The 72089-nt window shown below is 32.1% G+C and overlaps 1 protein-coding gene across 2 annotated transcripts; it reads left to right on the top strand.

Moving 5' to 3' along the window:
* Positions 1-467: 467 nt before the first annotated feature.
* Positions 468-40563, top strand: LOC127700060 (lysine-specific demethylase 5A-like). Of its 2 annotated transcripts, none has more exons than XM_052203526.1 (31): positions 468-739; positions 2029-2106; positions 2306-2365; positions 2661-2723; positions 5418-5591; positions 6297-6503; positions 11243-11330; positions 12116-12189; positions 13412-13570; positions 14401-14520; positions 15180-15335; positions 17196-17288; positions 17735-17823; positions 18272-18434; positions 18745-18864; positions 19990-20184; positions 20454-20610; positions 21050-21241; positions 22174-22324; positions 22650-22767; positions 23557-23703; positions 24314-24522; positions 24699-24837; positions 27148-27327; positions 28857-29009; positions 29356-29527; positions 30681-31301; positions 32403-32623; positions 33751-33997; positions 35583-35828; positions 36534-40563. In XM_052203526.1, exons 1-31 carry the CDS (start codon positions 587-589, stop codon positions 37277-37279), a joined length of 5691 nt encoding a protein of 1896 aa, XP_052059486.1. In that variant the 5' UTR covers positions 468-586; the 3' UTR covers positions 37280-40563. The 2 variants fall into 2 exon arrangements, with proteins under 2 accessions (XP_052059486.1, XP_052059487.1); XM_052203527.1 differs by having other exon boundaries at positions 20454-20568.
* Positions 40564-72089: the final 31526 nt, after the last annotated feature.

The raw sequence follows: 72089 nt of genomic DNA on the forward strand, positions 1-72089 counted from the left end.
CTTTATGTTGCCCTATAAAAATGGAATATACACTTTATATTATCTGAAAAAATGCTTGCTAGTTCGCAGAAAAATAATTTAAAGTTTTTAATCATAAACTTAAACATAATACCAGATGCATCTATTGGTTAGTTGTTGTAGTCTGTGTCAATATGAATAAACTATATTTTTATTTTTTTTATTTTTATATGTAAATTTCATCTCTTCGAACCTGTCGGAAACTACTATGACCAATCAGAAATTTGTTTGATTAAATTCATACGCACTGACAAGTGTGAAAACATTGGAAATACACATTTCTAGCAAAAAACCTTGCACATGTTCAATTTGTGCCAGTCGCTCAAAAATTCTAATTTCATATGCAAATTTTGGTTGTCGAAAAACATTAATTTATTTTTATACATTTAAAGATACTTTAATTAGAACTACTTTTTACTTCCCAAATTTAGAATAAGGGTGTTCTTCGGCACCTCTCCACACATACTGGATTTTGTGTTTTAGGGATTCTACTACTATATTTTGGTCGCGTTATATTAGACCCTCTGGGTCGTTTATGAATTGAAAGTGTCTGCCGTTGGCTTGCAGCATGGTTGACAATTCTTGTCAAAGCTTCAGGCGTCCTCCAGAGGCACCGGTGTTTACGCCAACTGAGGAGGAGTTTGCCGATCCGTTGGGATACATCGCCAAAATAAGACCGATTGCAGAAAAAATTGGATTATGCAAAATTAAACCACCACCGGTCTGTTATTACTTTATAATATCTTTTCCTTTCCACAATTATTCAATAATTTTAAATTGCCATAGTGTATATTTTCCCTGAAAGTGTTGGATGAAATTTGCATGGTAATACGTGATCATACGTGCAAGTTATTTTCCCAAACATGGCGACGCCTTTTGTTCAGATCTGTCATACATTAGCACCAGCTATATAATAACTTAACTATATAGTTATATATTAAATAAAATGAATAGTTTATCTTTTAAAAATACAATTTATGTAGTGTGTGTTAACAAAATGTTTTCTAAGCATGTTAAAAGTTTCTCAAAATAAAGTTATGAAACAAAGAGAAAAGCTGGGCCTCTTGTTTCTGTTTCCTACTGTAGGCCTTAAATGATGCAAAGTATGTAATGATATCTTGTAATTTGATGAAGCAATGTCTTGTTATCATGTTAATTGAATTAAACATTTCAATCCTCATTTCAAAGAAAGTTTGTATGAAAAATTAGGAACATTTGATTAAATAATACATAATTAGCAAAAATTGTCTGCTTTTTAAATTATAATTCATTTTAGATTTTTTTTCCCATATCTATGACTAAATGAAGCAAAGATTAATGAAGCAGTACTTTGTTTTTAACAATACAATTTTATTCAAAGTTTAATCATTTAAATTATTGTATTAAGTAATACAGATTTTTAGCGAATTGAAGTCGAATTTTACAAGTAAAATGATTATAAAATATTATTAATTAAGTTTTGGCATCATTTTTTCCCTGCATATAAAAATTAACAAACAAGGGAAAATGAAAAAGTAAAGCCTGGATGCATTTTAAAGATTGTTCATATCCTTAGACTGCTGACTTGTTTATTTTAATCTAATCTATTACTACAAATTTTACCGTAAAGATCATTTCAAGAGCATAAATTCATAAAAAAAATATGATTACAGTCAGTTCTTAGCTCTTCACTTTTACTGACCAAATATTTTTCTGTACAAACATGACAAAGTTGCAGGTCAACCAAGATCTTACAGTTTTTCTTGATCATTTTTTTTTAATATAAAAAACGTGTTCGATTGATTGCTTTTTTATATAAAATCATCACTTAAATATTAAAATGATCAAAACTGCAACATATGATATACTTTATAAATCCCTATGAAGAAGGAACTACATAAAATATTTCAACCAATATGGCTGCCAAGCAAGAGACTAAAGGTAGCCATTATCAACTTGTATGCAAAAAAATGAAATATTTCACATATATCAAATAGATGTATTCTTATTTGCATCTTTTTCTTCATTTAGGACTGGCAACCACCTTTTGCTGTTGATGTCGAGAAATTCACATTCACTCCTAGAATACAAAGATTGAATGAACTTGATGTAAGTATATTGGGGCTCAAAATGGGCTACATTTTATATACTTATACTTCTTGTTGCTTAGTTTTTGTTTATGTCCTTTGTTAAGGAAAATATAATTGAATAAATTCAAAGTCATTTGATATTTTTAATTTACATTGTGTACATGCATTTTACCCATGTATATATGCTGTTATTGATTCTTCTATAATATACTTTTCAGGCCACTTCAAGAATGAAGCTGAACTTTTTGGACCAGCTTGCAAAGTTCTGGGAGCTTCAGGTAAGAATGATTCTTAAAATTATCTAATTCTATGAATTTGAATGTTGATTTTGTTTGATTTTTTCATCAATATTTTGAAATGTGAAAGAAGTTTCTCCCCCTTTTTTTTAACAGAAAAGCTTCCAACATGTTTTAAATTGATGTATTAACATATTTATTTGTTTTTTTTCAGTCTAAGAATTTTCTTGATTCCTTTTTTGACAGACATTGCATTGTTTTATAAATATATGTTAAACATGGGACTGATTTTAATATATGCTAATATTGATCATAGAAGATTTTTTTTTTATTGCAGGGTTGTTCTTTAAAAATACCTCATGTGGATAGGAAACTTGTGGATTTATATACATTATATAAGGTAAGACATACTTTTTATCTGTTTTCTTCTTGTTCCTTCATAATAAACATTAATGTTTTCATTGATGTAGATGTTTTCATGAATGGAGGGATCAAATGTACAAAATAACTTATATTAATAAGGCTTTTGACTGCACTATTTCCCTCGTGTCATGAAACATGTTTAACATTGGAAAGGTCACAAGATTTAGGTTTTTGTAAAACTGAAATTATATTATTTTGCAAAAAAATAGTGCTTGTACCAATGTCAGACTTCCCTTTGGACCAATCCTATTAACAACAAATTTGGATAATAGATATATCTTAAGGCTTTTTCCATGCTCTCTCTTTAACTTATAAACATAAAAAAATTAAGATTTATTGAAATTGAGTCTTTGATTACTTCCATATACATTTTCTTAATATGCAGGGTTGTTTGACATAACTGCTGTTTATAACCAGTGTATATTTTTACACCCACCCCTTTTCAAACACCCTTATTTGTACTGTCTTGCACAGTAAATAATGAAAAATACTGTATAATTGCCATTTCCCTGTGGGATCACTTCAGTTCTCTTCCGCAAAAGAGAAAGTCAAACATTTTGGGGGTTATTTTGGTCTGTAGATTTACTGAAAAGTAAACATTACATGTATGATATTTTTACTAATCACATTTTATAACAGGAGAAAATATAATTTTTTATGCCCCACCTAGGGGCATTATGTTTTTTGGTCTGTGCATCTGTTCGTCCATTCGTCTGTCCCGCTTCAGGTTAAAGTTTTTGGTCAAGGAAGTTTTTGATGAAGTTGAAGTCCAACCAACTTGAAACTTAGTACACATGTTCCCTTTGATATGATCTTTCTAATTTGAAGGCCAATTTAGAGTTTTGACCCCAATTTCACGGTCCACTGAACATAGAAAATGATAGTGCGAGTGGGTCATCCTTGTACTATGGACACATTCTTGTTATTTCATGAGATCGTCAAATTCTTCTTTTTTTTACAATGATGGATAAAAATGCCCTTGACCGCCCCTGTATATGGCCAAAAATGATAACAAAAGACCTCGTTTATGGCTGTATAGTTAAGGGAAAAGACTTTCATGTTGATGAATATATGTATTTTAAAGGCCAAAATTAGGGGGTGTGGTCAAATAACAGGAATCTGTAATATTGTCTGACATTTTTATCAATTTTCCATGAACACACCAGGCATGTCAGGTGGGTCAAAATGGCTGACGGTAATTTTTACATTTCTATCAATAAAGTGTCAATTCCTCCCAACAATATAAATGTGGAAATATGTTGGAAGGGCTGTTAGACCTTGGTAAAGAAATAACAATTCAGTTGTTTCGGAATTTATACAGGTTAGAGTTCATCTTGTTGCGCTAAATAGTAAGAAATGAAGGGGTGGGGGTCTGACTTAGTTAATGCTGACGAGGAATATGATTTTAATTTATAATGACATACATGTATATACATTGTAGGGGTATTATCTTTGCAAGTCAATGATAAAGGTTTTATTTCATGCAAACAATGCAAAATAAAATGAAATATGCACATGATGCAATATAAATTTATTTGTGCCCTAACTTTTAACTTCATTGTTCATTATTTAAAACATTTCCTGTTTAAAAATTTATGACCATGATAAATAAATTATAAGCCAGAATTAATTTTACAAAAATAGTTTTGAATTTATACAAGACAATTTTGCCAACTGGCCTGATGTCTTTTCTATTTTTGTTGTGTTGTAGGAACAGTAGGATGGTTGTCTCTTTAACCTATATCCTACATTGCCTTTTATTCCTATTTCTGAATTTTATTTCTATCAACTTATTTTGCAACTAATATTATATAATAATATCCATGAATTACTTATAAAAATATATCTTCAAGGGGTGGCTCCCTGATGCACATCTGACAGCCAGTGTACAATGTATGATCAATACCATGTAGATTTCACATGTTACGTTGGATTATTTTCTGTGGATTAATATTCTTATTGGTTTTCTATAGTAATTATAGTAAATATATAAGATATCTACTAATATTTTAATGTGTGTCACACAGTGTGTCTGACTGTCATAGTTTTATATTGTGACTTTTCAATGAATATGTACAAAAAGGAGTTACAGAGTATATGTCAATGAGACAGCAATCCAACAACACAGACACTAAAGACTGTCACAGAAACAGATCAATATACATGTATTATCTTAAATGATAGATTATATATACTGAACCATGTGTTAAGCTGTAGATTGAAGCAGCTTGACCTGCGTCTGATTAAGTTTTTGGTAAATTTAAGAGAGATAACTGAAGATTTGGCATCAACAACAAATTCCTTTCAGTGCAAAAACCACCTAAGATATTAGCAAAGAAAACAAAGGTCCTGAATTCAACACGATTTACCCAGATGAATTTCAATGCATGGTCCATGCCACCATGCAATAATTTTTTACACACCTTTTATAAATAATAATCTTTCTTATCATTCAATATAATATTAATTGTACCATCATTGAAATAAAACAGCTCTTGTAGTCATTTCCACCAAACTTTAAATGAAAAAGTTGTCTGGAAACATGGCATTACATTAACATGTTTTCTCCACAATGGACCACATCTCAATTTATGTTGACACAATTGCATGTTTCCATATATTAATTAATGTACTGAAAGATGTGTATATTGATATTTTCCCACTTTTTCAGCTGGTTGAAGAGGAAGGAGGAATGGATCACATCAACAGAGAAAGAAGATGGTCCAGAATAGCCACAAGGATGCACTACCCATCCAAACAAGTTGGAACAACCCTAAGAGCACATTATGAGAAAATTTTATATCCATTTTATGTATTTAAGAAAGGAGATATCTTCGACTCAGAGGTTAGTGCAAAATATTCTCTATGCAATTGAAAAAAAGAATCAATATTTTTGTATTAAAAGTGTCAAATATGAAGACCTGAAAGCATTAGAATAGTTGATGTATTTTGTACATGTCCCTTAAATTATGTATAGAATATTTTCATTGAACAAACATTTTTGTGAGAATTATTCACAATTACAAAAATTATTGTAATCAGGCCATTCATTAGGAGGTGGTACCCGGTACTTTTACTCTCCTATGCTACTGATAAGTACCGCCTGAATTCAGGAATTTTTATATAAGATGTTCATTGAATATATTGAAATGTTCCACCTACAAATAGAAATGTACCAGTCAACATGAAAGATAATGAAACCCCTGTGTAATACTAAAACAGAAGTTGAATTTTCAATCCTAAACTTTTCACACTGGAGTTCAATGTATCAACCTAATATATGTGATTGTATGTATGATAGTGAAAATATATGGTTTCATAATTTAAATATTTTTAAAAATAGATGACTCACATTCATGCATACATGTATTTCAGTACATTTCTTTTGTCGCAATGCTTATGTTATTACAACCCAATAAGAGTTGATTGTTTACCTCAGGTAGATTGTAAACTGGCATAACTCGTTCAATAAAAGGTATTTGAAATTGGTCTAAAGCAAAACAAAATGCAAGTGGTACATTGTTTGAATTATTTTCTGGACTGTTTTCAGAAGTATAAGAAAGAAGATGAAATTAAAGAAGAAGATGACGTTGACGATGAGTATAAACCTAGTGGACAAGATTATAAATCACATGGTATCGCTGCTAAAACAGCAGCCGGAGGCTTTAGGAGAAAGAACAAGAAGGAACGAATGATAAAGGAAGAGGTCAAACAGGATTGTCTGTTTTCTTCATTTAACACAGATAACCCAGATGAGGTAGATACCAGGTTTGATCCAACAGGGTTTGACACAAACAAACATCAGGTAGTTTTCCACTTACATACATGCCTATTTTAGGAAGGACTACAAAATTTTACATCCAATTACAAAGTAGTCATGTTTAGTACATTTTATGTATTTGATGGACAGCTTAATTTTAAACTACTAGGTCATGTTACAGTTGTGGTGAAAAAGTAAGTGTCAAATCCTGTTTAGTTTTTGAATTCTTTACAAAAATGTGTTAATTGATAAATGCATGGAATTGATATATATGAATCCGTGTTCTCCATATGCCATTTAATCATCCTTGGCATGATTATTTACCACAACTCTAAAGGTGTGTCGTGTACAAGAAAGAAAAGCAGTTCAGTGGAAGTCATGGTCAGAAACTTGGATCAACTTAATCACCCATGGGCATATGTACAAAAAAATGTTTCTGTTCTCTAATTTTCGAAATTCTAACAGATGTACAAAAAAATGTTTATGTTCTCTAAATTTAGAAATCCTAACAGTTTGGTAATGAAACTTGTCATGAATACCACTGCTGAAAGGTATGTTGGGTTCAAAGAAGAAAACCATACAATGATTAAAACTTAAGTTCAACCAATTGTTTCAGCTCTCAAACTTTAAAACCCCTTGAAGGTTGGGGATGATCCTGGTTGAATTAATGGTGCATCAGAAAATAACTGCCTTCCTTGGGGTATATGAGTTATATTTAAATCACTATCCTCTCCAGAGGATCTTTTTTTCACCAGTGCAAATTGTTGTTTCATGGTTTTAAAGTGAAGAGTCTGTTTTGAAATACACATACATTTTTATACCCCCGCGGTAGCGATGGGGCATTAAGTTTTACCCTTGTCCGTCTGTACGTCCGTACGTCCCAAAGTTGGTTTCAGTTCTCTAACTTTAGTTTGCCTCAACCATATGTTACGAAACTTATACACAATGCTTATTACCACAAAACACAGATCAAGTTTGAATTTTGGTGGCGTTAACTGTTCTAGAGTTATGCCCCTTTACAACGTGAAAAATTGCTGAATTTTTTGTTTCCATTCTCTAACTTTAGTTTGCCTCAGCCAAATGTTATGAAACTTATACACAATGGTTATTTCCACAAAATACAGATCAAGTTTGAATTTTGGTGGCATCACTTTAACTGATCTAGAGTTATGCCCCTTTACAAATGGAAAAAGTTTCCATTTTCTAACTTTAGTATGCCTCAGCCAAATGTTATGAAACTTATACACAATGGTTATTTCCACAAAATACAGATCATGTTTGAATTTTGGTGAAGTCACTTTAACCGTTCTAGAGTTATGCCCCTTTACAAATGGAAAAATTGCTGAATTTTTATACGACCGCAAAAAAATTTTGTGGTCGTATATTGGTATGACGTTGGCGTCGTCGTCGTCGTCGTCGTCCGGCGTCGTCGTCCGAATACATATTGGTTTTCGCACTCTAACTTTAGTTTAAGTGAATGGATCTTTTTGAAATTTGACCATAAGGTTAAATACCACAAAAGGAAGGTTGGGATTGATTTTGGGGGTTTTGGTACCAACAGTTAAGGAATTAGGGGCCAAAAAGGGGCCAAAAATGAGCATTTTCTAGTTTCCAGACAATAACTGTGGAACGGTGTATGGATCTCTCTGAAATTATACTACAAGTTTCCATACCACAAAGGGATGGTTAGGATTTGCTTTGGGGGGTTATGGCTCAAACCGTTTAGGAATTAGGGGCAAAAAAGGGGGGAAAACAAGGTTGTCCTGGTTAATGGACAAATACTTTAGTACAAAACATAATTTAAAGCAGTGTAAGGGAGATAAATCAAATACATCATTGAAATTATCTCCCTTACACTGCTTTTAAATTATGTATAAAGTAATGGTTAATGAACAATAAAGATAATCTAAAACAGTGTAAGGGAGGTAATCCAAATACAACGTTTTGGTTACTTCCCTTACACTGCTTTTAAATTATGTTTAAAGAAATGCATATTTATAAAGGAAGACCAGTAAAAATATCTGCAAATGTTTTCATCTTTTTTTTTTACAAAAAAATCCATATGAAAGATTTGACACTATATTTTTATTAATTCTATTATAAAATAGATTAAGTTAGCACTATGGTAAATTTAAATGGGTAATTATGGTTGCCAACTCCATTGGAAATTTGAATTGAGATTATGACCATATCTTGAGGGAAAGAATTTTTGGGGGGGAAAAAGGGGGGGGGGGATAAAAAGAAATTGTGGGGGGCCAATTTTTTCTCATTTCAGATTTCAGAAATTAAAAAGAATTATTCTTCAAATATTATTTTTTTTTCAAATTTCAAATATTGAAAAATTTCAAGAAGTAATCTTTAATTGCACAGTATGGCGCATTAGATTTGTAAAATCTTTGATCACATTTATTTATTTGTTATGCCGAATCTAACAGTGTATTTAGATTTTTAATTTTGGGTCCAGTTTTCAAATTGGTCTACATTAATGTCCAAAGGGTCCAAAATTAAACTTTGTTTGATTTTAGCAAAAATTGAATATATGAGGTTCTTTGATATGCTGAATCTAAACATGTATTTAGATTTTTGATTTTTGGCCCAGTTTTCAAGTTGGTCCAAATTGGGGTCCAAAATTAAACTTTGTTTGATTTCAACAAAAATTGAATATATGGGGTTCTTTGATATGCTGAATCTAACCATGTATTTAGATTTTTTATTTGTGGACCCCGTTATCTAATTGGTTCATATTGAGGTCAAAAGGGTCCAAAATTAAACTTTGTTTGATTTCATCTAAAATTGAATTATTGGGGTTCTTTGATATTCCAAATCTAACCGTGTATTTAGGTTCTTAATTTTGGGTCCTGTTTTTTAAATTGGTCTACATTGAGGTCCAAAGGGTCCAAAATTAAACTTAGTTTGATTTTGACAAAAATTGAATTCTTGGGGTTCTTTGATTTGCTGAATCTAAACATGTGTTTAGATTTTTGATTATGGGCCCAGTTTTCAAGTTGGTCCAAGATAGGGTCCAGTATTTAAACTTTGTTTGATTTCAACAAAAATTGAATATATGGGGTTCTTTGATATGCTGAATCTAAACATGTATTTAGATTTTTGATTATGGGCCCAGTTTTCAAGTTGGTTCAAATTGGGGTCCAAAATTAAACTTTGTTTGATTTCAACAAAAATTGAATATATGAGGTTCTTTGATATGCTGAATCTAACCATGTATTTAGATTTTTTATTTGTAGGCCCCGCTATCAAATTGGTTCATATTGAGGTCAAAAGGGTCCAAAATTAAACTTTGTTTGATTTCATCAAAAATTGAATTATTGGGGTTCTTTGATATGCCAAATCTAACCGTGTTTTTAGATTTTTAATTTGGGTCCCGTTTTTTAAATTGGTCTTCATTGAGGTCCAAAGGGTCCAAAATTAAACTTAGTTTGATTTTAACAAAAATTGAATTCTTGGGGTTCTTTGATATGCTGAATATAAACATGTGTTTAGATTTTTGATTATGGGCCCAGTTTTCAAGTTGGTCCAAGTTGGGGTCCAAAATTAAACTTTTTTTGATTTCAACAAAAATTGAATATATGGGGTTCTTTGATATGCTGAATCTAACCATGAATTTAGATTTTTTATTTGTGGGCCCCGCTATCAAATTGGTTCATATTGAGGTCAAAAGGGTCCAAAATTAAACTTTGTTTGATTTCATCAAAAATTGAATTATTGGGGTTCTGATATTCCAAATCTAACCGTGTATTTAGATTTTTAATTTTAAGTCCCGTTTTTTAAATTGGTCTACATTAAGGTCCAAAGGGTCCAAAATTAAACTTAGTTTGATTTTAGCAAAAATTGAATTCTTGGGGTTCTTTGATATGCTGAATCTAAACATGTGTTTAGATTTTTGATTATGGGCCCAGTTTTCAAGTTTGTCCAAGTTGGGGTCCAAAATTAAACTTTGTTTGATTTTAACAAAAATTGAATATATGGGGTTCTTTGATATGCTGAATCTAACCATGTATTTTGATTTTGGACATTGGACCATAATAGGTAAATTAAAAAAATTCAAGTTCTTAGACCACATTCTTTCTGTGTCAGAAACCTATGCTGTGTCAAATATTTAATAACAATCCAAATTCAGAGCTGTATCAAGCTTGAATGTTGTGTCCATACTTGCCCCAACTGTTCAGGGTTCGACCTCTGCGGTCGTATCAAGCTGCGCCCCAGCGAAGCATTTTATTCGTTTCTGTTCTCTAGCTTAAGTTTGCCTCTACAAAGTGTTATGAAATTTATACACAATACTTATTACTACAAAACTCAGATCAATAACAAATTTGGGTAGCGTCGCTTTTACCGTTCTAGAGTTATGCCCCGTTACAAAAGGAAAAATTGCTGAATTTTTTGTTTCTGTTTTCTAACTTAAGTTTGCCTCAACCAAATGTTATGAAACTTATACACAATACTTATTACTACAAAACTCAGATCATTGACAAATTTGGATACCGTCACTTTTACTGTTCTTCAGTTATGTCCCTTTATAACTTTATATGATATGCAAGAGGGGGCATCATCTGTGTCCATGCATCTGTGTCCCATTGACACATTCCCCATTTATTTAAGCTTTGCTGTAACCTCTCAATATTAAAAAAAAAATCTTTTTCAAAGGTAAGTTTAACATATAATAGGTAAGAATTGATTGTAAGAAGAATGAGAAATTTCAGACATAGCTTTCATTTCAGGAGCTTGATATTGATTACAATGTTAATTCTGAACTTAAGAAGTTACAGTTTTATGGTGCAGGACCGAAGGCAGCTGTTCCTGGGCAAGGTATTATATTAGTACTTTCTATTTATTTAATATTCATCTCTGACCTTCTTGTAAAGCACACGTTTGACAGTAATCGTGAACTTTTCAGTTGGAACAGCAAGTTGCAGTGAAAATAAACATATGCTGATAGTTCCTTAAGTATAGAAATTGAGGAAAATAGCCATATTTAATGTATTTTATCATTGCTTTCTCTGGGGATGCTAATTTTGTATCCTCAATTTCTTCTTACCCTCAATTAGAATTTATCGAAACTTTTCCAGCATCTGTACCATATAATGCCATTGTTTTTGATCTGATTCATTTTATGGGTTTCTGTACGCAAATCATGAAACTTGATCATTGCTTTATGTTGAGACAAGGATATCATTTAATAAGCTTTGTTTGCATTACCTATAGTTTGAAATATATTATGATTTTAAATAACTTTGGTTCTAATGTGTTACCAAAGTGTGTATATGCTGAAAATGTTCTTAAAAATAAACATTTCATTTATCATAAAAACAGGGGAAACATTCTGAAATACTGTAAATTTATGAATATTTATAATACCAACCTGTCCTGTGTTTCCCAAAAGGTTTTACAATTTTCGACCAAATGTTATTTGTATTGTTTGATAAAGATTTAAGGCTGGCCACAAAGCATGCAACTTTTTCTGAAACATAGGCCTTAAGTTTTATATAATAATTTATTTAAAGACATAGTTGAAAGCTAACGCATTGAGAAATTAACACTTAAGTGGCAGGAAACTTCTTAAACATATTTAATAAGAAATATTTCGTCAACAGATGAGAAACCCAAACTACCAAAGAACAAGATGAAAATGAGAGATAAGTTTGTAGATCCAACTGCTTATACTGGGGTAAGTTGTAAAATATTTACTGGGTTCAGGTCCATAGGAATTAGTATAGAGTGAAAAGAATTGGGTGTTAATGGGTCTGAAACAAGTTTTCATACAATGGTTGAAAAACAGATCATTTCCATTTTATATGTTTCATGGTTTTGTCAAATTTGCACATAAAATTCATAGGTGACTTACAAGTGCAGAAAGAAAAAGAAAAGAGAAAAAAAATGTTTACAAATTGAAACACTGAAGATTTAATAATCCTTCATTGAAAAAGTTTGATAAGGCAAAATAAAAAGAATTGTTTGCTGTCACCTGCTGAAAAAAATAACATTGCTATGTCTGCAGCCTGGAAAGAACAAAATCGGATCCAGTTGCATTTACCTATATTTCTGGTATGGGACCATTTGTCAAATTTGTTTTTGTCAGTCATATACATGTATGTATTTTCTTGGTTTTACACAATAATTGGTGTCTTTTCACAGCGTAAGGCTAGCGGGTTCAACAAAATGAACATTGATTTATGAACAATACCATTTAAAATATTATCTGCCCAATTTCTAGCGGAAAAAAAAAGTTAGGGTCAGCTCTAAATATTTAGACTCTGTCAGGGTACTGTAAAAACTAGTGTTGTCAAATTGGACCGTTTTGCCTAAGCGGTTACTCGGATAATCTTTCTACGGATTAACCAGTTAACCGGTAGTTTAGTTGATTTTTAAGGTCTGATCTACAGTACTTTACAATGCTCGGTTTTATGATAGTTTATGATAAATTGAACTTTATCCTTGGGCATTATAAGGCTTGGCGCTGAACATTGCAAGTGAAGTTTAATTTATATTAATTCAATGCTATATCTACTATGATGTTTGTAATAACTGCAGATTGCGAAGATAAAAATCTTTTTAATCTTGACGAATTGGCCATATTCGGGACAATTAATCAATCAATTAAGATACCATGACAATTATTTTAAAATTTAACAAATTTTATTGATGATTTCAATACACATTTATATCAAATCTATTAAAATTGAAAAGGGTCCGGTTAACCGGTTAGAGTTTTTGGTATTTGGTATTTGCCCATTTGGTCCTTCCGACGGTTAACTGGTTAACCGTTGACAACACTAGTAAACATTGTAAAAACACATATTTTTTTTTCTTCTGGAAAATGTTTTTTTAATTACAATATTCAGTGTATGGATTAATTATAATTATTATATGTTTATATATATTTTATATAGATTGATTTCTACATATGCCACATGTGTAACCGTGGTGATGGAGATGAATATATGTTGTTATGTGATGGATGTGACGATGCCTTTCACACATATTGTCTGATTCCACCACTTGCTGAGGTACCTAAGGGAGACTGGAGATGTCCTAAATGTGTTAAACAGGTAATTTGTCCTAAATGTGTTAAACAGGTAATTTGTCTTTCAAATAGTATTTCGGGGCCTCGGTGGCAGAGTGGTCTAAGTAGTTACTACTGTTATCACTATCCAGTCAACACTGAGGTTGTGAGTTCAAACCCCGCTCGTGCGGGTGCACTCGACTCCAATCTTAATTGACTAGGATTGTCAGTTTTCCTATCGAAGGTCGGTGGTTTTCTCGGTACTCCGGCTTCTTCCACCAATAAAAACTGGCCGCCTCGAAATAGCCCAAAAGCGGTGCTTAAAAGTGGCGTTAAAACACCAAAAATCAAAATCAAATCAAATAGTATTTCAAAAGAATGTCATTGAGCTTTCAATATATTTCACATCAGATGTGATGAGTAACACAAAATTATATATGTTACTGTTAATTGCTTAATTGAAATTTTTTGCTTTGGTTATTGAGGATTTAAAAAAAATGTGAATTATTGTGATAACATAAGACAGGAGTATAAAGCATTGTGTTTAAAATGTGAGTCCATTTGTAAAAGATGTTTGTTCATGATATGTCAGTGATCATTTTAGTTTTGCCAAGTTTCACCATTTTTCAAATGTTAGCAGTGTGCAACTTTTGGCCTCAATGCAGTAATATTGTATTAAAATTGAAAGCGGTTTTGGTATTTTCTTATAAAGATTAAGGAGAATTTACCTAACTGTTAAAAAATTTAAAATATAGATAGAAATTGCAATACTGTGTTGTATAGATTATGTTAGTGACCTTTACAATTATAGACCATTTGGAAATTGAATTGATGTATGTTCTTGCTTTGCGTTGGACTAATGTTTTTGTGTTTTAGGTCTGTTCCAAACCACTAGAGCCATATGGATTTGACCAGTCAAAGAGAGAATATACTTTGCAGTCTTTTGGGGAACATGCTGACCAGTTCAAGTCTAATTTTTTCAACATGCCTGTTCATGTAAGAAAGATTATAAGCCATTAGTTTTATAAGCATGTCAAATTAATACACTTAAGCTGACCTATTCTTAAAAGCATATAAATGAGTTGAACTATAATCATTTTAATATACTGATTTGTTTCTAAGGCTACACAGCATTATAAGTCTTTGTTGAAATACTAGTAGATGAAGATATAGGTAAAACCATGAAAGCAAACACCTATGAAGCAATACATTTTCTGTTACTACAAAAAAAATGTACTAGTGACATTTAGGTAAATCTACAGAATGTAATGCCAATTGTTTGTACAAGTCAGTTCCTCTTGTAGTAATTGTTGATTAATATTATGCTGTATTTGATTTTCATATACCCTGGAATTGTTATTTAGGGGGCAAGCTCACTTTTGATTAACAGATTATCAAAACAAAAAATTTCAATTGTTATGTTTATTGCCAAGAATATATGCTGAAAATTTTAATGTTTGAATTTGATTTTCATATTGACAGCCATCTTTGTTTTCTTATTATATTTTAAGAGTTTCAAACTCCATTAAAATTGGCTACAATGGGTAGATTTCAGTTATATTGTTTTAATGCAACTTATATCTAAAAAAAAAAAAATTCTAAGTATTACCAAAAGTATGGATGAAATATTCATGTGTTTATGCTTTATTTATCAGATGGTACCATTAAGTCAAGTGGAAAGTGAATTTTGGAGACTAGTGTCGAGTATTGAGGAAGATGTATGTGTGCAGTATGGAGCTGATATTCATGCAATGGAGATGGGGAGTGGTTTCCCAACAAAACAAACCAGTGATTTGTTTCCTGAAGATGAGGTTTGTTGTGTAATAAGTTTCTGTGACTTTCAGTCCTTAATTCATGAAGTTATTGAGTTTTTCTATATAAAACTTCCTGCTACATTGTGCTTAGGAAGTTGTGTGATCTTTGTTGCTTGTTAACATTTAACTTCACTGATCATTGAAAGAAGACATAGTTCTGTTTTTGTAGTTTCTTGGAATTGCTCAACTCTGTTTAGATTGTCATAGAAAGTTGAAAAGTCATTACCTGTTTAAATCAATACTCCTTAAGTGAAGAAAGCTTGGTTCAGATTACTCTATAAGCTAATATTTCTATTAATTTTGTTGTCTGACCAAAATTTATTGCAACAGCAGTCAAAGAGACAACAACCCGACCAAAGAGCAGAAAACCATACATGACTCACAACCCATGTCACAAGATATACTTTCCCTTCTCACTCTCATTTAAATGGAATTACCCAATGAGTTTTCCCATTTCAAGAGGATTTGTAAACATATAAATGGAATCTTTTGGTAGCTTATCTCAAAACACTGATTTAAAAAATGCCAGGATATAGGTTATATATAATACACTCTTCAAAATTTTTATGGTTGATATAAACAGTCTGCTGTCCATTATTTAACACTGATCAGTCTACTTTCAAGTATTTATTAGTAGTCTTCAATTCTTACACTTTCTATGAGGCCTCGGTGGCAGAGTGGTCTAAATAGTCAAACTACTGTATCACTAGCCTGTCAACACTCAGGTTGTGAGTTCGAATCCTGCATGGGCAAGGGTGCACTCGACTCCAATCTTAATTGACTAGGATTGTCAGTTTTTCTACCGAAGGTTGGTGGTTCTCTCCGGGCACTCTGGCTTCCTCCACCAATAAAAACTGACGGCCACGAAAAAGCACAAAAGTGTTGAAGGTGGCATTAAACACCAATCAATCAATAAATTACACTTTTTATACGACAGCAAAAATTAAAAAATTTTTTGTCGTATATTGGTATCACGTTGTCGTCGTTGTCGTCGTTGTCGTCGTCGTCGTCCGATGACAGATGGTTTCCGGATAATAACTTAAGTATAAGTAAATAGAAATCAATAAAATTTTAACACAAGGTTTATAACCACTAAAGGAAGGTTGGGATTGATTTTGAGGGTTATGGTCCCAACTGTTTAGGAATAAAGGGGCCAAAAAAGGGGCCCAAATGAGCATTTTTGTAGTTTCCAGACAATAACTTGTGTTAAAGTGTTTGAATCTCTCTGAAATTATACCACAAGTTTCCATACTACAAAGGGATGGTTAGGATTGACTTTGGGGGGTTATGGCTCAAACCATTTAGGAATTAGGGGCAAAAAAAGGGGAAAAACAAGGGTTTTTCTGGTTAAAGGACAATTGAGACAATTTAAAAGCAGTGTAAGAGAGGTAATCCAAATCAAAATCCAAATCAATTTAAATAACAATGTTTGATTACCTCCCTTACACTTCTTGTAAATTATGTATTAAGAAATGATGATTGTCTGAGGTACTGACCATAACTTGAGGGAAAGAATTGTTTTTTAGAATAAGGGAAAGGGAGGAGGTGAAAAAAATTGGAGGGGGGCAATTTTTCTCATTTCAGATTTCAGAAATTAAAAGAAAATTTCAAATATTTTTTTGGGGGGGTTAATATTCAACAGCATAGTGTATTGCACAAACGCAAAAAAAATGGGGTAAAATTTACATTTTTTAGGGTAATGGAAATAGCATTGACTTATTGCCAAGAAAGTTAATTGGCAATTCAATTTCATGCAATTTTCAGGATAGTAAAACAGAAGAGAATTGTAAAGATAAAAATGTTTATCTACACATCTTACTCTGAACACTAATTTATAGTAATATCCTTTTATTTCAGGAGTACATTAATTCTGGCTGGAATCTTAACAACCTACCAATACTTGAACAGTCAGTATTGTGTCACATCAATGCAGATATATCTGGAATGAAGGTGAGAGAATGAAAATAGGATATGTTTATGCCTGAAATGATTTAACGAGAGAGAAATAAAAAGATACTTGAAATTACCTGTCATTTTATTGAAGTTAATAATTCAAAAGGCAATGTGGAAAGTACTCAAACCTCCAGCCTGACGGAATTTCTGAAAACCGATTCAAACCCAGATATTTGTTAAGTGAAATGTCCAGGAATTCTGCTGGAATTGCTGAAAAGTTTACATGCGTGATTTAGTAGTGGCCATTTATTCTTGATTACTGTATTATATATAGTTGTTTCATGAATGTATTCTCTCATGCTTTAAAATTACTGGACAGGACATGTAGGTAATTAAACTTGTACACATACTTCATTATTTTTTTAACTATCAGGTCTTCACGATTGAATGATTATTTACCAATCATTGTATTCATAAGTATGAAATAATTTGTTTTTCTTTAGGTACCATGGTGCTATGTTGGGATGTGTTTCTCTGCTTTCTGTTGGCATAATGAGGATCACTGGAGTTATTCTATTAACTATTTACATTGGTGAGTTGTTACTGATATTTTGACATAGCTTTTATCTAAAATCTTTTGGTCCATGTCTGATTGATGGATACTACACATTGTATATGCCAATGTGTGACATATGTAATGGAATCCTAACAAAAAAATCTTTTGATGAAAATGAACATCTAAAGATTACTTAACATGCAACAACTGTGAGACCCTATGCCATATATCAGTCTCTATGAGGTCCCAAAAAAAAATGTGTACTTAGCAAACAATTCAACAGTCTATTTTAAGAACGCTAAAAAAAAAAAAGAAGCAAATACGTAGTCTGAGATAATCAGTTGATAAAGGTGTTTTGCTGTAGACGGGTACATTACAAGAACCTGTCACAAATTATAATAAGTCAAGGCTTCACTTTTATTTATTCGAATTCATTTAAAAGTCAGTTTCTCAGTGGAGATCAAGTTTTGATTTGATTTTTTAGGGGAGAACCTAAAACTTGGTATGGTGTACCAGGTGGTTGTGCAGATCAGTTTGAAGCAGCAATGAAATCACGAGCCCCTGACCTGTTCGAACAGTCTCCAGACCTGTTACATCAGTTGACCACTACGATGAACCCAAATGTACTTATGGATCAGGGAGTGCCAGTAAGTATAGATAACATTCCTGGAGATCATTAAAAACTCTTTCTGTCTTACCCAGTTAGTTTCATTCATGAACAATTTTTGTGAAAATCTTAACAGTTATAAATTTGCTTATGAAATAATAAACTGTATATACAATTTGAAATTTTTAATAGTTGATTAACAGCTTTGAAATGTTTGAAAGATGGGAGGTGGGAGGAATTTGATATCACGTAGAAATGTTGGTACCAATGATACAAGGTTTTTTATATGTATTTATTTATGGAAAGGAAAATTGATTTGGCACAAATCAAATAAACTCTTTATAAAACAGATTGTGAGAGCTGACCAGCATGCTGGAGAGTTCATGGTGACATTTCCAAGATCTTACCATGCAGGATTTAATCAAGGATATAACTTTGCTGAAGCTGTGAATTTCTGTACTGCTGATTGGGTAAGATCATGTATATGAATAGAGAAGATGCAGGTCATAATCTTGCCAGCAAAATGACAATTTAAGTTAAGTAATTTGAAAATCGCTTAAACTGCCAGTCGACTGACTTCTTCATAGCGAAGTCAAATCACTATCAAAATTGGTATATTAAAGGGAGACAAGTTGTGATTTTCAAGTCTCACAGGTAAACAAAAATGGTGACTGACAAAGAAATAAAGATTTTCAAACAACCACAGACTAATACTGTCAACGATTAAATGCAATAAATACAACAGCGACTTTAAACAACATCTGATTTAACTTTCAAAACTATTTAAACAGGAAACCGAGCGACTGTTATAGTTTTATCATTTAAGATGATTTTTGTCATGAGGATGTTGCGTAATCACTCAGCGGATCTGTTTTATTGTTATTATTATACACTGACCAGTTGTACTATTTGGAAGGCTAAGGGGTGAAAATTAATGGGAGATTTTATTTTATTAATTGAATAAAAATTGAAATATAAAAAGTAAAAATCCAGCTGATAGATAATTTTATTGCAAACGTACCACACGTGATCAGCAGTGTATTTTGTTTCTACGACCGAAATTGATAAGAGAGATAATAAAAAATAGCACTTTATCAGTTAATTAGTATGTGATTGGGAGATATCTCCATTTATAGGCCTAAAATCTCTCACAGAATCTCAAATTACAACTAATATGATGTCCTGGACATTCAATAATGTTTTACAAAATTATGACAAGTGGTGATATAAATTAGATTTCCCAATCATGTCTGGGACCAATACACTAACTTATATATTAGTTCTAGATCAATCTGATGCAGTTCTTGATAATAAAAAAAAATATCCGATACAAATTGAGAGTGAATAGAAAGGCGGGGCTTCAGATTGTATACATTATACTCAATAACATTTAAATATAATGTATACAAGCTGAAGCCCCACCTATCTATTGATTGCAGATGTCAATCTTAATTACAATGCTTGAGCAAACATTAATACAAACAAAGCAAGCAAGCCAACCAAACCTTTAAAGTGCTACAAGCATTAGAAAAATAGCTCTAATTGAATACATATATTTGTAAATGATGATTGTTTATATATATATTTGATTATAGCTCCCAATGGGAAGATTATGTGTAGAGCATTACAGAATACTGCATCGTCAGTGTGTATTCTCACATGAAGAACTGGTGTGTAAGATGGCTGCAGACCCAGATGGACTTGACCTTGTTGTGGCAGCAAAAACCTACCAAGATTTACTTATAATTGCTGAAAGGGAAAAAGTTTTAAGAAAGAAACTATTGGACAGAGTAAGAATACATAGATTATTTGATTTTTTTTCTCACTTTCTTTACATTATAATCTACATTAAAGACAACAACACTATACAATTACAATTGTTAAATATTGGTTACAAATCTGATTTTATTTTTTCATATTTATACGTTCACTCCATTCTATTTCTTTCTTCTTTTGTTAGGAAGGTGGGGATGTGATAGATATTTGTAAAATAGATTAGCAGGATTAGAAATATTCCGGACATATCTTGGGATGTACTATAAGCATCTTACTTTTTCAGGGAACAATCGAAGCTGAAAGAGAAGCCTTTGAGTTGTTACCAGATGATGAGAGACAGTGTGATTACTGTAAAACCACTTGTTTTCTTTCTGCCGTTACATGCTCTTGTGCAGCAAGTAAGCATTATAGTTTCCAAAATGCTTCTCCGGCTAAACAAAGTAAGATTTGTCACAAACAGGGTAGGGTTGTACACACAACTATTTTTAACTTCAAATGGTATAGTACAGTTAGTCAGGGTCTGCAAATGTAGCATAGCAAGGTTATAACTTCCATACAACATATATACAGGGTTCCTGCTTTACCTTGAAAAATGGAAAAAGCCTAAAATTTTTGTCAGTCATTTCAGTCATAGAAATTTTTGTAAAAATGATAGAAAAAAATTGAATTTCTTGCACTTAAGTTTTAAATTTGAAAATTTGAATTATTTGCGTTATACAATTTCAAATTCCCTGGAATGCTACTCTACACTGTACAATAATTTCTGTGCAGTGAAGCTTATCTCAAACTAAATTTTTTTTTTTACTTAACATTTAAAAATGAATTTAAAAATATGTAAGCAATCAGAATTATCTCTTCATATTTTCAATTTAATTTCAGATAAAATAGTATGTGCCAACCATGCAGAAAACCTATGTCACTGTGACCCTAAAAACCATGTTCTTCGGTTCAGATATACCCTTGATGAATTGCCTGGGATGCTTCACAAACTAAAAGTCAGAGCAGAATCCTTTGATAATTGGACTAATAAAGTTAGTGAGGCTATGGATGCCTCGGGAGACAATAGACTTGGTAAGTTTATTGGTTTTAACTTTAGTGAAAATATAGAATTGAGTCATCAATTTGTATTGCTTTGATTATTTATTTACTGATATAAAACACTAAAGTTAAAACCTAGTATTGAATTGATTTTAGCTCAATGTTTCATGAACTAACAATCTTTCCAAAAAAGTTGCATCTTTAAATAGAAAATAAATAAAAAAATCAAAGTGTGCATTATATTTTGTGTAATTTTCAATAATTAACAATTTTGTGGTATTCATTAATGAAAGTTTTAAGTATTGTGAACTGTGAAGCTGGGTTAAAAATTGACCCATCGACTCTGATTAAACTAATAACATTGCTGTCTTAATAATTTATACACTTTACGAAAACTGAAAACACAGATTAAAGAACAGCAACAAACTTGTGAACATGTGTAGGATAAATAATTTCAGACATGATTATATACAGTGTAGCTTTAAGAATAGAAAGTCCTAAGGCCATCCTTAATAGTTATCAAAGGTACCAGGTTAATAATTTAATACGCCAGACGCGCGTTTCGTCTACATAAAACTCATCAGTGACGCTCAGATCAAAATAGTTATAAAGCCAAACAAGTACAAAATTGAAGAGCATTGAGCACCCAAAATTCCAAAAAGTTGTGCCAAATAAATAAGAAATTTTTTGTTTGATGTTGCCTACCCATGCCTTGTGGGGTTGGGTAGGTAGGTAGGGATTTTTTTTACTTTTTTGCCAACATTATAAGTTACATGTTTTATACAACAAAACAACATTAGAGCAGGAAAAGAAAAGAAAATTTGTGTCTTAAAATTGTTCGGGTAGGCTGCTTTTTAGGTGGGTAGGTAGGCAACAAACAATTCTTATTTTATTTTTGGCCTAACAGTCTTTGATATTCAGCATCATTACTGGATATTGTTAATTTGTGATAAAATTGTTTTCAGAGTTGAATGAGATCAAAGAACTAATAACTGAAGCTGATGAGAAGAGATATCCAGAATCAGAACTACTACAAAATTTGATTAATACTGTCAGTGAGGCAGACAAATGTGCCAGTGTAGCTAACCAGTTAGTCACCAAAAAAGTTAGAACTAGGTCAGTATATATCAATTCTACTGTAACTAGCATGTTAGGGTATGTCATCACTAACTAATCAATTAATCTTTATTCTTTCTCTGCATGATGATAAAAAATTTCATTGTCACAACAATTCAAAACAGTGTGTCAACTGATTCATTAGAAAAAGTTTAACATCAAAGTCCAAATAACTATATTAATCTCTTGCATATTAAAAATACTATATTTTTGTCATTCATTTTAATCAGAGTGGTAAATGTAAGTTAAAAATAACAGAACTTTGTCCATACTGCTCTTCATTAATTTTTCTTGATTGTTAAATGTTTATTTTTTTAAATTTCAGAAATCGTCAGTCAAATGAAGGAAAATATATAGCCAAGCTTAGTCTGGATGAATTGAATTGTTTCTATGAGCAAATTGCTAACTTGCCATGCATTATTAAAGAGGCTAGACTGGTCAAGGTGAATACAACATACATTGATATTACTTGGAAATGAATTAATAAAAATATCAAAAATGAAATGATGAAAATATTTAAATCATATGAAGTGTGTACAAAAGCCCAATTTTAGGACTTAAATTTTCATTTATAGTATATATTTATATGTTAGGTCACCTTAATTCAATCAAGGAACTGTTATCTTGACCGGCATTTCGTAATAAAAAGGAAACCAGTCAAGGACAAAATGCAGTCATACTTCTTGGTATTTTTTGTTTTATATATAAATAAATAAAATATGAAAATGTTGCTATCTATGAAGAGTGACCATTGTTTAGTGGCTGCTTGTCTTTTTATTATGATAGCTAAATCAATACAACATAATCAAGCCGTGACAGACTTTCTTATAGCTGCATGGTTCAAATTGCTTGTAACAACGAATTTAAAATACATTATTCATATGAACAGCATAGTTTATCCAGCAATAAGTTTCCAAATTTGAGAAAATTGGTCGGAAAACCCAAATGTTAAATGAAGATAAGGACAATTTCAAAACTTATTCCTGCTAGGAAATATTGAAAATTTGATATAAACCTTTTCATTTAGGATCTAAAGCTGCAAAAAAATATTTCTACAGCTGGTGCTTTTTTGTTTAGAATTTCCTCAGGGTTTCCCAGTTGAGAAATTATTGGAAACCTTTATGTTTTCAAATTTGTAATGTGTTTATAAATCCAAAATCATTTCTAAATTCTAACCTTTCATGATCCTATATGTACAATACACATTAATATGCTTCTATTCTTTACTACAGGAATTACTTGATCAAGTGATAAACTTCCAGAAAGAAGCGCAGGATGCTCTGAATGCAGAAACTCCTGACTCAGAAAAACTTGAGCAGTTAATTGAGTTCAGTGCCACTATGGATGTAGACTTGGTGGAAATTCCCAGGCTTAAACAGGTATGACAAAGGAGAAGATATTGGTGTACTAAGTGTCATTAGCAATTACAGTGAACACTTACAAATAAGTCTTCAAATTTTCCTTTGGCTTTAAATTTCAATACATTAATCTGATTGTCCTACTTTTCCCCACCCAAGCTTTATTTATGTGTATGATAAACATATAAATCAATTTTGATAACTTATTTTAGCATTTAAAAATCTTCAAATTCCATATATTAAACCCAGCATTTAAAAAGTTGATTTTAGGGCAAAGTTTAATTTGAAAGTAACAATAAAAAAAGCAGCTCGAAGTTGGGCTAATATTGTGTTTTATACTTGACACAAACTAGTACAATTTTAAAATTATTTTCTTGCAACTGGTCAATTATATTTTAATTTAAAAATGCTCAGGTGGTTTAGAAACATATGAATCTATGGTAAAGTTACTTGAAAGCAAGATTCATTTTGAAGCCCACCAAAAAAGATTTAATCTTTCTAGACAAAATTCAAAGAGAACTGATCATTTGCAAGAAAATAGGTAATACCATTTATATAATTTTTAGTGTAAAATTCCATGAAATAAAGGTATCTCAATAATTTTTATTACTTGACCTGTCTTACTTAACAGGTTCTACAGCAAGCCAGATGGTTAGATGAGGTGAGGGAGACAATGAGGGAACCTCTGAATGTGACATTAGATGTAATGAGAAAGTTAATGGACTCTGGTGTAGGTCTGGCTCCTCATCCTGCAGTGGAGAAGGCTATGGCTGAGCTACAAGAACTGTTGACTGTCAGTGAAAGGTGGGAAGAAAAGGCCAGGATATGTCTCCAAGCTAGGTAAGAACTAGTATCAGTTATGAAGACATAACAAATTAATGAGCATTAAATTAAAAATGAGAACTTTAAGAATCTTTTGGCTATGAAGGTGACCAATAAAAATATATATTTGAGAAATGTTTAATTTAGATTTTTGGAAATTTTAGATTTGAAAATTAATTATTGTTAAATTCCAGACCCCGACATGTGATGGCAACACTTGAAGCTATTATAAAGGAAGCAGAGGGCATCCCTGCCTACCTCCCAAATGTTACAGCATTAAAAGATGCCCTACGCAAAGCTAAGGAATGGACAAATAAAGTGGAAACTGTTCAGGTGAGTTTATGTATAAGACATACCTTCTATTGGAACACTTTTTGGTACATATAAAAATACAAAATCCTTGAAATAACTGAGTTTCTGTGGTGTGGATCATTCATATCACTGGATTGGATATTTGCAGCAGGAAATATTACCTACATGTATATAATGTTTGTTTTTTTTTTCAGACAGTATTACCTTTGTTGTATATGACAATGTAATTTTGCGTGCTGTCTATAAAGAGTAACCATTATTAATTGATGGGTGCCTTTGTTTTTATTATGATAGCTAAATCAATGCAACATAATCAAGCCATGACAGAATGTCTCATAGCTGCATGGTTCAAATTGTTTGTCACATCAGGTTATATGTGCATCATGTACTAACTTTTAGTTGCTTTCATTCAAAGAAGAATAAAGTCTGCATCAAATTGATCTTGCCAAATTGCCTTTTGTTATGTTTACTTTGAAAGAATCTGACATTTTTTGCATTTCAAGATTGATTCTTTATTTATTAAAAATTATGACTTTAAATCATACTTTTAACAATATGCTTAAATTATTGGATCATGCTATGCATGCATGTTAAGCAAATTTATGTAAAGTATTGGTGAACATTGTCACATATTACGTTAGCCTACATGGGATATATATATGTACTTATATGCTACCGATCAAAATACTTAATACATCAAACTTGGTTATGGGATTGGAAACATACATTATAAAACATAAAGGAATAATGTAAATACATGTATAAGACAGATAATTGTTTGGAAATTAAATGACTTTTCATTCATGACAGGATTTATGTTAACATATTAAATTTGTTTTTTCTATGGTCTTTCTCCCTTTACTCTAATTCTTGAAATCTTCTCAGATGGGGACAACTTTACCTTGTATTGTCGAGTCGACTCCAAAATATGTGACAACTTTTCCTAGTATTGTTGAGTCGACTAGAAACTTTCAGTTTCAACCAAAATATGTAAGTCTAAAGAATAAACAATTTAGGATTAATATCGTATGTATGTAACTGTTCCCTTTGCAGAGTTATATCCCACTAGCACCTATACAAATATCAAGTAAATAAATGTCTTTGTCAGGAGTACTGGATTGCTCATTTTTTCATAGTTTTTCAAAAATATAAATCTGAGAATGACCTCAGTATATCTGATTTCTTTCAGTAGTATAGCAGAAGGTCACTTTGTGCTAAATTTCAGTCTTATAAAATTTTTATATTAAAACTAATTTTACTTAAACGCCAAATATCTCCTGCTCACGTTTTTGTACAGCATCTAGAATTAAGCTATCCCAAAAGTGTCCCCATAGGTACTGCTATGGGTTGCACAAAATTCGTTGTCGTTTAGGAAACAGTCAAAATCTTGTATTTCCAAATCCAAATCTTGTTACTTCATCATACAATAAAAACTCCTGTATTTCCAAATCCAAATCTTGTTACTTCATCAAACAATAAAAACTATCAAATTTCCGTTAAATTAATATTAGATATACTTTGTTTAATGGCAAATTATCACCAAAGACATAACAGGACATTGTTTCCCCTGTTGGACCCTGAAATAAAAAGAAACTTTGTCTTGCTAAATAGGTAAGAACATGACTTATCTTACCTCTTATACATTTCTAGGAATATCATTGGTTATAAGCTATGGGGTTAGTAGGCATGGCTTATTTTGATGCACTGTTAGTAGTGGTGTTACATCCCCTTTATAAAAAAAACAACACAGCGTTAAGGAAAAGTCTGAAACGTTTCAACAAACGAAGAAATTAATGATGAACAATTGAAATAAATGCAGAAAACAAATTAAAGCTAACAAATTGTTATTGTTGGCATTTGTTTTTGTATAGACCAATGGAAGTAGGTTTTTTATATTGAAGACTTGATCACTTTGATAGACCACTAGTCTAAATGCCACATGTTAAGATAGTCAGTAAGATAAATTCGTTACATAATGTGCTAGTGACCTAATATGAAATATATGGGATCAATAAATTCCATATATATATCATATTAGGTCACTACCACACTATGTAACTAATAATATCCATGTTACTTGTAAACTTAGAACCAACTGTTATGTGTATTAAAAGAAGAAATCCACTCCAACAATGAGAAGTCTGACTTGTATAAAATTACCATGCATCATCCACATGTGACCAAGTCGATCTAACTCATTGGGCAATTTTATACTTAAATGACCCATACCATGAAGTAACTGCAATATATGTTGCAATTGAGCTAAATAATGTGTAGATTAGCTCACACCAGTACATAATTGATCATTACAATATTGTTTTCTCTTTTCAGAATTCTGAATCATATCCTTACCTTGATGTGTTAGAGACCCTTGTTAACAAAGGACGGCCTATCCCAGTTAGACTGGACCAGTTGCCACAAGTTGAATCTCAGGTAGCAGCTGCAAAATCATGGAGGGAGAGAACAGCACGGACATTTCTGAAGAAAAATTCTACATATACCCTGTTAGAGGTAAGAATTATGGTTTAAGTTGAAATTGGCTTATAATATGATGAATGCCATCTGAATGTTTAGCAGGATGGCTTCCAATTGTCCAGGCAGCAGGCTGGGTTTCTGGACAAAAATTATGAGCCATAAGGAATATCTTGACCAAACTTGGCTTAATAATGCCCAAATGCAAGAGAAAGACCCCTTTTGATTTTCGGGTCAGTAGGTCTGTGTTACAGCATGGTTTCTGTTAGTAATCTTTTGAACCCAATGGGATTATGTTGACCCTATTGATTTTGGGGGTATTAGGTCATGGTCACAGCAGCTATTGATAGACTAAAATATGGGCAAAAATTTGGTTTCCTGTTGTTATCTTTTGCAACATATGTCCAACTTTTACCAAACTTGTTTCCATAATCCCTCATCTGAAGTGAAAGACACTATTCATTTTGTAGTCCAAAGGTCAAAGTCCCAACAGTTATTGATAGACTGATATTTAGGCAATATGTTGGTTTCTGGATGTTATTAATTGAACCATATGTGGAACTTTTATCTAACTTGGTTCGCTAAAATTTCCCACCGATAGATGAACTTTAGAAAGTAGAAAGCCATTTTAATTGTTAAAACTCAAAACAGTACCTAAAATAGACCCAACTTTTATGCAACAGGGCATTAAGTGTTACCTTTGACAGTCCTTCCGTCTGTCCCATGTTTCAATTACGCACTCTAACTAAAGTTTTCTTCATCCAAATTTTATGAAACTCATACGCAATGCTAAGAATCGAAACTCACAGATAGAATTCGAATTTGGGCAGTGAATCACTTACATTCTAGAGATATGCCCCTTTATAAAAGGAAAATTGCAAATTTTTAGTTTTCGCACTCTAACTTGAGTTTGTCTCATCCAAATTTTATGAAATTTGTACACAATGTGAAGAAACACAACACCGAGACAGAGTTTAAATTTGGACTGTGAGTTGTGCGCCTTTTTAACTTGAAAATTTCTAAGCTTGAGCGCAGGCGTTCATATCCTCAGACTCATTTTTTTTCTTTTATTGGAAGAGTTTTGTTTCAGGACAATATCTTGAGTCATTAATTGGATATTTTGTGACCTATTAGGGGAAAAGGACCCCTATTGGGTTTTAGGTCAAAGGTCAAGGTTACAGCAGCAATCAACAGACTGAAATTTTGACATTTTTTTTTATAAACTTAAAGCAGACAACATTGTATTCTGTACAGAAATATGTTTCTTCTACTGATATCCATGAAGATCACAACTCAAATTATGCACCCATGATGCTTTTGTAATTTCTTAGAAGTTCATTCGTAATACACCTGTATATATCATGTATATTAAATTGTGAAATTTTAAGTTCAGAAAGTTAAGTTGTTGGTTTTATGAAAAACCAAAAGGGTTGACTATGTAGGATTTAATTATTACACAGCCTTGTCCGTTTGAAATGAAGTGAATGAGATATTTGCCACTGGACATTAAGCAAACAATAATGCTAAATTATGTTTATTATTAAACCATCTAATTATTATATTTATAGGTGTTATCACCAAGGGCAGATGTTGGTGTTTACAGTGGAGCCAAGAATAGAAAGAAGAAAAGAGAGGAGAGAGAAAGAAGGGACAGTGAAAATAATAACAATAATAATAATACAGAGTATAAAGTGGAAGAACAAAGAGATCCTGCTGCAATTGTAAGTTCTAAGTATGAAGTTTTCATGGAATTTTAGCCTGTTCATGAAATAATTGCAGAGGAGGTGTTTGGAGAACCTTTTTTTATCACCACCATGGATCAAATTTTAGCTAATTATGTCCTATTAGTATACATTAATCAATAAAATCATTTCAACTGAATTTGTATGGAAGTGAATTTTTATGACAATATGAGAATCCTTAGGAAAAATCGGGAACTGTAAGTAACTGACTATGATCATTGACATTGGAAAAATTTCCATTTGAAACATACACAAACTTAATCAATGTAATGATCTTGAAATTTGTACATTTAAATTTATAGTGGTATTTTTTTACAATTTTCAGGTGGCAGCTTTTAAAAATGCTGAATACAAAGAATATGAAGCGATGAGAGAATTGCGTCAAATCAACTTGGGGAAACTTAACCAATCTCAATATGAAGTCAAGTATTGTATCTGTAGAAAGGCAGCCGCTGGCTTTATGTTACAATGTGAATTATGTAAAGATTGGTTCCATGGTGAGGAATTTTTTTTATATATATTTACAGCAGAATGCATTGAGTGTGTAGGTAATGGTATAATCTTTGGTTAGCTTGCTTGTTAGGTGAACTGTGAAGTCATTATTAGGTTAGGTATACTACCCTACTTTCGGAGTAGTCTAGTCCTACAGACAGATAGATTGGTTATCGGTCGGACTAGTCTACTCTTAAAGGAGGGTAGTTTACCTAACTTAATAATGACTTCATGGTTCAGCTAAAAATAGAAAATGAAAGGATATGGAGTAAATGTACATGGGACAAAATCGCACACAATACATAGTAAAAATAAATAATTTATCAATGAATAGGGCTTTTATTCCTGTTCTTCATCTTGACAGTTGATGTAGGGTCTTCAACATTGAACGAATCATTCATACCCTACACGGTCAAGACGGCCCCTAGCGTTGACTTAAGCGGTACTATTGATAAAAATAAACCACAGTTCACCTTGCTCCCCACCCGCCTCGGAGTGCCAACTTGTGCGACGCTTGTGATCAGCAAGCTAACCAAAGATATTACCTTTACCTACACACTCAATGCATTCTGCTGTAATGTTTACTGTCTTGCAGTTTTTACTGTCATTTGATGTTCACCTGTTTTATTTATCAAAGTTTTATACGAAAATTATGTTCTATTGAAACAGCTTTTTAAGGTTACTTTTTGTACACTTTATATTTTTAAAGAAACTGTAAAATAGCAAAAAATAAAATTACCTGTCTGTCACTATTATCTCATTTGAAATTTTTATTGAAGTTTGCTTGTTACATATCAAAATGAATTTAATTTGCCAACTTTATCAAGCAGTTTTACAAGGTTCTTGTATTGTGATTTTTCTAAAAAAAAAAAAGTTTATATAAGTCAATTATGCATTTTAACATAAGCATGAAATAATGTGTGTTTCCCTGTTTAATTCAAGGAAACTTAAAAAATTGCTCCTGAAATAGGTTCCACAATTGTTGCCACACATTTACAGAAAAATCACTTTCCAAAGTTAGTAAAAGTTTGGCAATGTCTACCACAAAAATCCAAATGTAGTGTTTAGAAAGCTGTTAATTTCTGACATATTTGTCCTCTGTATTTTAATGTACAGATCATCTTTGCAGTGATAACATGATTATTTTTTAATTTGCAGGAACATGTGTACCATTACCTAAATCAGCAAATATCAAGAACAAATCAGCTCAAGCTGCAGCAGTGCAGGCAGCTAAAGATCTCAAATTCCTCTGTCCATTGTGTTTACGTTCTCGGAGACCGAGACTAGAGACAATTCTGTCATTGCTTGTGTCCTTACAAAAACTTCCCGTTCGATTACCTGAGGGTGAAGCATTACAATGTTTGACTGAACGCAGCATGGCATGGCAGGACAGAGCTAGACAAGCCTTAACCACAAGTGAACTAGCTTCAGCTCTTGCAAAACTCAGTGTGTTGAGTCAAAAGATAGTGGAACAGGCCGCCAGGGAAAAAACTGAAAAAATAATAAATGCTGAACTTCTTAAAGCTGCAAATAACCCTGAACTCCAAGGTCACCTAGCAAGTGTAACACAAAGTGCATTTGGTGGTTCAATAAACTCAGTGAAAAACTCAGATTCCGGATTCAATCTTGACTCGGATAACCCTTTCTCAATTCCATTGTCCCCACCATCTTTGTCACAGAATTCAGATGATATTCAGATGGAAGTAGAAATTGTCAGTTCTAGTAACCATACAGGCATGTCAGAACATGCTTATTCCTCAGCATCTAAATCTAGTGCTAGTAAGTGTATTTCTTTCCCTCATAATTTAAGCAGTTTATTTTCCGCTTTTTTTTTTTTTAACCTGGTAAGCTGAAGTAAAGAAAGCTATTAAATTATGAGATAACAGCACAATGACTTGACTGTGTGGGTAAATGTAATTTCTTTGGTAAGGTTGCTTGCTAGCTGAACCAGGAAATCATTATAAGTTAAGGTACTACCTTCCTTTGGACAGAGTCAATTATTATAGTTAAGTAGAGAACCAACCAAAAGTAAGGACAGTGCATAAATATTGTGAAACCAGTTTAGAAATATGTTTTAATCTAAATTTAATATATAGTGTCAATTGTGTGTTTGATTTATAAATTTCATTTTATCCTTTTATAAAAGAAACTGAAGAAAGCCAGTGGATGAAACATCTTAAAAATGGTTTATTTACTACAATAATTTCATTTTAATCAAAATAATATGATACCATTTTTACAATTGCATGGTGAGAGGAACATTTAAAACATTTATTTTCACACCTTCTGTAGCACTCTTCCAAAAAAAAATACCCATCAAAATCAAAGATAATAATATCTTTATTATATATAAGAACATGTATAATAAGGATATGAAAAGTTCTTTTTAAGTCGATTAAAGCATAATGTTCTATAGTATTACACATGTGAACAATCTAGTTGTAAATGAACAGAGGTAGTTGATTGAAATGAGATTGACAAATCAAACACACCTACAACCTGAAAACATTTTTTTGAACTGACTTGTAAAACTGGTTTCACAATATTTATATACTGTTCCTACTTTTGACTGCTAGTCTGGTTCCCTGCTTAACTATTGACTTCACCCAAAAGAAGGTTGTACCTTCGCTAATAATGATTTCATGGTTCAGCTAGCAAGCAAGCTAACCAAAGATACTACCTTTACCTACATGTACACACTCAAGTCAATGTGCTGTAAGACGGATACATTTTAACATTTCTAATAGTAGTTTGTAACAGTTGAAAGCTTAACTTTTATGATAAGTTTCTTCGTGTGCCATTTCTACCATATATTCCTAGATCTATGTTTTACTGCAGTTATCTTCAACAAAATTAATGTTTCTATCTTTTTTTTCTCAGGTCAAACAGATTCCCCACGAAAACATCCCAGAAAATCACCATTAATAGCCAGATCTGCAGAAGCACCAGTCCTGGAGTTGTCAGAGTCTGCCAAACATCAACTTGAAGAATTGATGATGGAAGGAGATATGTTAGAAGTGTCTCTGGATGAAACTCAGCATATCTGGAGAATACTTCAAGCCTGCCAACCTAGAACTGATGGAAAATTCTTGGATCTTGAGGTAAAGTCCTGTTTGAATTTTACCTGAAGTTTCTTGCCTTGCCGAATTACTTAACATTTAACCAAACTACAACAAAAAAATAAGTTTGGCAAGTAAAGCTGGATTATGTCAGTATACTATGATGACAATTTGGGTGACTTCTTTGTTACCTGAATGTTAAGAAATGAATGGTTGTGAAATGATTAGCAGTTATATTTACAATCTACAAGTTAAAAAAGAATTCTAGTGATTTTAAACTTTTTAGACTGTTACGATAATATATCATCAGTACTTTCTGTACATACATTACCCTTGTGGTAATCTTTTGGTACATAGCATAAAAATATCTGATGATCTGTAGTAAAAACACACTAATCAATAATGTTTAGCACACATTGGTAGTCGATTGTTTTAAGTAGTCTGTATGTAGTGTGAAAATAATTTGTAGAAAAAAATAAAACATACTATCAAGCCAAATGTTGCAGGATTTTCATTATTGTAAATTCAGAAATTAAAGCGAGGTTTTTATTAATGCGAATAATGCAACTGGGTGAGTATCGCAATAAGAGGAACTTGCATTCTAATAACTGATACATAGATCTCTATGTAGATTTTTCTGAAATCGCAATGATTGAACTCACATTTTTGTCCATGTTTGAACAATTGCAGTAAATGCAAGCAATAATTTCTGAATTTTCAGTATTTGAGGATGTTATTCATACAGGGACAATTGCAAATAAAATGTTTTTATGCCCCAAATTAAAATGTTAGTGGCCATATTGTTTTCCCAATGTCCTTCTTTTCATCAGTTAATTTCACATAATGTTCATGGTTTGTTCTGCTATCTCTTTCTGTAGTATTCAGGCTATAACTTTTATATTATTCAGGATGTGAGTACATGTACTAAAGGTGTACATATTATCAGAATTTTCATTTTCTTTAAATTTTGCTTAATTATTCAAGTCATCATTGTTTCATTAAAACGTTTAAAAAAATGATATATGTCTGATTTGATGGAGACATAATTAATTTAAGCTTTGCTATTGGTTATTTCTCATTGTTTAACTCTCCATGGCCAGGTCTGTTGAAAACAAGGAACCAGAAAATATTATTGGATTGAAAGTGATTGATTTTAATATATTTTATAGGAACACGAATCTCTTATTTCTAAGGATCCAATTGACAAAGAAAAACTTGTTGTCAAAATCAAAAAGGAAAAAGCAGATGATCCAGAAAAGAAGAAAAAGAAAAGGAAAAAGATCGATGAGGGAGGGGATGCATCTAAACCAAAGAAAATCAAAGATCCAAATAAAGTCAAAATGAAGGTTAAGATCAAGAAAGAACCAAGCAAAGATAAACTACCTGTCATTAAACAAGAAGATATAGCTGATTTTGGTATGTATATTTCTAAAAGTCGTTTCTACAGATTAGTATTTTTTTATGAAACTGAGAAAAGTGTGGATTGAAGCCATAGATTGAGGTTAATATGGGTTCTATAAGTTCGACCATTTAGAAATATGTAGGACTCGAATCCATGGTGGGTTCCAGATTTCATATCTATGGTAAATATGACGTCATGCCATCCAAAATTTATGGCAGATTTTTTAGAATCCAAATCTATATAAGAATAAGAAGATGTGGTATGATTGCCAATGAGACAATTCTCCACAAGAGACAAATGACACAGAAATAAACCACTATAGGTCACCGTACGGCCTTCAACAATAAGCAAAACCTATACCGCATAGTCAGCTACATGTATAAAAGGCCCCAAAATGACAAAAGTAAAGCAATTCAAACGAGAAAACTAATGGCCTAATTGATGTACAAAGTAATGAACGATAAACAAATATGATAGGCTGAAACAAACGACAACCACTGAATTACAGGCTCCTGACAGGACAGGCACATACAGAATGTGACGGGGTTGAACGTGTTAGCGGGCGCCCAACCTTTCCCCTTACCAGGACAGAAGTGTAACAGTGCATTTTTTGAGTTTCCTAATCTATAATGGTGGATTTTTTTAGTTTCCAAATCAATGGTGGATTTTTTTAGTTTCCAAATCTATGGCAGATTTTCTGCAAATAGAGGACAAGTCAATACATATCTGATCAATGACTTGCTTTAAACAAGTGGATTATTTCTCATAACAAAACCGTCACCTGGAATGGCATTTGAATCTATATTTTCTGTCATCGTTAGCAGCTTCATAGTTTAATAATAGTTTAAAATTACGTAATTTCAAAATCTGTCATAGATTTGGAGAAAACAAAAAACTGCCCTAGATTTATGATTTGTATGTCTTATCTGGCATTTTTGACTTAATATCTGCCATAGATCAGGAACCTACCATAGATTTGAGTCCTAAATATATATATATGTGTAATTGTTGTATTGCATGATAAGTAATGAAAGTGTATAACAGTTAGTAGTAGTAATTGCTAGAATGAAACTGACACAGAGTCAATATGATTTAAATCAAACAGTATAAGGATCAAAAGAATGTCATCTGAAAGAATGATGCAATGAAACAAATTATTATGTAATAATTTCCAATTTAAGTTTTTTTCATAAGCCAGAGATTTGGAAAAAAAAAACTTTTATATGTTTAATAAATAACAAATACAAATAAGCATTATCTTTTTGCATAATGAAGATTGTGGAAATTGATTGCATTGTCATATAGGCATTGTATCTGTTCTTTATTTTGAGTTTACAGATAAAATTTACCAGTTAGCAGATATAAAACAAGGTTTGAAGACCTGATGGCATTGATCCACACACCTTCTATAAAACTATATATTTGAATATTCCAACATCTAAGAAGGCATTGCTGAATTAAATCAAGTGGTGATTTTATAAGTTCTATGCACATAGCCGTTTGATAGTATTACAATAATATTTATAGAATGTTATAATTATGTATGACAAAGGTTGCACTGAATATCTCTGTTTAAATTGTTATATTTTTTTTTAACAGTACCATTATCAGGAGATACAGCTGCTGATGTGGAGCAAATCAAGAAGACTGTAGAGACATTTGATAAAAATAAGAAAATAGCTGATAAACCAAAGAAAAAGAAAATCAAAAAGAAAGAAGGAGAGGAAAGTACAGAGAAGAAGAAAAGAAAACCAAGGGAAAAGAAAGACAAGAAGAAGATGCTAGTTGATGATAATGAAGATGATGCAGACAATTGTGCTGCCATCAAATGTCTCAAACCTACAGGTATTCAGTGTATTTCAAATTCCATAATTATGCGTCACCTACCATAGTTGGGGCAATGTGTTATCTGGTATTTGTGTCTGCCTGTCAGTTAGTCTGTCCCATATCAGGTTAAACTTTTTGGATAATTTACCATGAAGTTGTGGTCACATCAACTTGAAACTGAATTCACATGATCATTATGATGTTAACTTTTAAAATTATATGCTAAATTACGATTTTTACCCTGTTTTCACAGTAAATTATGATTTTTATCATGTTTTCACAGTTCAATGAACTTTTAGATGTAAATTTTTAACTTAGTACATTCTTAGGTTTTAAGTTTCTGGTAAAGGTAGTTTACCATGAAGTTTTGTTACATCAACTATGAAATTAGTACACATGTGCATTGTGAGGTAAACTTTTAAAGTTTTATACCAAATTCTTATTTTGTCCCCAATCTCAGGGTTGGCTGAACATTGACATGACTGTGCAAGCTGGGGCGATGACACTTATTCTTGTTTTCTTAATTTTTTTATGAAATAAGTTGATAACTTATCAGAGAGAATATTAAACTAAAATTTATGAAATAATGTAAAAATTGATGGACTTGATTAATTTGAATAGAAATTAATATCTCTAGAAAAAATTCATGGCAAAATAGAAAAACAGGCTACTGGCTTAAAAAAACCAAACATCAGTTAATTGATTTTGCATGTTGTTTTGTAGGAGAAGAAGTAAATTGGGTGCAGTGTGATCATTGTGAAGAGTGGTACCATTTATTGTGTGTTGGGTTGGCATCAGAGGAAGTAAAAGAGGATGAGGATTATAAATGTTTTAAGTGTGGTGACCCAACGGAAACCACTATCATACCATCAATGTCCGATATTGTGATCAAACAGGAAGTGCAAGAAGATTTAATGTGTCATGAGAGCATGCCAGACGAGGTTAACTCCTCTATGTTTAGCCAGGCTCTAGCAAATCAACAAGACTTACAGCAGATTGGAAAAGAAGGGGAGGTAATCGAAAATGAGGAAGGTACAGGGGAGGTAAATCCATCAGTAGTGACTGAACAAATTAGTTCAGTGCCTATACCGGATATGTCATGTGATATAGAAACTGAAGTTGTCGCAGAAAATACACCTGATATTTCTGAGGAACTGGAACCACATTGTGACAATGCAATATCAAGTCCGGACTTAGTTCCCCAGTTAAATTCTGTTGAAAATGAAGCTATTATGGAGATGCAAGACATTTCAAGTCAGGATGTTGGACATGATGAATCGTCAGTGGACAGTCAGGATGATAGTCAGCATACAGAAAGTTCAGTGGACATTAGTGAAGAACTTACAAGTGTTGTAGAAACTCCGATGATAGAGACTGAGGTCATGTCTGTTGAAACAGAAGATAGTTGTTCACAGGACACACCAATCATTGACTCTCATAATGAGAACTTTACAGAAGAAACCTCATAGACTGCATACTTCTTGTGATCTCATGTTAATTTTGTATCAAGTGCCACCCTATAGGATGTAAATTTCATGTCTGATTGCCCCCAAAAGCTTAACATTTATTTGTTGTAAATATCAGATGTATGTATTAGTCAGAACATGTTGTGTTTGAAGAAGGTGGGCATTTTTTTTCGCACATTGACATTTTGTGAATACCTCATTTTTAATGATAATTTGTATTTTTGTCTCTCATTTTTTTTTTTTTTTCATTTTTGCCATTTAGAAACTGGAACCAGCATTGTTGATACTTTTGTTAGGTGATTGGTCTTGCCAAGTTCAAAAATATCGTTTAAATTTGCACATTAATTAATCATTATACAGTGAATTTGTTACTTATGGAACTGGCGCATTGTTATTAAACCATTTTTGTCATTTTAATTTATTTTTTTGCAAAATTTTCCAGCATAAATACATTGCAATGTTAAAACTAACTTATTTTGCATTGAAATGTAAACTAGCAATATGTAAATATTTTTTTGTGAAAAAGTACCAATATATTTAGTCAAAAATAATTGTTCACCAAAAATCCTTATCAACATGGTTTACAAAATAACTGGCACTTACTTTCTTCTTTCATACATAATTAAATATAAAAAATGAAATAATACTTTTGAAATTGCTGTTGTTCATTAGAAATAACATGCAAATCTTCATGTTTTAGTATTGGCAGGTAGAACTACTGTAAATTCAGAAATTTTCGTATGCATCTATTGTTGAACAATTAGAAAAATGTGAGATTCATTATTGGGAATTCAAGAAATGCTGCATATAAATAATGCTATCAAATTTATAAGTGAATTTTTAATTTGCAAAACTTAACCCATCACAAATTTTGCAATAATAAAAACATCTTAAATATTCTGAATTTACAGTATCTCTTTGAAGAGGCAAAAAGAGAACTCTGCTATGTTTGTGGACACCCAAATCAAGAAAAAAAATGTCTTTAGCAATTTGCTATGGAACAGTAGATTAACAATTGAGTATACACATTTATTATTAGAATTGACATATCCCTGGGTAAAATCAATTGTTTTCATGTACATGTGAGTACATGTAATCTTTATATTATATTTCTGTAAATTTAAAGTTTATATGTTTACTTTTTTGTTGTTATAAATTATTTTCTGTTTTGTTTTGATTGAAGTTTTATTTAGTGTGATAGATGTTGTTATTTTCAGTTGGTAAAATGTGCTACAGTATTTTGAAATTTAAGATATCAGAAGTTAATGTTGGTGTACAGAAATTAATGTTGGTGTACCCAGATTGTCCATCATATCCAAATTGACAATGGCAGGGAAAATTCTCAAAATATTATGTAACAAATTACAATTATTTGGATGATTTTTGGTATAAACTTTGTTAAAAGGAAATAGTTTTTGGATCACTGAAAGTGTCAAATGACTCTGCTGTGGTGTTTGGGTACTCTGAATAATCTGGTTACACCTACATGTAAGTAGTTTGGCATGGAGCAACAGAAATTCAAATTTTTCAAATAATATTGATTTAAATGGATGGGTTAGAAACATATTTTTGTTGGACAGTGGTAATTCTACTTTTCAATTACTGTGGATTCATTTATTTTCGTGGGTATCAATTTTCGTGGATTGAGGAAAACTTGCATTTTCATGGTTATTTGATTTCATGCTTTTGCCAATCTCTGCATACAAAGCCTATAGAAAATTTGTAATTCGTTGAACATTTGAATTCGTGGTTCAACTGTTTCCACGAAACCCACGATAATTGGTATCCAACGAATAATAATGAATCCACAGTAATCCATGTATTGTTTAACCTAGTAGTTTTATACATGTGTAGGCAGTGGGGCAATGCAAAAAAAATCCTTAATTCCAAGGCATTTGTTAACAAACATTGAAGACTCAAATAATTCTTATGAATAACTTTTACATTTTAATTACACAATGGATGTAGTGAAACCTGTCATCAAAACCAAACTCCTTTGGAATGGAGAATATTATTAGGATTGAGCAGGTGGATTTAAAGGGCTAAAGCTTTGAAATACTAGAATTCTGTCAAAACTACATAAAAATACAACAAACAAAAGGAAAGGAGAGTTAAGGTGGCCGAAGTATCAGCTTTAGTGGAATTTTGATTTTTTTCAATAAAATATTAATATTAAATTATTAATTGGTTCATTCTGTTACATGTATATTGAGTGAAGTATATTTTAAAAATTTATTTTGAAAAAAAAAATACTTTTAATTTCAATTACCAAAAGGGGGCCTTTACCTCTCCTTTATAAGTCTTTTGGGACGTAGATAAAAAATAACATTATGGAAATACTACTAAAAAGAAAAACATCTTATCTGGTATGAGATTCTTCATTATTCATTTCAAAATTATTTTTTAATTTAAATTATTAGTTTTGGAAAAGAACAATGGTAATAGGTATTTTTAAATATTTATATTTTTCATTTAAGAGCAGAATGTTGGATTTTGAATCTATACATGTTATGATAAGACTTGATATTTGAACATAATCTCCTACTTTCTAACACCCTTCTATCTTTTAGTGTGGTAACTTTTTTGTATTGCTAGATAAATTCTCATTTCATACATGACAAAAGATGGTCATTTTATGTTTAAATACTGTTGAAGTAACTTTTATAGACATAACCTTTGATTTTTGACCCCTAATATTCTGAAGAAAGTCCAAATATATCTGTCTTATTACATTTTTGGTCCAGCTGTAGTTGTATCAGTGATTAGTTGTACTCATGCTATGTCCATCTTAAAATTATCTGGGAATGAAAAAATATGTAATATCAATATTTGATACAAATAAAAAATAATTGAAAGATGACAAAATTTTCTTTTATGAAGGAAAAGATAAATTGACTGCTGTACAAAGTTAACCACTAAAGAGAAACTTTATTTAAGAACTTCATATCTGATGAGATAGGTTGTTATTGAATATACATGTACTTATAATGTACTTGACAATTAGCTGTATCAGAATTTAATGCATTATGGGTAATATTTAGAAAAGAGTAAACCAAAAGTTAAATGTCCTAAACAATGGAAATTCAACCAATTCATTTTAGTAAACAAACAATGAAATTACCCATAATCCTTTAGATTCTGAAACAGCCAATTCCTGATAAATATGTGTAGATATGATCATATCATGTATAAACAGTCATTCATCAGTGCTATTTGTCCTCTTAAATAGATTTCATTTTTGTTGAAAAAACAACAGTTGATAATAATAAAGTCAGGTTTGTAAAGTGTTTATGACTTATATTTTATATTGTAAGTTTGAGTTCCCTTTTTAAAACAATTTATTGTTTATGGTTTCATGAAGTTTGTTTCATTCTTCTTTGGTCTTGACTTATGCTGATTGTTTGCTTCATGTCCAGTGGCAAATATTTCATGCATATGAGGAAATCTTAGTTTTGAAAAAAAATATGTTTTTTAAAGTTTTAAAGCTATTGTTCTCCTTCTTTTATTAAAGTATATGAAATTGAACTATTGATAAGATTTTACAGTCATTTAGACATCTTTTATCTGGCATTATGATATCTGATATTAAAAGAAGGGAATCCATTTGGCTGTGCAGGATGTGTGAATATGCAGACCACATCTGGGTAGAATGGAAATGTTCAATCTGAGGCCTTGTGTAGGGAGAATGCCATGCTGTGTGCACAATAATGAACCCTTGTAACAACTCTGAGGATACTTATGTGGCCTATTACTATTCTGTGGCGGCAGCTTAAACTATTTGAATAAAGAAAAATTTAAATGTGAATTTCTCACTTATGAGTAATAGGATAACTATATTTGGTATAAGGGTTCCTAGTAAGTTCTACATATCAGTCTGAGTCAGACAAGATTCACCTGACCTTCACCTTATTTTTATATCAGTGATAGAGGTTGAAGTTATGTGATTAGGTTCGTTTTTCAGATATAATAAGCGGTAGGTCAACTATATTTGGTGAATGGAATGATTGTAAGGTGTACATGTCAGTATGGCAGGTTTCATCTGACCGTGACCTCATTTTCATGGTTCATTTGTCAATGTAAAGTTTCTAAAGTTTGGTCCTCTTCTCAAATTCTATAAAAGATAGGTCAACTACTGTAAAAAAAAAGGAAAAGAATGTCAACATTGAAAAGTGAAAAAGGAAGACACCATGAAAAACAATTTCATTGACAGATTAGGTCCACCGAAAATAATTTTAAAGGTGAAACGATGATGTACATTTATTTTTAACCTGTAACATGAAATCAAACAGACCTAGAAAAATCATTTTACGATTGCACGTGCTTGTGTGTCTATTTATTTTTCTATCTAGATGAGTAATAGATGGCGTCTGGTCTAAAATATGCTCGAAATGCTGGTACATTAAAGCGAGTCTATGCATTGTTTATTGTTTCTTTTGGACTCTTTGTAATTTGTATACGTTTTAGTATGTTATACTAGTAAATCAAATACAAGAATTTTGGGCGAATATGTGAACATGAATTTGACAGCTAATGGCCCTTTAAGTATTCATGGTTTGATATCTTTCTTGGATACTAGACTATATTTGGTGTATGGAATGATTATAAGGTGTGCACGTCTGTCTGGCAGGATTTATTTGACCTTGATTTCGTTGTCATGGATCATTGATAATTTTAAGTTTATTTGACCTTTTATTTCCCTTTTATCACCAAGACTTTCAAAATAAAATCAATCATGCTCAGTAAAGCAGGCAAGACATTTCAGTGTGTGCACTATTGCTATGCTGCATGAAAAAAAGTAAGGAGCATGTGTTGTCTGCTCTTTGGTCGGGTTGTTGTCTCTTTGACATATTCCCCATTTCCATTCTCAATTTTAGTTATTGCTTTGTCCATCCCTCCTTCCCAGTGTCAGAAACATGCTTCTTGATGATAACCAGTAAATCTTGCTTGACTGGAATAGACTTGTACAGATGGAAGATATAGGAAGGAGAAAAAGCCTATTGATTTAAGTCAATAGGTGAAAAGTCAAGGTCACATATACTAGAAATGTATTTGTTTTTGAAAAGTGGTTTCCAGATGGTATCTTGAGTTTCCATTGCTTGATAGGAATGAAACCTCAATGCTTACTTGTTCATTTGTTCTCTTCCTGAATATGCATGAATTATTTTCCACTGAATGTTTTGCAAACAACTATCAATCAATCAACTCTATGGACTTTTTGGAAAAATTTACCTTTAAAGGGATGATGATGTTTCCATCTCTTACCACATTTATTAATCGCCAAGCAAAAACATAAATAACCTTATACTTTTGTAGAAAATCATTGAACTTATAGGGTCAGTTACAGTTTAAAGGTGCAGGCATCATATTGCTCCACCAACAAAAACAGAACTTGTAAAAGAGGTAAAAAATAGGTTTGTGAATGTATGCAACTTCCATCTGGCTGAACAAGACAGATGTAACGAGACGAAGGGGGATAATTTTTATTGGCAAGTTATATTTTAATGTGCAAACTTATCAGTTCTGATTGAGGAAATTATATTCAAGGTAGATGTTTTTATGATTTTCATTTTATCTGCAGCTTCAAACTGTCGGGCTACTCTTTGAAAGTAATCTGTTGTCAAGCAAAATTTAACTTTTGGTTCAATCTGTATGAATGAAAGATGTTCTGTATGATTTAATGCACCAGCAACCCAACATCATAAAACAGTCTACACCCAAGCCTGTAAGTTCATTGGTACCATGTATCTAGTATGATTAATTTCAACAGTTTGAAAAAAGGACCCCAACTTTCAAGTCATCTTAAAATGACTGAAATTGTGTGAAGAAATTTCTGGATCCTTGCAGCCAAGCCTTATATTCAAGCGCAGTTGAATCATTTGCCCTTTCTATGTGCCTACTCATCAGACCTTAAGTAATCATTTGTATGTTTTTGACTTATTCTCATCCTAGAAATACATGAAATTTTTTCTAGTAGGCGTTGATCAATCAATTTTGAAGATGTTAAACAATAAAACAAATGTTTAGCGTGGAAAATTGTAATCTTAGAGGGCTAGCATGTTGACATTTAGATGTTTTCTTGTGTCGTTGGGTTGCTGTCTCATTGCCATGTATCTGGCGTATCATTTTATTCATAAAATTAATTCAAGTTGGCCAAAGTACAAAACTTGAACCAGGAGAACTTCATGAATATAAGTCTCTGGTTCGTTGTCATCCCTTCGTATACACTCAGTTTCATGAGAAGAAGTTTCCTACTCTTTTGTCCGTTAACTGATATTTTGTGGACATATTTTTATATGACAAAAATTTAAAAAGCGAACAGGCTCTTTATTCTGGTTGTCCTACTTTTGACCTAATAATGTTCATCAAAATAAGTCAACATGGCTGAAATTGTCAATCGAATCATTCAAAGTTATTTCCCTTGAAAGATGATTTTACCCATAGTTGCAGAAACCATAATAGAAACTGTAAAAAAGATAAAATATTCAACAAAATAAGATCTACAAATAAATTTGCAACGATTAAATTGTCAATTGACCTCTTGTAGGAGTTATTGCCCTTGAAAGACATTTTCCCCCTATTTTTTTTTTTTTTGCAGAAACTAAGTTTTTTGTAAATAATAACCTGATATAAGGTACATGTATATGTAAACAATAATATTTTGAGTTGTTTTAGGACACATAGAAATTACGTTTTGGATGACTTTCTTTGTTCTGAACTTTTTTTTTTAATACATAATGAGTTTTCTGTTCCATTTTCAAGACATCCTTTCAGGTATTTTGCTTAGATACTAGTACATGTATACCATGTAATTATGGGACAAGTACTTGTAGATTATTAGTGAATTTTGTTTCAATTGGCTTTACTAATACATGGCCCTTGGATTTGACAATTTCATGAAAATGATTGTTTCTACTTTGCTTTCAGTCTTTCTTGCAAATATAGGGCTTGTTTTGTTTGAATATTGTAAGTTTCCATATCACTCCCCTGCTTTGGACATAACACGTAAGACTTGATACAAAATAGTTGTCCAACTATTTGTTTGAGTTTGGCTCAGTAAGTTGTATTCAATATATTGCATGTCATCATGAATTTTGCATGAAATATTTGCCACTGGGCATTTTTGCCAATAACACTACTTGTTTTTTTTCGGGTTTTTTATCGGGTAACAGCAGCAGCAGCAGCACGATTGTATTGTAACGAAAACCGAGCGGTCGGGCCTTAGTGTTAAACTATAAATATTTATCCCTTAGTGCGTTACTATAAGAATGTGTTAGGTTAGAATGAACGAGTATATAAAAAATAAAAGTTATATCTGGTGACTCTTCTTTGGTATCGTGGTACTCTGGTATCGTGGTACTATGTGGTACTCTGGTATTCTGAATACACACTGGTAAGGTTTGGTTCCTCTGGTAAGGTAATGACTCTGATATAAAAGGGAAGATTGGAGTACTAGTATAGGTTTTTGTATGGTAACTCTCGATGTTTGTAAGAATAACAGGCTTGTTAAATAAAAATCAACTTGTATTAACTTTAAGATGCATTAAATAGCAACAATACATATAAATATTAAATAACTTAACAGTATTCTAGTCTAACAGATAAATACTTTATTAACCTCCTATCGGGAATTAAAGAAAATGGATAGCGGAAAAATATACCCAGAAAGTTTACTAATCGTAGTTTGGTAATCGGCAAATAGTAAATCAAATTCAATGCCAAAAGATAAAGTTTCTCTCGAGAAGTTATTCTCTAAATGTAACTTGTAAAGGAATTAACAAACCCACATTATACGGACGTAGTCTCCTCGGACATTGTAATAGTGTTGGCTGTCTGGTTACTACTTGGTATGGTACATGGTATCTGTACGTATATCAAAATAGCATGGAATTAACGTGTGTTACTTGCCCAGGGTAAAATCGTGCTAAAGACTTATCTGTATTCTCCACCGTATTTATACTTAGGTAAACCAATTTACCGATTTGGTTTACCATTTACCATTTTGGTTTACCATTTACCATTTCGGAAAATACCTAAATTACCAAAACCGGAACTGGTGATTACCAAAATAGGTAATGACGTCATTGTACGTCATTTTAAGTACACAATGCACAGGTGTTCCTATGTAAAAACATAGGCAAGAATAATACAAAGTTTTAGAGTTATCAATGTTTAAACATAGTTATACAAGAAATATATAATAAGAAAAGTCAATTATCGGTAAGATTTAAACAACGTCATCACACAATTTTAGGGGAAACAAGTTCCATTTCAGGGGACCCACATTTCGTTACACTCTCCCCACCTTTGAAAAATAATGTTTGTCCACAAACATGAATAGACATTTCCTAAAATTTAAAACAAGTTCTTCAATATCATTCATTAAAATATTAATTAACATACATATTCAACATTATAAAACAATAATTAATCAAGTTTAATTAATCTTTGGAATGTTCATTGTTCATATACATCTTCACGCAAAGCTTGAATTCCGCACTGTCCTTTATGATCCTTTAGTTTTGTAAATGTTCATATAGCACCAACATCGCTTCTTTTCATAACGATTGTTCATAAAACACGAGTTCTGTTTATTTTGACGAATATTTATAGAGCACCATCAAATCTTCTCGGCAGGACGAATTCATGTTAATTAAACACACTTAATTAATTTCTGTGTGCATATAATGACGAATGTTTATAAAGCACTAACACATCTTCTTCGCGTGATGAATGTTCTTACATCGGAACTAGTTCTGTGTATTTTGACAAATGTTTATAGAGCACCATCAAATATTCTCAGCGGTACGAATGTTCATAAAACACTATTGTACAATTGAATTTCCTGAAAATAAGTTACATATTTAAACAATCAATAAATGTAAGCAATATTAATAAAAAGTTGAAATAAATTGACCGTCAATTTAAAAAAAAATCCTCTTTCCCATATACAATATACATGAACTTTTATCTTTAAAAATCAAACTCAATAATCATTGGTATATCTATGGTTGCAACAATGAGACGGTGATACACATTTTTTTTTTATCAGACTGCGTTGGTAATACAGCAGTCCCCATCGGCATAACTACACTTCCATTAGCCATGCGAAAACCACTACGTGCATTGGACAACACTGGCGTTACACTCTTGGACATGATATTATACATGGATGAGTTAAGGACACTAACGGTGGACCCGGTATCAATCAAACAATTCAATTTCATGTCATAACACTGACAATTACAACATGTACATATATATTTTCAGAATATATTTATCTGATTCAATTTCTCAAAATTATTGGATTTTTCAAATCATATTTAGTTTCTGCTGAAACTTGGTCCTCAGTTTCAGCCACTAATAGTTTCCCCGACCAGTCATTTGGTCTGCCACTTTTCTTGGAATTAAGTTTTTAGTTCTGTTACCTTCAAACCTTGGGATCGGTTATTCAATAGGGGAAATTCCCTTTTCAAATGACCGGAAACCCCACAATGGTAACAAGAAAAAGTTTTCTTATTTTTTCTATTATTTTCTATTTTTGCAAGACGACCTGAAATGTCATCAACTTGTTCAGACAAATAAATTTCCCTATTTAGATCAAAATTATCATTTTCATTTACAGCACAAACTAGCTTAGTGCCGTGTTTACGTCTGTCATTTTGGAATGCTTCATATTCAAGAGCTACTTGAATAGCGTTATTAATACTTTTTGCTTTGGCCTGGAAAATAGCCCATTCCATGTCAACATCATTTAGGGAATCAATAAAACAATCGCATGCTAATTGTTCTTTAATCTCTATCGGAGCTGATGGATAGGCTAATCTTACCAGACGTTTTATGTCTTGGCCTAACACAGGTATTTGTTCCGTGCGTCCGCGTATTTTACTTTTCATTTGAGCCCTGTACATTTCTGCTTGATTTTCTGGTTGAAAACGAGACGCTAAGGCGGCTGTCAGTTGTATAAAATTTGTCCGCATCTCTGGTCTTAAATCGGTTAAAATACTTTGGGCTGTACCTCTTAAGCTAGTAGCTAGTTCTAAAGCTTTCTCTATGTTAGACCATTTGTTAATTGCTGCAATTAATTCAAACTGAACTAAATAGTCTTCCCAATTACCCTCCCCATCATAAAGTGCTGGTTTCTTTTTGGAATATTTTGTATTTTGTAAGTTTATATAATCACGCTCAAAATTTGGTTCATTGCTAATGCCAGCATAATTTATATTACTGGTCATTTCATCAGTACGGTGTTCATGGTCGGTCCCGTTAACCCCAACTCTGAATCGTCCGCGGGACGTCAAAGGTAATGCTTGGTACGTTGCCCCCTGATTATGGGGTACGCCCCGGTCCAAAGTCCTAGGTAAATCTCCCGAATCCCATCTACCCCGTCGGGCATCGGATTCACAAGACGTCATGACTCGTCTTGTATTCCCGGAGTCTCCCTCAGCAGTATCCATTGCTTTCTGACTCCAAAACCCATACCTAGACCCTCTGACAGCAAGGTCCAAAAGAGTCCTTGACTCTTCACCAAAAAACTGTTTTACCGTACGCGCTGCATTTTTTTCCAAATGCACAACCGTTGCCCTATTTCAAACTTCCGGGTTTTTCGCTTGGTCAATGGCCACTTTCCTTGATGGTGATAGATCCCCTGACAATGGCCTATTGTCAGCATGATGTATACCATCCTTTTCGTATCTATTCGTTTTCTCTTGTGAGGGCCATTGATCTTGGTTCACTCTTATGCCCATCTCTCCGGTCGGCGTCAGATCATGGAAAATTTCACAGGACCGAGATCGGGGGAGCACTGGTCTACCCTGGGCAGTTAACCTAGGTGTTTAAAATTTATTTTCCGCGCTATCCATTTTATTTATATTTATTTATTCCTTATCTTGAATATAATTACACTTATTTAAAGAATATAAAAATGTAGGTACATCCCACCGCTGCCACCACTGTAACGAAAACCGAGCGGTCAGGCCTTAGTGTTAAACTATAAATATTTATCCCTTAGTGCGTTACTATAAGAATGTGTTAGGTTAGAATGAACGAGTATATAAAAAATAAAAGTTATATCTGGTGACTCTTCTTTGGTATCGTGGTACTCTGGTATCGTGGTACTATGTGGTACTCTGGTATTCTGAATACACACTGGTAAGGTTTGGTTCCTCTGGTAAGGTAATGACTCTGATATAAAAGGGAAGATTGGAGTACTAGTATAGGTTTTTGTATGGTAACTCTCGATGTTTGTAAGAATAACAGGCTCGTTAAATAAAAATCAACTTGTATTAACTTTAAGATGCATTAAATAGCAACAATACATATAAATATTAAATAACTTAACAGTATTCTAGTCTAACAGATAAATACTTTATTAACCTCCTATCGGGAATTAAAGAAAATGGATAGCGGAAAAATATACCCAGAAAGTTTACTAATCGTAGTTTGGTAATCGGCAAATGGTAAATCAAATTCAATGCCAAAAGATAAAGTTTCTCTCGAGAAGTTATTCTCTAAATGTAACTTGTAAAGGAATTAACAAACCCACATTATACGGACGTAGTCTCCTCGGACATTGTAATAGTGTTGGCTGTCTGGTTACTACTTGGTATGGTACATGGTATCTGTACGTATATCAAAATAGCATGGAATTAACGTGTGTTATTTGCCCAGGGTAAAATCGTGCTAAAGACTTATCTGTATTCTCCACCGTATTTATACTTAGGTAAACCAATTTACCGATTTGGTTTACCATTTACCATTTTGGTTTACCATTTACCATTTCGGAAAATACCTAAATTACCAAAACCGGAACTGGTGATTACCAAAATAGGTAATGACGTCATTGTACGTCATTTTAAGTACACAATGCACAGGTGTTCCTATGTAAAAACATAGGCAAGAATTATACAAATTTTTAGAGTTATCAATGTTTAAACATAGTTATACAAGAAATATATAATAAGAAAAGTCAATTATCGGTAAGATTTAAACAACGTCATCACACAATTTTAGGGGAAACAAGTTCCATTTCAGGGGACCCACATTTCGTTACAGTATGATTGCCCCTAGGCCAATCAAGTTAGAATTGTATCTGACACACACAACAAATTTCAAGAGGTTTTACTGCCGTTGACATACATTAGTGTTTGCAATTGACAAATCTATTCTGATATATATATATATATATAAATAGTGGTCTAGAGCGCTGGACATAGTGCAGGCGGTGTTGTCACGATATCCCAATAGCATGAGTTCGAATCCTAAGCAGCGAGGGAAGAACAAAAATTTGCTTCCGAAATTTGCAGATTTAACATTGTTGTGCTGATATTTAGAGCAATTATGAATATAATATGTTTTCAGTCGTGTATCACCTTCACTGGTGTTCCAATGGATGGATCTGTCGTAGAGTTGTCACTTGTTGAGACGTACTTATTATATATATACAAAATAAGGAGATGTAGTATGATTGCCAATGAGACAACTATCCAACAGATCCCAAATGACATGGGTTTTTATTAAGCAATTATAGGTCACCGTATGGCCTTCTACAATGAGCAAACACCAAACTGTATAGTCAGTTATTAATAGCCCCGACATGACTTAATGTGAGGCAATTCAAACGAAAACTAACGGTCTGGTTACAGACGGAACAATAAACGAAAAACAAATATAACAGGCAGTAACCAACGAAAAACACTGAATTGCAGGCTCCTTACTTTGGACCGACACATTCAAAATGCGGCAGGGTTAAACAAAAGTTTGTTTCTCAGAATGTATACACTATATGGGAAATCCAACAAGAAAGTTTGATTAATCGTATCAATTCAAACCATGGTTTACATAAATAAACTGGTTGATAAAATGAGCAATTTAGTTTTCGAGCTTACTGGTGATTTGCTACATTTGGATAAACGAGTTAAAGTTTCCAAAGCAGCACAGGCGTGTTGTCTATCGTATATGTTTACTTATTAGTTGTCTGTTTTGATGCATTGTTGTTGTTTTTCCGTCTCATTGATATTTACCTTAAATCTTTAATTCATACGAAGCTTGGTGCTAGTTATATGCTGTACCAGTTTATGAAATCTTTATAAATTCGGTTATGTTATTGGCGTCAGCTGCAAGCAGACATACTAGACTTTTTTTCTTAAAATTATGCACTACACAAGGACAACACGTACACCAGAATATAGGAAGCGCATTATCTACAGTTTGTTATTTACTAAGAAACTCCACTCTGGATGCTGTAGGTCATGTATCTCCATTGGATCACATTGAAACGAAAATGATTTGATATCAACCATATATTATAAAAAAAAATGTGTCGTTTCCGTGCAGGACCATATGCTAAAATATACATGATAAATGAATACAAGGCTGGTCTTGCCAAAATAAAAAAAAATAACTGTCGCATGCCAGGAAGTCGTCAGTGGTTTATATCATATTTTAACGGGTGTTCCTCTTCTTGTGGAGGATAATTTGGTGTAGTTTTTGGTAGTATCTGCCTTCTGTTACAAATAAAGTATGGGGCCCTCTAGATGTTTTTTTTGTTATTTGTGTCGTTTGGTTGCTACATATCATTGATGTATATCCACATCTCCTTTTAATCCTAAACAATTTGTCTTTGTCTAGTTCTAATTGTACCATTCTAAAACTCAAAGATTACTTTGAACATCCGAACTCAATGTGAAGTAAATAAACTCATCATGGATACAATACTTGAAATTTGGTGCGGCTGACGCGAGTTTCGTCTACAAAAGACTCATCAGTGACGCTCGAATAAAAAAAAAATAGGCCAAATAAAGTATGAAGTTGAAGAGCATCGAGTACCAAAATTCCGATAGGTTTCGCCAAATACGGATAAGGTAATCTATTCTAAATGCATCTTGGAAACCGTTTGGTAAATCAAATCTGCATTGAACATGCAATTAACGGATTATGCATGCCACTTCCACAATTTGTGATTTCGTTGCCAATATGAAGTTAGGCAAGTGAGCGATGAAGGCAGTTTCTTTTCTAACTCAAACGTTTATGGCGTAAACTATGAAAGTTGATAAAGTGCTAAGCTGTCCTTTTTCTTCAATGCGCCATCATGGAACTGGTACAATAGAAGAATACTAAGGTATAATACTCTGAAAAGAAAGAATAACAACTATTACCTGAACTTTTTTGTCTTATTTATCATTTATATATACTAAAACAATACACACAAAAATCAGATTTATTGATAAGATAACAAAATAATTTACCCGATTGAATATAGTCCATTCATAAATCCTATCGTAATTAATTTGTGTGTTGTTCAATTAATTGGAATATTACAGTTTTGCTCAAGCTTCTCAATGCAGATCAGCTGGGTTTGCTTCAAATGCTCAGTTGTGTCAGAGACTTTATATTTATAATTTGATTTAAACTATAGTTTCAGGTTAAATCAAAATCAGTTGGATCTGACAGACATAAATGCAAAATATTCACATTTCCCTGTACATAAATAATAGGTCTAAAACTTATTAGTTATTTTTGTAATATTTCCTTATTTCACAGTAATCTCAGCTTCCATTAGATCTTGTCGGTTTTCTTTTATAAAGCGGTTTTGAAAGTTGATCATGGATGTAATAATTACTTGAATGTTGAAAACAGCTATATAATCCAGAAAGGTTTATTTCTTTATGCTTTCTTTCCCATAATTTTCCGAATTTTACTGTATCCCCCGTCCATAAATTCCAGATTGACATATTACTGTTTGCCTTCGTCAAATCCATAATCATTTAAATAAATGGCAAATAATACGAAAGCTTACTTTTATACTTGTACAGGTAAATACGTTTGAAGTACGTTTTGCTGAGTCAGCAAACATACATATAACGATCAGAACGTTCATGTATCGTTCTGATCAAAATCTAGTACATATTATACAATACTTAAACAATGTTACTGTATTTGATTTGGGACTTATACATATCTTCTGGTCCCAGATTTAATGTGTCTACCAAAACCTTCAGTAAAATATTGGTTAAGACTGATTGAAGTTTAAGGACCATTTCTTTAACTTCATGATTAAACAAGAAATTTTGGTACAGCTCCGGATGCACAACGAAGATTTATTTTATAATCGTACCTAGCATTGGACATTTTATCTTTCTTGTTAGTCTAGTCAATTTAGTGAACAACCTGCAACTAATTGCAACACAAAATTTTTCTCTGAAAAACAAGTCTGTTACTATCTATGAACAACATACTAAAACTATACAAAAATATATTTTGCGGAAAGTGGTGTAATTCATGTAAATATTTTGTAGTAAAAGTAAGGTTATATGAGTTGCTTCCCCTTATTTGCCAAAGTTGAAAAAAATAAATTTATACAAAAAGTGTTCTGTATTTTTTAAAACAGTTGTAGTAATACAATACAATACACAATTATCTCAATTCAAAAAAATAATATTACAAATGCATCACTTTCCTGTCTCAAAATTTGTATATTTGAATAAAGATATAGACCGAGATTGTGATACAATCCAAGAATCTAATTCTCCAATACAGTGATGATATGAAACCTATTGATAAAAAACTGTACTAAGTTAGACTAGCCAACTTATTCGCAATCCTACTCGGTATATGAAAGAATTCTGCCCCTGTGTTAAAGACTGCCGAACAGTTAATTTTAAGATGGGGGAGGGGTTCTCGAAACACATGTTTTGTCCTTTATAATAAAACATTTTTTATTCCTTTTTCCTTCTTGAACAAACATGTTAAGATTTAGAATCCAACAATTTTTTTCATAAAAAAAATAAGAATGATAAGTGTTAAATGATTGTATGTTGAATAATTTTTCTTGGTTGAAAATTTCAGGCTCCTCGAAGCAAATAGCTACTCATGTAATTAGCGACGATCTCAGTACTCACACACCAGCTTTGGCTGTAACACTGAATCCACTTTTCACTGGTTGCTAATCGGATGTGTACTGATTTATGTTTAAGTCGGTGCCAACAGTATTTATTCATCAACTGTAATTAGCTTTGAACTAGCTATTAGAACTCAGTGTCATTTTGTTAATTGGTTATATACTCCGTGCTGATCTTTTTGAGTCTGAGTTTTACAATTTGTTCGTATGTTGTTTGCTATTTCAAAACTGTTCCTGATTATGGGAGGGCTTAGTGCTCGCAAACATGGTTAACCCTGCACACTATGAATATTATTATCACAAGTATGTGGCTCTTTATTACTTGGTGGTTATTGTTTGCTGTCGGTCATATTTGTTTTTCCATTTATTGTCTTAACAGATTTATAATTTAAACGAGGAGCTATTATAGTTGTTAATATCCACAACCACATCATTGTTATATCTTGTTGAAAGTTTTAATACATAATACAACATCTTCTTATGTTTTTAAAGTGGGGAGATTTTACAATAAATTGTGGTTTCACTGGCAAGTGATCAAACATACTACCAAGAGATCACCGAAAGAGTTTAGTGGACCTTAAAAGCTAAACATTGATATTCTTTGGGCATGAGGTGTATTTCTTTAAATATTTTTTTTGTTTTGTTCAAATGAGTTGAATACAGGTCAGCACATTCCGGAAGCAGAAACCGCGTCTTTAACATTGATATTAATTTCTGTAATAGTATATAATTATGAATAAAGAGAGATTTGAGGATTTTAAAGTAAGTGAGAAAACAACCCAAACGACTAACTAAAACCAACAGACATAATTTCAGATTAGATATGACTATCTAATCGCTATCTCTGACCATAAGTCGCCCACTTTTTTACAGTTCTTAGGCTAAAGATGATTACCTTTTATTAAATTAATTCCATGAGATATCTTAAAGAAGGAACTTGGTAATGCTTTTCTTTATATATATATATATATATCTTTGACCATAATATTTTCATACAGCAGACAACCCATGTTAGTTCTTTGTCATTATCATTTGATTAATGTTTCAGACCACCACATACAGGTTTACAGGGTACACACATAAGGCGCTGTTACTATTAACACTTCCTCCAGGAAGTGATCCCATCAATTCATTCAACAGTGCTTATCTCATTTTCAACATCCAAAATCTGACCACTTTGGTACAATTACTATTCAAATTCAAGCTCTTGAGGTAAACTTATAATTATATTGACAAAGCTTCCTTTGAAATTGCCTTAAACAATATCAGATCTACATTTCATTCTTATTCAGTGAACTACTATATGTTCCCAAATTTAAAATCTTATATATCTGAAATTAAACGTGGATATTGATATAGCTTGCTAAATAAAATTGGTCTTTGTTTAACAGTGACTTTATACAATTCAAATGTTGAAAAAGTAGCTAATGAAAAAATACATAAAAAAGGACTACAGTCAATGACGATGCAAGGACACTAGAAAAATAACTTTTCCAGCAATTAACATGACAAAATCAAAGTCAGTAGCCAAACTGATTAACAGTTATTTTTTAACACAATCATTTTTTTGTTTATTATACCTACACGTATAATTACTATAAATACATAACAGAAACATAAGATAAAAATTTCAAACTTCCACAAAATGCACTTCTTTAAAACTGAGTTTTACTGTGTGTTTATTTATTCTACATTGTCTAGAAAAACTAGAGGAGGGTTGAGTTCTCACACAACATGTTTTACCCCAGCCACATACTTATTGCACCTATCCCAAGTCAGGAACCTCTAGCCTTTGTTGTTCTTGTGTGCTTTTTTTATAATTTTGGTTCATTTGTATGTATTGGAGTCTCAAGGGTGGTGTCCATTTCGCTGAACTAGACTAGTGTACACAATAATTAAGGGGTCAGCTGAAGCCCACCTCCGTGTGCCGGATTTACTTGCTATGTTAAAGACCCATGATAGTGGTCTTGTTTTCTCTTTGACACATTCCCTGTTTCCATTCTCCATTTTCGTTTTAAAAATCAAACTGGAAATAACCAAGATTTCAAAATTTTCCATTTTTTATACCCCTCACATAGGGGTATTAATTATGTTTTTAGGTCTGTGCGTCCGTTCGTTCGTCCGTCTGTCCTGCTTCGATTAAAGTTTTTTGTTAAAGTTTTTGATCAAAGTAGTTTTTAATGAAGTTGAAGTCCAATCAACTTGAAACTTAGTACGCATGCTCCCTATGATATTAACTTTCTAATTTTAATGCCAAATTAGAGTTTTGACCCCAATTTCACTGTACACTGAACATAGAAAATGATACTGCGGGTGGGGCATCCGTGTACTATGGACACATTCTTATTTTGTAATTAGTTCGTAAAACAAAATATTTCACACAACAAATTGATTATTTTTTATATCGATAACAAGAGGAATACATATGCATATAAACATAAGATAATCAACAAATTGATTATTATTGATATCGATAACAAGAGGAATACATATGCATATAAACATAAGATAATCAACAAATTGATTATTATTGATATTGACAAGAAGAGGAATACATATGCATATAAACATAAGATAATATAGTTTGTCTATAAAGATTCTATGTTAAAAGTTTTAACCATGAATAACCGAGCTTTTTCTTTCCATTTTTCACAACTTTTAAACTACAAATCACATTTTACACAAGAATTACAATTTTTTACTAAATACTAATTACTATAGGACTCCTTAAGATAAACAGCAGATAGTATTTTCTTTTTTCTATTTAGATCCCAATTCGAAAGTTTTAACCATCAATAACCGAGATTTTTTTCATTTCCAGTTATTGGGTTTTCTGTCTTAAAACATATATTCAACCAAAATTACCCAAATATTAATATTGATAACTAAAGGACTTCACAAAATAAACCTAAAATAGTATGTTCTTTTTTCTATATAGATCAAATTTCAAAAATTTTAACCATTAACAACGTAGATTTTCTACGTTTCCAGTTTTCGACGTTTTTTCACTAAAAATCACTCATTTCACCTCAAAATTACATCAATATGAATAATAATAACTAGAGGACTACATAATATTCTATTTAGATCAGGTTTCCTGTCTTCAACAAGCTTTAGGTCTAAAAATGTAACCATAAATAACATGTTTTCTTCTTTTCCAGTTTTCAGCATTTTTTCTCTAAAAACCACATCTTTCACCCAAAAATAACCTTTTCCGCAAATTATATCAATGTATAATTTTAGTATGTTGTTAGTACAAGTCTTTCTTATGATTTGCACTAAAAAAACCTTGTGTTGCAATTAGTTGGAGGTTGAGTGATTTTAGAGCTAAATTGACTAGGCTATGTGTTTTAATAGAAGATTTGAAAGGCTATCACATGCACAGGCGCTCGGGGAATAGACTTCCCTTGTTCATATTTTTTCGTGTTTTATTTTTTCTATTAAATGTTCCTTAATAGTTTTACTTTTTTCACTTATTTTTGTGTTTTCTTGCTATTATCCATACGATTTTTCAATAACAGTAGTTTATATATGATTCCCCTCTATTCTTAATTTGCACCTTGAAAGGAGGAGGTCGATTTCCCCAAGCACCATATTCACATGTCGTTTAGTATATTACAAACTCCAATGCATATTTCATTTTAACTTAAACTGATTCTTTTTTTATCCCGTAACTATATAGATATGCCTTAAATGGCAACGCAAGAAATCAAAACAGGGAGTGGTTAAACTTCAGGAAGTAAATTACCATAAGAACACTACATAAAAAACTGAGGACTGAGCAACACAAACTTACAAAATAAACGGGCGGGGTTGGGGGGAGGGCATCACTGAAGTGCCCCGGAAGTGTAAATTGTTCTTATTCCACTAGTTCCATTCATAACAAACAAAATCTGGTGATAAATTATAACCGAGGAAACGGGCGTATTAAATTGACGCATGTATATTTTAATTTTATATTCTTTTAAATGGTGCACTTTGGTATTTCACCTGCCAATCGGGGTCCGAACTCACAACCTCAGTCCCAAAGACTAGTGATATAGTAGACATACTACTTAGACAACTCGGTCACCATCTCAATAGCAAAATCACACGTGTATATATATAAACAAGTTTAAATTGAAAACAACGTTCAAACCTATGATTGCGTTGGATAAAAACCGCAATTTTTATACGTGTGCATGCAAAACAAATTTCTTGGTAGAGGGGTCTAAATACAGCACAAACAACATTTTCCAAAAGACCAAAAAAGTGAAAAAGTATATATGATATTCATAATTACTCTAAATATCAACACAACAATGTTAAATCGAAAGCAAATTTTTGTTCTTCACTCGCCGGGATTTGAACTCATGCTATTGGGATATCGAGACAACACCGCCTGCACTGTGTCCAGCGCTCTAGACCACTCGGCCACCTAGACTGAACTAAAAATTCAGCTTTAGATTCTACTGACGAGGAAAGGTAACACTAGGCCACCGAAAGCTGAATTTTTAGTTCATCGGATAACACATGGTTATACATGGCTAACACCATAATATATATATATATATATATATATATATATAATCTTACTAGGCCAGGACATTCATTTACAAAATACTCCTTGCCCTTCCCCCGAAAATCGAATGGTCTTCTCATTAACAGATGATTGACCTTTTTTTTTAAATGACACGAGAAAACATTGTACTTTTACTGTTTCCACGATGAAATTCGACTCACCAGTAACTCGTAAGCTAACTATTTACTTGCTATTATTTGCCCCAATAGTAAATCGCAAGCCAAACGTAAACATGCTTTTTTTACACATCAGTAGCTTCTATATGACTGGTACCGTGGTGTTATTTGATTCATCAATAAATTGTAACCTAACTGTTAACATGGTGTTATTTGACCCGCCATAACTTGTAAGTTAAGTGATAACAAAGTTATGATGTTTTTTGACTCACCGTAACTTTTAAGTTAACTTTTTAAATGATATTTGACTCGTCAGTAACTTGTAAATTAAGCGTAAACATGGTGTTATTTGATGCACCAGTAACTTAGCTAACTGTTAAAATGATATTAGTTGACCCACCAATAAGAAGTAAACAAACTGTTAACAAGTTTTTGACCCATCAGTAACTTATATCTAACTGTTACCTTGGTATTATTGTCGAGCCTGCGACTTTTGTCGCAGAAAGCTCGACATAGGGATAGTGATCCGGCGGCGGCGGCTACGGCGGCGTTAGCTAACTTCTTAAAAGCTTTATATTTTAGAAGGTGGAAGACCTGGATGCTACATACTTTGTATATAGATGCCTTATGTTACGAAGTTTCCGTCTGTCACATGTCCATTGTCATTGACCTCATGTTCATGGTTCAGTGACTACTTGAAAAAAAATTGTGATTTTTTGTAATGTTAATTTCTCTCTTATTATGAGTAATAGGATAACTATATTTGGTATGTGCGTACCTATCAAGGTCCTCATGCCCGTCAGACAGTTTTCACTTGACCTCAACCTCATTTCATGGATCAGTGAACAAGGTTAAGTTTTGGTGGTCAAGTCCATATCTCAGATACTATAAGCAATAGGTCTAGTATATTTGGTGTATGGAAGGATTGTAAGGTGTACATGTCAAACTGGCAGGTGTCATCTGACCTTGACCTCATTTTCATGGTTCAGTGGTTATAGTTAAGTTTTTGTGTTTTGGTCCATTTTTCTTATACTTTATGCAATAGGTCTACTATATTTGGTGTATGGAATGATTGTAAGGTGTACATGTCCAATTGGCAGGTGTCATATAACTTTGACCTCATTTTCATGGTTCAGTGGTCAAAGTTAAGTTTTTGAGTTTTGGTCTTTTTTTCTTATACTATATGCAATAAATCAACCGTATTTGGTGTATGTAAAATATTCTATGATGTACATGTCAGTCTCGCAGGTTTTATTTGACCTTGACCTCATTTTCACGGTTCATTGCTCAGTGTTAAGTTTATGTGTTTCAGTCTGTTTTTCTTAAACTATAAGCAATAGGTCAGCTATATTTGTTGTATGGAAGGATTGTTAGCTGTTCATGTCCGCCCGGCATGGTTCATCTGACCTTGACCTCATTTTCACAAATCATTGGTCAATGTTTAGTTTTCTTGGTTAAGTCTGTTTCTCAAAAACTATAAGCAATAGGTTAACTATATTTAGTGTATTGAATGATTGTAAGGTGTACATGTATTTCTCGTTTGGTTTATATGACCTTGACTTCATTTTCTTGGATCATGTTAAGTTTATGTAATAGTTGTAGTAAAGCTTTCATTTAGGACTATCAACATAATATCAATGGTTAGTAAAAAAGGCGAGACATTTCAGTGTGTGCACACTTGTTTGAATCGTCAGTAACTTTTAAATTAAGTGTTAACATAATTTTATTTGATCCATCAGTAACTTACATAAGGTAACTGTTAAAATGACGTTATTTGACTTGTAAGTAAATTGTCAGCTAACTGTTAACATGTTTGTTTACCCATCAGAAACTATTGTTACTGTGGTGTTATTTGACTCGCCAGTAACTGTTAACATGATATCAAATGACCCACCAGTAAGTTGTTAGCTGAGTGTTAATATGTTATTTGACTCACCACTAACTTTAAAGTTAACTGTTAACATGTTATTTCATCAACTATTAGCTTGTCATCTATATGTTACCATGATGTTATTTGACTCTTCATTAACTTGTAAACTTACTTTTACCATGGTGTTATCTGACTCATCAGAAACTTGAAAGCTGTGTTAAAATTTTTGTTTGACAAACTTGTAACTTGTAAGCTAAGTGTTAACATGTTATTTCACCCATCAGTAACTTTCAAGTTAACAGTTAACATAACATTGGTAAGTTCTCGTTTTATACAACACATTCAACAGTTCAGTTATACCTCATCATCTGTTATAGTACGGTGACAAATAAGGTAAATTTGAAAATTTAATGGACCGAAATACCTCACGGCTAATTTTGGTCTTATTTTGTAGATAAATATAATATCATTTGATTAAGGCGTGTCGTAGAGTGCCAAAGTGGTGCAGATTTTTGAAAACTGCGGTCAAAGGTCAAAAGGGGGGATTTTTAAAAATCGCAAATTTTAGACATTTTGGACAATTTCTCGGTAGTCTCTCATGTTAACTGAGAAATTTTTTCGATGGAAGCATGCGCTAGGAATGCTACACAAATACAGCTAGTCATATTTATGTCTGATTACCAGAGATTAGTGATACATACCCTCGCTTGCAACATGTAAGAAAATGAAACAAAAATCTTTATCTACAGAAATTATCGACAAAAGATATTCATAATTAAGATTTAGCTATGCAATAATATATGGCCACATATGAAGATATTTTTGGAAAAGTTTTGTTAAAATGTCATAAAGAACAGAGGAGAAATAAGAACTGTAAAGTTAACACCCGGTCCGTTATGTTATGAAAAAAAATGATGAAATTCTTGGCTGATTATTTTAACTTAAAAGGATGTTAGAACTATAAAAATTAGTCTTTATGTTCATGACACTATAGTATATGAAGTTTGTTTTTATGTTAATAAATAAATCAGTACCGTAGTAGACCAATAGCACATTGAGAAGATGTGTCCCCCTTTTTTATGAAACAACGACAGACATGGTTGTCGTTTGTTGATGTGGTTCATAAATGTTTCTCGTTTCTAGTTTATTCTATAGATTAGACCGTTGCAATGGTTTTACACTAGTCATTTATTGGAGCCCTTACTGTTCGGTGTGAGCCAAGGCTCAATTTTGAAGACCGTACTTTGACCTATAATGGTTAACTTTTACAAATTATGACCTGGATGGAGAGTTGTCTCATTGGAACTCATACCACATCTTCTTATATCTATAAACAATGGAATATGTAGCAGACTTGAAAGCCCGATATATATGTGAACTACAAACAAAGATTCACAGGGATATTACGCTTCAAAAGTTGCTGTCTATGTTTAATTATAATACACTAACACTAGACATCAATATGCACATCAATTTGAAAAGGTAACGGAATACTAGAAAAAAAAGTGGATGTCATTGTATGGCGCCGACAAAACTCATGAGTTTATTCAGATCACCATGTACTGATTGACCATTGCTTCTGGGGTGATTTTGATCCGCGGTGAATTGATTTTCACTGCAACATATGTGTCAATATAAGAACCAGCAATAATGACAAATTTTGATACATGCATGTTTTCCCCGACCCCTTGTAATTGTATTCCTTTGCCAACTTCGATTAGAGAAGACGTGTCGCATCCTGTAAGAGCGCGAGCTGCTGTTGGTGTGCCAGACATCAGGGGTCCAATAACTTTTAAAAAGTTGCATATGTCGTGAATAGGTAAAAACTGTTTTGTGGCTTTGGTTGAAGAAACGCCTCCAGTCTAAAATCAAAATTCAACATGTATGACATCTGAGAAAAAGACCTTATTAGAAATAAAACATAACTGTCATGATTTTAATATGATGCAACCCTTGGAATAACTTTTCAATATCTGTTCATTGGTAAAAAGAGGCGGCAGAATAATTCTTATATCTGCCTCTTCAGTCACTTACAGATCCTACACAAAATTGCTTCACAGTCTATAGATTTTGAAAAGATCCCGCTAGAAATATTTCGTCATTTTCTTGCAAATCACAATCATTGTAGTGTGATAGTGCATAGTTACAGTGTACCTACAAATCTTATCAACCCGTTTATTTTCAGGTGCACAAAGAAATTTCTTACAATCTCTAATTGATCTGCATTCAATGACTTGAAGAACAATTTGGATCTACCACCATTTGAAATAAACCTTATTGTCCCTTTGACGCCTTTAATAGCTGACTATGTGGTATGGGATTTGCTCATTGTTGAAGGTCGTGCGGTAACCTATAGTTGTAAATATCTGTGTCATTTGGTCTCTTGTGAAGAGTTGTTCCATTGGCATTCAAACCACATCTTCTTTTTATATACTAGTACACCAATGTCCGATGTAAGGAGAGGGTTGGGCGCCCGCTGACATGTTTAACCTCGCCACATTCTGTATGTGGCGGTCCCAAGTCAGGAGCCTGTTATTCAGTGGTTGTCATTTGTTGTTGTTACATTTTTGTTGTTCGTTTATTATTTTGTACACTAATTAGCCCGTTGTTTTTCTCGTTTGAATTGTTTTACGTTTGTCAATTCGGGCCCTTTATTGCCGACTATGCGGTAAGGGTTTTGCTTATTGTTGAAGGCCGTACGGTGACCTATAGTTGTAAATGTATGTGTATTTTTTTGTCTTTGTGGAGATTTGTCTAATTGGCAATCATACCACATATTTTTTTAACTGGTTTTAAAGCAGTCATTGGCCAAATCTCAATAACTGTTGTACCATTTTACATAAATACTTCGGACAATATTAATACCATCTATCTGATCAGGGGTGTACTGGTTTTTCATAAAGGAATATCACACACTTAGCTTAAGTATGCATTTCCGTTCAGTATCAAATGAGAGTGCATTGTAATCATTATCCATTTGAAAATGATTGTCGTACGTCTACTAACCAGGCAAAATATTTATCAGAGAGGTTGGAATACATTGTAAAGATAGAAATAATTTGAAATTTCGAACGATCGTTAAAAGCTTGTAACTGGCAAACTATACGACAACGAAAATGGTTTTTTCTTTCTTTCGCAAACAGATCATCATGTAGACTTTTTATGAGTATTTGAAAAGCAACATCACGCCCCGATCAATTTGAAGCATCAGAAGCAAATTATTTTTAATTTCATCAAGTAGTTTTAAAACAATGCATGCTGAATGTTGAAGCGGCTTGTCCTTGAAGTTATTTATGAAGAGTAAACTCACCACATGGATTGCCTGCCTGATAATTTGCGTCATTTAAAACAATATCGGCACGCTCAAATGACTCGACATGCCTTAAATGCTTAGCTTGTTGTATGACTTTTGTCTCCAGAATAGACATTTTTACCAGTCATGGTAATGCCATGAAGAGTGTTTTAACGAAAGTTGATTCATCATTACACGCATGGTTTTTTTCACTAATTCAAATGCATGAAAATGTTTTCTTCTTGGACATGTAAAGGCTTAATAACACGATCTAAGCTACTTTACTCGTTCTTATTTAATGGAATAAGCACTGACAATAATTTGCCGGAATTTTTCGGATGTGTTCCAATGTGGTTTAAAATTAGTCTTTTCGAAAAACAAAAATAAAAGCACCTCAAAAGTTATTAAACCTTAGCATCTGTACTTATTCAAGCACATAGACACAACTGTTGATACAAATATATATTCTTTTTTTATAAAACTTAAGAAAATGCATATTAAATTTATTGCATTTCATATGACAGGGAAAATAGGAAAGGGGAACGTTACATGACTTATTGAGGTGAAAATTGAGTAGTAATACTGCTATGTGATGAGTTTTATAAAAATGCTTGTAAAAGTTGATTTGTATGTTCTATCAAACTTTTATATATCAAAACTTCTTAAGTATTGGTTGTTCCACTATTTTTTGTGAAAATTTACTATTGGTGATATATATAAGAAATGTAATATACTTTGACAGACGGTAAGATTGAAAAAAATATTACATACATTTGAAAATCGTCCAATTCACTCAATTTATATGTTCATATGATATTAAAGTTTGATGTCAAATAAAAGCTGATACATAACTCTTTCATCTGATACCAATGTTTTGATGATATCTTCATTCGGGAATTTATTATAAGCGTTCCCGTGTTTGAAAATGAAAAAGAAAAAAATCCGAAAATCACACTTTAACGCGATTTTACAAAAAACTGCACCGTGGGAAAACTCTACGACAGGGCTAAAATGAAAGTATAATGTTTACTCTATCTTCATGTGAATTTTCAGCCGTGAGGTATTTCGGTCCATTAAACTCTTTAAATAAGCGACTTTTCCTGATTTGTCACTCCACCATTAACAGTTCCCTATTAACATTTATGTTATCCACTTACTTGGTGTATTTTGTACTTTCAGTGTTTTCATAATGTAGTTTGACACAAAAATTGTCAATGTAGATCTAGTTTTCTTAAAGGGAAACTTCGCAAAAAATGAAAAATTCATATTCTGTTCATTATGTATAAAAAAGCACAATTTCATAGATATTAAAGTTTTATTCTGCAAGTTAAGAGATCACCATCGATTTTAATTTCAGAGTATCAATTCTCCGCATGCGGCCATTTTGACATCCTCCCCGAATATTGACCACGATATATCTATAAACCACAAAGGACCAAAACAAGCAGTAACCTAACGTAGCCGTAATTGAGTGTCGATATCTTGTCAAGCGTACGGTTGTTTTATCCGACAAGGAAAGCATAAACAGTTTTCCGGGTCACAAAAAAGATTATGATAGACATGGTTGTGCAACCTTTCCTAACTAACTTGATACGGAAAATGTAATTTTATATATATTATTTTTTAAATAACTAGTACTAATAGTATGGTCTGTCGTTTTGAAACTGTTTTGTTTACGAAGTATTTAAAACAAGAAATTGAAATTAGTTAAAAAGTCATAGTTATAAATAAGTGTTCCGTATAAAATTGTTTTTGAAAATCTAGTTTGTTCATATTTGTTTTATGTAATAAACTTTTTAAAATAAATTCGGACCTTCCCTTATCTGATCACCAGAATGGCTAAAGGGATTGTTCCCAGAGGTATTGTGAGGTGACACGTACAGGTATTCAAGCGATTTCCTGTCGGGCTTTAAAACTGTTATTACACAATTACATAAAACAAGTTCGTGCATCACTTCTTTTCTGGGGGTATTGATCAGTGTACACGGCCGATAACATGTAACTTTCATTTTGAATCTATCAGGTGTAATATACAACTTTGTATAGCGTATCCGATAGTGATATACTAGTCATTGCTAAACTCATACGCTTGTTTATAAATAACATTTTTGGTGTAAAGAATGATATTTATGAAAATTTAAATAATTAAAAAAAAAAAAGATTTGATGAAATAAAAATCTATTTACACATTTTCCAAGGGTAAATTGGGGAAAATGTAAGTATATACTCGTCAATAATTATGGACATTTTGAAACATACAAATATTGATTTAACAAAATGTGCGGCACTTATCGATCATTGGTTTATACGCCTAGATGGAAGGTTTAATACGGAACTATGGATAGTCGCAATACAGAACTAATATCATACAAGTATATTGAATATACGAGAGAAACATCCAGAACCAATCTGATTTAAATACAGGTCGATATCTAACTTGCTTTGGTTCATCGAAGCTATAGACATAGTAAAATCACAGATTTATATTTCAATAAGATTATTTCGAACAGTTTAAGAAATTCGTCATCCTCACATTTTCCTGGTCCGGCATGCATGTTATATATATATGCCACTGGATGTGCACTAATAATCCCCAAAAGCCTATTTGAAGAAATAAAGAAACTTCACTCCGGATAGACTGATGGTAGTTGTATTAACGTCTGGTCAGCTAGAGGGTTGATTTATTTATTTAGTTAGCTTGTAGGGGATTTAACCACTCTTAATATTGCACTTATGCATTAGATATTAAATGACAGTACCGGTAATATAAGAGAAAATATAAATACAAAAAGTCGCATATCTGATAGAAAAGGACTCACCATGAACTATAGGATTGTACGTACGATTGTCATTCTAAATCGCATAACGGACAGTCATTTAAATGCATGCATGTACGCTGTGATAAAAAGGGGTGTCGCAGTTGCAAAGTATTCATCATAAATCTATTTCAAGTTTATTATTTCCTGTTATTTTTATAAGTTAACGCAGAGACATGTATACACTAGATCTCTATTTAACGACAAGCAACTATATAAATATCTGAATCTGATGTGACTTACCGTTCATCTCTTTCTTTTTTCTCATTTTATTTTTATTTTTGCAGGAATATACACATTGTAAGATATACTGTTCCTCGATTTGGGGGGGGGGGGGGGGGGGGGGGGGATTTCCGGGTATAACAGAGCTACTTGTATATTACCTGAATGTGGTTAGGTGACGTCCCATGAGGTCTTACGTATACATGTTCATATTTATAATGGTTTCTGATATAACAATTAGGTTTTATAACATTCACACTTCTGCATGTTCTGTATACCAAATTCGTATCTTTTTTTCAGACCGAATGAGGATGTGAATATTTTCCAGGATCAAATTCATTTCGGGATTTTTTTTATTTCTTTGTATTAAATCTCAGAAATTTACAGAATATACTGCTTGTCCGCTTTAGGAGTATTTTTGTCAGTTTAAACAGACGTATATATGTCTCTGGTTTAGAGTGGGTTTATGAATGAATGATAAGTCTTACAAAGGTACAAGATATCAAGCACATTGAAAATTGATTTCGACGTTCTGTCTCCATTTAAAAAAGGATTGTTGACGTTAGATTGATTCTGTTAATTTTTTTAAACATCGTTGGTCAAATAGCTTAAGAATTATATAAATACGTTGTGTGACATTTATAATATTTTAATAAGGGCATTCCTGATTAGGTAAATGAAGATCGCTTTGGACGACAAAACTATATTTTTGTAACTGATAATTTTCTCTGCACATTTAAATATTCAAGGTTACCGATGATAATTTAAAATAGTACTGTTTTGATTTATACGCTCGTTTTCGTGGGCCATTTATAATATGTATATAATTATTTTATTAAAAGTGATTCAGAATTTCGATGTTACAACAAAATACTCACCTATTTATTTAAAAACTGAGCAAATGCAAAATGTTAAAAAATATATATATATAACGGCGATTAAGGTATTTTGCCACCATATTCCTCCCTTAATAATTAAAAAAAATCTGTCTCATACCTGCAACGGTGAACCCTTGAGGACAAACACCACTCTAGTGAAGATCAAAGGATTAAAATTACATAATGCTAATCTTTTAATTACCGTGATTTTAACCACGCCTTTACCAGGTGGTGTCAGCATAATACACATGCATTGTATTTACACAGTACTAGACTGAAGCAAGGATTTGTATAGTAAGACAAATCCTCGACTGAAGTAATAGGGGAGAATACAAACGTGAATTTCAAAATATCCGTCGAAAAAAAAAACATAAAAAAATTCTATTGTATGATTTGCTTTTATTACTATAATCATATCAGAAATCCTTAAAATATAAATCGTAAATTTTAATTTAAAAAAATGCACGGCTGATCACTTTTCTTTCTGAATTGTTAGTTGGTTAATAGCTACACCAAACGTCGTTGATGCGCTTTAAATCGCGTTATTAGATGATTAACGAACAAGACTTTAAATGAGATTAATCCACTCCCGGCATGCAAAAAGACTTAAACTACGTCACATAAGTCAGGAAGTTTGAATAAATAGAATTAATAATTCCCAATTTTCTTCTTTATTAGTTTTCATATCCAGATAAAACTTGGTGAATATGTTTTTAATGGTATTATGAACATAATAAGATAAGTAAAAAATCGCGAATTTTCCCTTTAAGAGGAAACTTTTAACATTGTATAATTTGACTGTTTACTTTTTATATGCAAGGTGTGTTTTGTTCAGTTACTTGATAACAAAGTAGTTTGAAAATTGGTGTACCTGTTTTCATGATTGTTGTTAAAAACATGTTATTTATAGCTGACTATGCTCTATGGATTTTACTCATTGCTGAAGGCCGTACAGTGACCTATAGTTGTTAAATTCTGTGTCATTTGGTCTCTTGTGGAGAGTTGTCTCATTGAAAATCATACCACATCTTCTTATCTTTATACATAATCTTACCTTATTTGTTCACATGTTGTTTGTTTTCTTTCAGGCAAAAGATACACTCTACAGATACAATAAAGCTTAACTTGGTATAACACTGTACATATAAATGTATTTAATTTTCCTGTAATACTATCATCATTCACATACTAACAGGTAGGTGAGCTTGACTCCAATCCTTGACTAGGATTGTCAGTTTTCCTATTGCAGGTCATGGTTCTCTCCACCTCCATCCACCAATAATAACTAAACGTTAAGAAATAGCACAATAGTGCTGAAAGTGGCTTTAAACACCAATCAATCATATACTAACATTGTCTGACTGATCTATTGATTCCTCTTTTATTGTGTCAATAACTTCAATATGCATAGCACTTAAACCATGTTTCTTTATGGCTGTGTACTAAGCATCTAAACAAGTGGTTTGCCATAATTGTTTTCGTTGTTGTAGTATAAACCAGTTGGTTGGTTTTCACTTTTGAATTGTTTCGTAATTTGTCATTACAGGGTCTTTTATAGCTTACTTTATATTTTGAGTTTTGCAAACAGTTGAAAGCTGTATGGCCACCAGCACCTGTTCACATCTTTGTCCATTGGTCTTTAATATGAACACTGTCTAATTGGCATTCATGCCAGATCTCCTTGTTTTAATATAATTTTCTTTTTCTGGTAGCTATGCAGGCTACAGTGCAGATACAATTATAACTTTACTGTCCTGACCTTGACGCAATGAAAACTTTGTTGCTATGACAGGTAAACCAGGGCAACTAAAACTTGTTGGTTACCAAGAATTATTTCACTCTATACAGTTCTATGTAGCTCAGCAATCTAGACCAATTGATTTAGGAGCCTTCATCAGTAGGTTTTATATAAGAAATAAATCACTAGAACACCTTATTAGTTATTCACCAACATTAGCTGGTTTATTGTATCACTTAAACAGTGTATATAAATCTTATATAACAATCAATGTACATAATAAACAATTGATATTTACATATTTCTTAAGTACAAAAATCTTCAATTAACTATACAGTATGACAAAAAATGTTAAATTAACTATACAGTAATGACAAAAAAATGTTAACTGAACTATAGTTATGACAAAATGTTCTATTTATTAACATGAAATGCATACTTTTCTATCTACCAAATGAATTATGTGTTTATCAATTCATATTCTCTGAAAAAAAATAATAAGACATTTTTTTCAAAGTTGATTGATTTCATTTTGGACTTGAACTCAATTTTGAACATTTCGATTGTCTCTGTTTTCTATATCTATTATGGGACCTACTTATAGTGAACATCAGGCTTTTGTCTATATATAGCCATTTCAACCTTATGCCACATTAAGCAATCATCAATCAAATCAAACATTAATATCTATGATATAATCTACATCGGAACTAAGTGAACAAGTTATATTAAGTAACTGTTAGATTTACCAATTTTATCACTTAAATAAAGAGTTTTTCAAGTATTTCACATGACACACTTTAACTTTATCTTCATAACTTTAAGTATTCCACTTTTAGGCAAGAAATGTACAAGTATACATATTTTTCCTTTCCCCAAAGCAATAAACAGGCTATAAAGTATGATAATGTTAATGTGAAAAAAGGAATGAAAGTAATAATGGCCAGGAATGAATCAAATGAGAATGTTTTTCCAACTTCTTACAAATCTAGTAACTGAAAGTTAAGTAGATCATTCATCTAATTATGTTGATTTATATGATTCCTAACTGGTAGTTTATGTTCTAAATCATGGTTTACTTTATTCGTTCGACAGGTGCTAGTCAATTATAATGACAAAATTTGTTGTCATTCTCTGGATTAGAAACTGTGACAATATGCTAAAGGGTGATCAGGCCTGATGTCACACAGGTCAAACAATTTTTCGCTTATCATTTAACAAAAAAAATCATGCCTGCAACTTGTCTAAAATCATTTGTGAAACAGATTCTTGCATGGCCAATTCATTTTTCAAACTTTGATCATTACGCTTTCATACATTAAAAAATCTAGCTGTGAAACTTTATATCTTATTTGACGAAATTATAAAATCTTTATATAACAAATGAAGTACTGTGTATAATTTCAATTTATTCATCATGTAGCACATTTCCCTTGAAGTGATTCATGCATGCTGTGAAAAATGTGCTAAATCACTTACTTTCTAGTCCTTACAACAATCAAAATCTGCATTAAATCATAACACTTAAAGTAGATATTGACAAAATATCATCTGAGAAGAGTTATTGTGATACATAATTGAAAGTAAAGATTTAATCTCAGATGCTTTACCTGTTGTTCACTATGTATTTATTAGTGAATTGTGAATATTAAGTTTTAAAATGGTATGAAACAACACCTTAGAGCGTAAATTTTAGCCAAAAACAACAAACCAACCCAAAAAACATAAGATTATGTTAAACGTGAGCCAGGTGTAATACTAAAGCTCATATCATCAGAAGTCATCTATTTTTAGTAGCCAGGAGATTTTGTGAGGAATTTTGCATTCCAGAAAACTAACGTCTTACTAGGGATAAGAGCCTCAGCTTCGTAAAGCAGATTTACCAATCTTTTGAAAAAGTGTTTGCTTTTAGGCAGCATACCATGTAGAGTAACATATATCCTCTACATCATGCCAAATAATCAAAATTTAAATTTTGCACTTAAATACAATCTGTGACAGAATAAAAATCTCCTCATTTATAAGACAATGCATCTCCGTGTTTATTGGAAGACATTGCAAATATAAACTGCAAATTTGAAAACAGGCAAATCCTCAAAATAACAAATCTGCTTTACACGTAAATATTCAAAGAAATAAATAAATATATATATATTAAGAACGAATGCAATTTATATATATAATCATCTCAAATTACACAAAATGTAACATACAAACATTTGTAAATTGTTGAGTTAGGAAATAGGAAATATCAGTATGTAATGTCTACTAAAAATATCAAGTTCCTGTTTTGTATATAACACAATTAACAAGAACACCCCCCCCCCCCCCCCCCCCCCCCATTTTCCTATAACCTGTCCAAACAAAAACAAAAAGAATTTTTGTTAATTATTTCATACATGTTTATGTAAGCTATGTTAACATTTCTGTCTGTCACCACTGTGATTTGTCTTCTGCTTTACTAGACTTCAAAACACTAATTTCGAGTTACTATAATAAAGTTTTGTAACTTAAACTGTAAGTACATACAGATTTAAATTTCACAATTTTCATTAAGCAGTATTGGTCCCTCTGAAATGAAGAGAATTGACAAAAAAAGAAGAATAAATTACAATAATTTAATAAACAAAAATTTTAACTACTGCATACTTTACAAATCCAGTTTATATCATATAATCTTCCTTTAATATTACATCGTTTTACAAAAAAGTTGAATTGGCAATTTTAATAATTTATATGTACAAATATATCATAAGCTTAACAAAAAAAAATATCAACAGCATCTTGTGAAGGCTAAGGCCTAAGTAACATGCAGCCTACTCATAATATATCACAGAACTTGTTTTTTTTAGTGACTATTACAATTTTTTTATCACCGAGGTAGATTTTAGCCACTGCCTGTCAAAACAGGACTCAATTTGCATTCAATTTTATTTAAATCTTAGCATGCACAATGCTATATATTATTTTCCTACTACACTGTACCATCATAATTCACAATAAATACCAGTAACATTCTTAATATCAACATTAAAGATCCCTGTCTGTTTATTATTACATTTAAGTACATCATTTTTTTTTTTATTTTCTATCGCCCTTCTCCATGGTTAGAGATAAGGGTGGAGTTTTGTTTTTAAACTATGACCCTGCAGTATATAATTTAAGACATTTGTTATATATGTTGACGCCTAGTGCACTGTTGTGTATGAGGACAATAAAGCATTAAATTAGCGATTATAAAAAAATCAATTGACACACATTATCTCAAAATTTGTGTTATCTCAAAAGTAAAATTCCTGTCCCGATTGATAAATTTGCATAATATTTAGTAGTGAAATATCAAATTATCTCGGTCTGTCAGATCACATTTGAGATAACAAAGAGTGGACTGTATTTAACAAATTATATATGTTGCAGAAGTTATC

Source organism: Mytilus californianus, unplaced genomic scaffold, assembly GCF_021869535.1.
Source record: "Mytilus californianus isolate M0D057914Y unplaced genomic scaffold, xbMytCali1.0.p SCAF_47, whole genome shotgun sequence".
NCBI lineage: Eukaryota > Metazoa > Mollusca > Bivalvia > Mytilida > Mytilidae > Mytilus > Mytilus californianus.

Coding starts and splice junctions, on each gene's coding strand:
- LOC127700060 (XM_052203526.1), top strand. CDS start 587: ATGGTTGACAATTCTTGTCAAAGCTTCAGGCGTCCTCCAGAGGCACCG. Junction 740..2,028: donor GCAAAATTAAACCACCACCG/GTCTGTTATTAC, acceptor TTCTTCATTTAG/GACTGGCAACCACCTTTTGC. Junction 27,328..28,856: donor CTACATATACCCTGTTAGAG/GTAAGAATTATG, acceptor TTATATTTATAG/GTGTTATCACCAAGGGCAGA.